The 72089-nt window shown below is 45.8% G+C and overlaps 1 long non-coding RNA gene across 1 annotated transcript; it reads right to left on the minus strand.

Moving 5' to 3' along the window:
- Window positions 1–25602: 25602 nt before the first annotated feature.
- On the minus strand, window positions 25603–31251 carry LOC143273199 (uncharacterized). The gene is made up of 3 exons (XR_013051092.1): window positions 31103–31251; window positions 28867–28918; window positions 25603–28020 (listed from the first exon to the last, which is right to left on the minus strand). It is a non-coding gene; the product is annotated as an uncharacterized LOC143273199 (long non-coding RNA).
- Window positions 31252–72089: the final 40838 nt, after the last annotated feature.

The following is a 72089-nucleotide window of genomic DNA, read 5'->3' on the forward strand; positions in this document are numbered from 1 at the left end:
CCCCAGCCCCATTTTCCTCCCCATTCCAGAATCTTCTCTCACCACTGAGGATGCTGAGACACAGAATCTGACTGCTCTGTGAAACTTCACCCCCTACCCTTTGCTGTCAGGGTGAAGTTCAAATTCCCAGTTGGCAATTCCAGGCTCCAGGAAACTGGTCTAGGAGAACGTCCCTTTACTTCTGCCCATCCTGGATATTTGGCTATGAGCAACTTCTGTTGCCGGCCAGCAACCTAAGGTCCACCTTTCCAGACTCCACCATCCTCCTCGACCCCCAGCTGCTCCCTTCCTCTGCAGCCTGGGACACTGGCCCCTCATCACACTCTCTCTCTCTCCAGCCAGCATGGGCTTCAAATGGCCCTTATCCCCCAGTTTTGCCTTCTGTATTTTGTATTCTGTATTTTGTTACCTCTTTCTGTGACTAATTTATATTGAGTAGAAACCTATGTTTGTTGGGGGGTTAGTACCACCCACAGTTTCTGACACCCAGTTATCTACTTGGGGTCTTGGAACTTTTCCTGCCATGGACTAGAGGAGACTAATACACAGCATGCAGGCCATTGTGCTCTGGTACTTTCCATAGATTTGTGTAGTTACATAGATTGTGTATTCCCAGTCAAACACTGAGTACTCTAGAGTAGAAACTAGACCTAATTTAGTTAGTCCCATTTATTTACACAATACCTCGTACACATTACCAAATAGAACATGATTGTAAGAAATTAAAACTCACATCTATTCCCATCTGGTCATACCTTCTTTTCTCCTTCAAAAAACTCTCTAAGGTCTTAAATGTATAGGATTAGATATTTTTTTAAGTGTATGGGTGTTTTGCCTACATGTGGGCCTATGTACCACATGCCTGCAGGGCCCAAAGAAGCTAAAGAGGATGTTAGATCCCCTGGCATTGGAGTTTCAGGTGGTTGTGAGTGGCCACGTGTGGGTGCTGGGAATCAGTCGAGCCTAGATCCTCTGAAAAAGCAACCAATGTTCTTAACCACAGAGCCATCTCTCTCCAGTCCCTAAGGGTAGATCATTTCAGTTTTAAAATCATTGTACGAAATAATATTATATTGAATGCTTCTTGTGTTAGACATTATTCTAAGTCCTTTGGTCTTCAGGTATTCAGTCAAGGCCCACCCAGTGACCTACTTCTGCCTGCCAGGGCTGACCTCCGAGATGTTCCATGGTCTCCAAAAATAGCACTGTAAGGGTCACATGCATTCAAAAAATCCTGTGGGAAATTTTTCAGACTCAAGGCATCCATCTGAGGAATCACAACTCTGTTCTGTTCACCCTGTCTTTCTTGGGGGCACACCCACATTATAAATAGATATCCCTTCTCAAGGGTTTTCTTCACACTGGAGCTTGGATATGACCTGCTGTTGCTTCCTTACGGATCACTGATAGGCCAAGTGTCTCACCCTGGTGAGTGATTCCTCAGAGAGCCAGGCTTAGGGAGGGAGTAAGGCGCACAGGGTCAGGTTCATAGCCAATGTCAAGGCAAGCGGCGCCACCTTCAACCTCTTGGACCAACTCGTCCTCTACCCAATAACTGAAGCACCATTCAACTATGATAAGCTGGTCCACAGATTTCACACGGTGAATGTGGCCATGGTTGGAGCTTGATCTGGGTGTGGAACTACTCTCACTTTCAGAGGACTTTATAAGAGCTAAGGCATCATTGACGGACGCCACCACCCCTAGAGTGTTCCTCTAGGAACTGAGCAGCTTGGAGTGCTGAGGGGGGCTGAGTTCACAACATGCTAGTAGATGCACTGTTCCAGTCACTCAGCCGGAAGGAGGACCAAGTTCTCCAGCATGCTGCCTGAAGCTTGGGTGGAGGAGGTGGGTATGACTCAGCTTCTCCTCTGCCCAGCCTTACACACACACACACACACACACACACACACACACACACACACATACACACACACTTTTTTTCTGCCTGGATTGCTAGGAAACACCCTGTTCCCCGCTTCATCCCAGCATCTGAAGAGTATAAATGTGCAAAGCAGCACATTTAGGGGACACTTTTAAAGGGTCCCTTATCTTCAGTTCAAACGTTATGACGCAAGCTGAGCATACCCAGAGGCATCTGCCCACCATTCTAGCTTCTCAAACACACGTTCAAAAATGTGTCTGTCATTTTTCCTTCTTCAGTGATGAGCTTCCACCGAGCATGCTCAGGAATGTAACCACCCCTAACGCTTTCCCAAATAAAATCACCACGTTTCCCTCATTCGTGGAGGGCCTTGCTTTGGAAGGAACTTCCAGGCTCTCTATACCTGCTGCAGGTAACAAATCTTTCTCCACCTTTTCATGTCTTGACAGTGCTCACTCTGGCTTCGTGCTCACTGAGACAGAAACTGTGTGTGCTCAGTTACACAACATGCAACAGTCTGTTTGTTCTTCCAGGGTCTTCTCTCACCTCCTTCTTTAGTGAGGCCTACACTTGAGACTTCTTCAACCACTCAGAACTCTCTGTGCCAATAAGACCAGACATCACACACCCTTGCTTTGCTGTTGGTATTTTTCCTGCATAAAATGTCTTGTCTTTTCTTCCCCACACCCTCCACCTGGTCACTCTCTAACCATCATGTATGCATTCAGTGACCAGCTCCTCTCCCCAGGCAGAAGTGTGTTACACCATCACTCGGTCCACAGTTCCTGGGGCACACTTCCTCGCCATGCCTTTCTGTGCTGTTGTGCTCTCATGGAGCCAAGCCACTCAACCCCAGATCTTATTTTCCTATTCGCCAGTCTGCTCCTACCATCTGGCCCGCAGCAGGCACACATCGTCGTCCATTTTGTATTGCAGACTCCATAACTGATAATAAAGGCCTGTTCAGCTCATAATTCCGAAGGCTGAGATGTCTAAGAGTAAACGTCAACGTCTGTTCCGAACCCTCTGGGGTCCATTTTGCTGCCTCGGAATGTGGTGAAAGGTGTCAGACGGGCAAAACAAGTGTTCATTCTCAAGTCTGCCTTCTCTAACTTACCAAGCCACCATGGGCTGGGTACCCAGCACATGCCTCAGGACGTAGAGACAAAGGATCTCTGTGTGTTTGAGGCCAGCCTGAAGTTAGTCTGAGGACAGTCAGGGTGACATAGTGAGACCTTGTCTCCAAAATGAAAAGCCATTGTGGGTCCTACCTTCATGCCCTCACCTAATCCCAATCATCTTCTAGAGACCCCCACCTCCAAATACAGACATCATTATCATGGGGGTGGGGAGGAAATTTTCAGTAACTGAACATTTGGAGCCACATACCTAAACTACAACAGAGCCTGATCAGCGTCTATTCAATCAACTACATATTAATTCATGGAGACTATGAATTTTATCCTTACGTGACTAACTCATCGCAAAGCCACTGGCTCCTTTAGGCCTCTCCCAACCACTATCCGTAGGACTGGGCACCCACAACAGCACAGATGTGACCAACATACATTCTGGAAAGAGAGCTCAAGATCATACACACACTGACAAAGCATAAGAGTGTGTCTCTATAGCCCTGGAACCATGCTTGGCCAAGTTTCCAGATGATGGTGTCCGTGGGGTAAAGCATTCCTGTGGGAGCTGTAACTCCCCTCCTCCTCTTGTTCATGGTGATGGCCACCCAGGGCCAGCTGTCCCCTACAGTAGATCACTTTCTCCTCCACATCACATATACATGCCTGCATATGTGTGTGTGTATGTGTGTGTGTATATATGTGTGTGTGTGTGTGTGTGTGTGTGTGTGTGTGTGTGTGTACACACACACATATATATATGCCATGTGCATCAGTGAACAAGGAGGCCAGAAGAGGATGTTGGATTCTCTGGAACTGGAGTTATAGACAGTTGTGAGCCAACATGTGGGTGCTGGGAATTGAACCCAGGTCCTCTCCAAGAGCAGCAAATGCTCTTAACCATTGAGCCCTCTCTCCAGCTCCATATTCACTAGTCAGGACCCAAATGCCCTCTTTTAACTTTCCAATGTCATCATGACCCCTGCTAGGTAATAAGGAAACAAGATCAGAACCTGTCATAGTAGCCTGGAGACAATAAGAGACATGATTTCTGTAGACATGTGGAATTGCTTCTGGAATGTGAATTTAGAAAGAGGTAGGAAAAAGCAAGCCCTAGGGATGGAGTGCCTGAGCTACCCACAACACTGGTCCACTGAAATCCTAAATCTCCTGTGAGGTATGGCCTTTGAGAAGCAATTATGTCATGAGGGTGGAGTCCTCATGAGTAGGCCAGTATCCTTATGAAAGAGGACCTCTTTGCCCTTTGAACCATGGGTGTGAGGACAGAGAGACGCCATGGTCTATGAACCAAAAAGTGCCCCCAACACCCCCACTCCACATGCACAGCTGAACTGTCAATGCCTTGATCTTGAACTTTTCAGCCTCCAGAACTGCAACCAGTAATGTTCTGTTGCAAAACGTAGGACAACCTAGGCCAGCAAAATTGCTCGGTGGGTAGAGGTGCAACCTCTAAAAAAGTCCAATGGCTGGAGTTCAATCCTCAGTACCCACAAGTTGGAAGGAAATAGCTGATTCCCACAAGTTGTCCTTTGGTCTCCACATGTGCACACATGCCTGCTTATGAACACACACACACACACACACACACACACACACACACACACACACACATTAAATATATAAATAAAACATTTAAAGTCAGTGTGACTTAAAGTATTTTTGCTCTACAGCCCAAACAGACAAGAAGGAAAAAACAAAAGAGATGATCATGGCTGGTTAAGAAGATTTGAAGGACACTTGCATTGAAGTGCACACATTTGAAGGTCTGTGGCCTGGAGCCAAAATTATGGCTGTTCTCTCAATGAATATGAAGTTCAGTGTGCCATGCACTGATTTAGACATAAATGTTAAGCAGACACTGGGAGCTGTGATCTTCTGCATCCACCTCCGTAGTGTTCAATTAAAAACCAGTCCAAACCAGGCAGTGATGGCTGGCACCTGCCTTTAATCCCAGCACTGGGAGCCAGAAGCAGGCAGATCTCTGTGAGTTCGGGGTCAGCCTGGTCTACAGAGTGAGTTCCAGGACAGCCAGAGATACACACAGAGAAATCCTGTCATCCTGCCCCCAGATCAACCCTCCTTTTAAAGAAGAGAATTAAATGTAAAGATAACTGAATCCCTGAGTCAGGAAGGAAGCCACTAGAAATCAGGACCCCCACATGGGGAGCCATCAGTTAACATGCTTTAAGAGGAAGGAAAGGAAAGAAGGGAGGGGAGGAGAGAGAAGAGAGAGGTGAAAGGAGAGAGAGGAGAGAGAGAGAGAGAGAGAGAGAGAGAGAGAGAGAGAGAGAGAGAGGAAGAGGAAGAGGAAGAGGAAGAGGAAGAGAGGAGAGGAGAGGAGAGGAGAGGAGAGGAGAGGAGAGGAGAGGAGAGGAGAGGAGAGAGGAGAGGAGAGGAGAGGAGAGAAAGAGGAGAGGAGAGGAGAGAAACAGAAGAGAAGAGAAGAGAAACAGAAGAGAAGAGAAGAGAAGAGAAGAGAAGAGAAGAGAAGAGAAGAGAAGAGAAGAGAAGAGAAGAGAAGAGAAGAGAAGAGAAACAGAAGAGAGGGGAGAGAGAGAAGAGAAAGAGGAGAGAGGAGAGGAGCATGCTCAGCAGACATCACACAATGAGCCCCTCTTGAGAAAGAAGACTCCAGATGGTGTTTATCAAGCAGGTGAAGAGGAGTTCCACTGTTTATTGCAAGGAGACAACAGATCCTTTCTCACCATTTATTGGCCACTCCTGACACCTCGGCGACCGGTGTGTACTTCATCCTTTTGATGGATGGATATTACTGTAAAAGCAAAACTCATCAAAGTCTAAAGAGCCACCTCTGTCTAAGGTTTCTGAAGATGATTTATAATTGATAATTGGTTTTGCCGGGCATTTCTCACAAACCAGTGAGAAACTTGTTCACCCCCTTGATTTATGGTTTGTAGGAAATAAAAAGACAATTGTTGCTCACCTCCTTTTCACCATCAAGAAGTCTATGTGTGGGGGCTGGGGGTGGTGCTCACTGATAGAACATGTGCCTAGCAACCCCAGAACTGAAAAAAAAAGGGGGGGATTAGTTTTTAAATTTCTGACTACCTCATCATGCCAGTAAAAATGACTTATTGGAAGTCCTTCACACTGTGCACTGTGCTGGCTCCTTTACATGGGATGCCTCAGGCAGTGTCCCCAGATGCTGTAAGATCTCTTGTCATCCCCATTTGATGATGAGCAGTAGGATGCAGTGGCTCACCCCGTGTCTCGTGGCTGCCCCAGGAGCTCCATAACCTGACTGGACATCCCCTGAATCTGGGGCTCCACGTTGTCCTGCACCTTGGGAGAACAACAGGATCTCTCTTCTTTCGAGAGAAGTTTGATGGCAGTTCACAGTGAAACTGTCCATGTGGCAAACTCCACCAGGTGGACCTGCCAGCTGGCCTCTTAACGGGGGAAAGAGCATTACTGTTTCCAGCAGTACACCGGGGGCAGAGAACTTCGTAAATGGTCGTGGTTAGAAAACTGAACTCAAAATCCAAGTTCTGGCCAGTCGTGGTAGGGCATACATTTAATCCCAGCACTCAGGAGACAAAGGCAGGTTGAGGTCTGTGAGTTGAGGACAACCTGGTCTACATAGTGAATCTCAGGCCAGTCAGAGCTACATGGTGAGACTCTGTCTCAAAAGCATAGAGAAGAGGAGAAGGAAAAGCCACGTGTCTGGTGTTTCTCGATTATTCGTGGGCACATGGATTCTCTGAGCCTGTCATGGTAAACCAACCAGTTTGTATTTTGCCACCATAAAAATGTTATAACTCTACTTTAAAGCTTCGCACTCTCCTCCAACTTTCTTAATAAGTTAAAATTTAAAAAAGAAGAATTCTGCATTCCTTATTAAACACAAGATAAACTAATTAGTAGTTGGTAAGTTATTCAACTATTTATTACCAGGAAAATAAAAATCACAGTAATATAATTTTTCTAAGCTATGATTTTTTTAGCTTCTTTTTTCTACTTTTTCTGATTTTGAGACAAGGTCTCTCTGTAGCCCTGGCTGTTCTAAAACTCACTATGTAGACCAGGCTGCCCTCAAACTCACAAAGATTCGCCTGCCTCTGCCTCCTGAGTGCTGGGATTAAAGGTGTGGACCACTATGCCTGGTTTCTATTTAGTTTCTAGTACTTGGCTCTGAATCTTTCAATTGCTTAGAATGTGGTATTGGGATTCAATATGCTGCACATAAACAACCAGTTCCTACTCATGACAGTTATACACTTACTCTGGAAATTAAAAAAGAAAAAAAGTAAAGTTTTTGAAACATTAATGTTGAGCTAAGGGGGAGGGGTCCTTTGTTCTTACTTATTTTAAAACAGAATTAAAGGCAGGGCTGGACAAATGGCTCAGCAGTTAAGAGCGATAGATGCTCTTCCAGATGACCCAGGTCTGAGTCCCAGCGCCCACATGGCAGCTCACAACTATGTGTGTCTCCAATTCCAGGAGATCTGACCCCCATCTACTGGCCTCCATGGGTACTGCATGCATATGGTGCACATACACACAAGCAAAGCATCCTTACACATAAAATAAGAATAAATAAATCTTTTAAAACATAAACAGACATAGTTTAAACAATTAAGGCATAAGCAAACATGTTGCTATTTTCCTCCCCTCCAGATGTATATAATTTCACACATCTGCAGCCGTGTATTACATTTCCATTCTGATGACGAAAAATGAAACTTATTTTTGTACAAATTATTAGGAAGGATTTGTTTTTTCTTTCTCTGTCCAACAACACCTACTGGCTGGGTATTTGTGTATCTGACATTCTTTCTCAATACAATTGAATTAAGAATATGTGCATGTGCCTTTAAGTTTCTCAAAATCTTTTGATAGGGTTGGAAATGTGAGCCTAGAACAAATCTAGAACTTACAAGGCCCTGGGTTGCATTCTAAAACTCAGGGCTTTTATGTCCACTCTCTCATTTCATTCTTGACAGTAGTTCAGGGAAGTAAGGAAGTTCTCAGAGATGCAGCAAATGAGGGGCTGTGCTGGGGCCACCAGAAATCAGCACACTTTCTCTCTAAGCAATAGATACTGAGTCTGCAGGCTGTGTGGACTGTTGCAACCACTCAGCAACTCCATTCAAGGGAAGGACTGCCATAGACAATATGCAAGTAAATGTGCACACTGGTATTCCAATAAAACTTTATTTGTAGACACTCAAATTTGAAGTCAGATTATTTTCATCAATCACAAATAAGACTTTGTTCTTGATTTTTTTTTTAACCATGAGAGATGTAAAAGTCACACTCAGTTTGTGAAAGGACTGGCTCACTCTGGACTGCTGTTTGCCAGCCCTCTGTCTGGAGCACAATGGCTTGAATTAGGAAGGCCAGTTAAAGGGTTCTGACTTAATTACCTCTGCTTTTGTGAATGGAATCCGATGCCTCCAGAAGTTGGGTCACTTTGCTGCAGTCTGATGGGACAAGCACCCTGATAGTCCCGTGCACTTCGCACCAAAAGGTTCTGCTTAAAATAAAAGCAAATGGGATGCCAATTCAAGAGAGAACTGTACAGCCGCTCAGCAGTCGGCCCAGGATGAGAACAGCCCATGCTGCGGTCCAGCGGCCGCCACTTCTGTAGACTTCTCTTGGCTCACTTTCAGAACACTTGTGAAACGGTGACTGGTTATACAGAACTTGCTCCAAGTAATATCCAGGGTGACTTTTGCTCTGTTACCTCCTGGCACTACTGCACTTTAACTCCTCTTCTGCCTGAGCCATGAAGTCCACAAAGTAAGTGATATCAACCTTTGCCATTTGAATACTTCATTCCCCCTCTTTTTTTTTTTTCTTTTGACAAGAAAGTACTTTATTAAGTATCTTGGCCTTCTCCGGCATTTTGTAACTGAATTTTCTTTCCCAGACTCCTTCAAGTGAGTTTTATTTCTCTCTACAGAAAGCTCATGTCTTCATCTTCAAGTTGGCATACGCTTTTTATAACCGGCTTGACCCATCCAAAAATAGACCACAGCCATCAGGCTCAGCTTCTCAGCCAACCCCAGCAAACAGCTTTGGTGCATCATTACCACAGGAAGACAGTGGCTCTCGCCTTCCTTCTGTGTGCTTGAGCTCTGTGCTTCCCTGGCCACTTTCTAGTTTGCTTTCTGCTACATGAACAGGGACAAAGCTTCGAGAGGCAGAAGTGGAAGAGCAGCTGACCCAGAAGTCACAGCTGAGAGAGGAAGCGCAGTCACAGCCTATTCCCACAAGGGACATGCTGTGTCTGAGTGTGAGTGTGTGTATGCGCTCACGTGTGCAGGCATGCACACACACGTTTGTCTATCCATCCATGCATCAACACACCTGTGGACATGTAGGGAAGGCCAAACTCCTGTAGAAAGAGGAACAGAGTAAGCCAGACAAATGGGACAGCAAAGCTTGCTGAACTCAACGTTCCGTCTTAACCACGTGGGCAGAGGATAGAACGTTCTACACACTCTTTCTTCTCTGGACTGCTTCCTCCATCAGCATTCACCAGTTCCTTTCAGGGACTGTCTCCATCTTCGTGGTCTGTCTGTCCTCAGTCATCAGTCCAGTCTCCAGTCACTGTCCTACCCCACCCCCTCCTGTGTGCCCCTGCTGTGGCATCTCCACAGCTCCAGAGCAGAACGTGCCACCTGACTACAGTTGCACTAGATCAGGGAGCACCTTCTGCCCCCCTCTCCTGGTTTGGGAGCCTGGGGGCCAGGGAGCATGTGTCCCTGTGTTGGGGCAATATAATTACAAGTTCAAAGACTAGTGAGAATGAAGCAGTTTTAATACACCATTCTGCAAAAATAGGACATCCCCACGGAGGCAGGAGCAAAGATGGTCAGCACGCTGATTGGCACAAGACTATGGTTTTTAAAATCTCCACCACCCTCCGCCCATCAGGAAATCCCTGTTCTCTCTTTCAAGGCCAGGGCTTACCCCCACCCAACCTACCCCCATCCAAATGCCCCATCTCGTTGGTTTATGACACACAACCTTATCTAATGAGTGATTGGGGAGTTGAGACTGCCCCCTTCTCTGATCATGGACTTGGCACTAGCAGACTACCTGTAACTTTCCAACTCTCTGAGTTCTACAACAAGCAGACACCAGACACCAGCTAGGGGAGAGAGGGGCCACATACCTCCTGCTCATCTATAACTCTGATGAACTCTGAGCACACCTCACATTGAAAATGGACCATAATGATCTATGTCGTACACTTGGCTCATCACCAGATGCCAGGCCCCAGCAAAAGGCCTGGCACACAGCCACAGAAACATGTAAGCATGGCTCCAGAAACTAAGCCTGGTTTCACAGTCCTTAGTGAAGATTTGGTATTGATCCCTGAAAGTCCTGCTGCCATGGTGGGATGTTGTACTTCACAAATTCTATTTTTATCTCCAGTGAGGAAAAGCATCAAGAACTGTGGGATCTGTGTGTAGGGGGGGGGGTGCCAGGCAGTGATGGTGCACACCTTTAATCCCACTGCTCAGGAGGCAGAGAGTGGTAAATCTCTGAGTTCAAAGCCAGCCTGGTCTACAGAGCAAGTTCCAGAACAGCCAGGGCTACAAAGAGAAACTCTGTCTTGGATGGACGGACGGACGGACGGACACACACACACACACACACACACACACACACACACACACACACACGGAGGAGGAGAAGGAAAGAAAAAGGAAAGGAAGGAGCCCAAACCTCCCGGGGAGGGAGCAGGGCAGTGAGCCCTGGGGTTGTTCACCTGTTTGTCTGTTCGAGACAACAGAAGCACTCAGCTGGCAGGAGCCTGTGGTTTCCCTAAGAACTCTCTGAGATGGGTCAGTAGGGAATACTGCAATGACTTCTGGACTCATCAGCATGATTTCTGAGGGGACTTTCAAAAGTAGCCAGGAAATTGAAATAAGGAACAAACTGTAAAAGCCAAAAACTGGCCCATGAGGCATTCTGTCCTCTCCAGAGTCTTTACCCCTGAAATGGACAACGTTGCCATCTTCCCGACCTACTCTCCTAACTTGAAATACATGGTGATGTTGCTCAATTTGGGCATTTCCTCCCATTGTTACTTTCACCATTTACTGAACATATACGAGGTGACAAAGAACAATCCTACATTCTAAATGACTCAGTCTGTCTGATTGTAATAAATGGGTATGAGACAGAAAAAGATTGCTTTGTAAGGTTGGGAAATCACTACAGGATGGGGTTTTAATTGGACCTTGAAGACTGAATGGGAAGCAGTGAGCATAGCAAATCTTTCTCTGTCCCATGGGCCAGCTCCCAAATAACCACATGAAAACTTATTATTAATTATGAAAGCTCGGCCAGTAGCTTAGGCTTGTTCCTAACTAGCTCTTATAACAAATTAACCCATTTCTATTCATCACGTGCTGCCATGTGGCTCGTGGCTTCTCACCATCTCCAACATGCCGTGATTCATCCACTTCTCCTTGCGACTCTGCCCTTCTTCCCAGCATCCTCTGTGCCTGGAAATCCTCCCTAACTATTGGCCATTGAGTTATTTACTGAACCAATCAGAGTGACACATCTTCACAGTGTAAAAAAAGATTATTCCACAACAAGTAAGGAACGGTGGAAGGAAGGTGGGGGAGGGACTGTCTGAAGGTTTCTGGTGCTGTGAAGAGTCACCATGACCACTGCAACGCTTATAAAGGAAAACATTTCATTGTGCTGACTTACAGTTCAGAGATTTAGTTGAAGGAGCTGAGAGTTCTTACATGTAGACTCACAGGCAACAGGAAGTGATCTGTCTCACTGGATGTGGCTTGGGCACATCAGGGACCTCAAAGCCTGCCACCACAGTGACACACTTCCTCAAACAAAGCCCCACCTCCAAATAGTGCCACTCCCTTTGGGGGCCATTTTCTTTCAAGCCACCACAGGGACCTTCTGGACCTTCCAGACTGGACTTCTATCTGGATCACAATCTTTTGTGACTTTCACAGCATTATCCATATTTTCTTACAGGGAACTAGCTGGCGGAGCAGATGGGGAGGGGCAGGTCTTGCTAGAAAGAAAAGGTCATTCATGGCTGACAGGTGTGTGACATTTGCAACCCGGAGGTTCGTTCACAGTGGGCACCCAACACATTCCTACTTGTTCATCAAAAGAAAATTAACAGAACAAAGAAATTCCACAAGCCTTATCAAATATGAACAGACCTTGGTTATTGGGATAATAAAAATTTATTCATTGAGTTTAGCTCTGAGACTGGAAGAGAACGAACTCCATGTCATTGTTACATGAACAGTGGGTCTTACTGTGTTGAGAAACTGCTCTACCATGCAGCATGTAGTCGTTGAATGAATAAGAATAATGCAGAGTTTAGTCACAGACCTTTCCCCCCAAAGGCAAGCACTGTAAAAGGACCTTGGTCAGATCACAATGTAACTGAAGCTCAGTAACACATTATAATGACTATAAATTATTAATATGATTTGAATTGTTAGAGTGAACTAAATGCTCACTAGAGTGTTTTAAAAATCAAAACAATCTCTTGGGCTGGAAAGGCGGCTTAGCAGTTAAGAGCACTTACTGTGAAAGCCTAAGGACTGGAGTTTGGGTCCTAACATCTGCATAACAAGCCAGACATGGTTCCTACCATACCAGTAACCCAACACTGAGTGGGGGGAAACAGAAGGATACTTGCGTTTTGAAAGTTGCCAGCCTAGCCAAAAGCTGCAAGCTCCAGTGAGAGACCCTGCCTCAAAGGAAGAAGGCAGGAAGTGATCCAGAAGGACTCTCGTGCCCTCCTCTGGTCTCCATACCTATACACAACATACCCCATGCATACACCAGATAGCCATACTGACAAACACAATAAATGAGTCACACAAGAGTAAATTGGTTAAATATTGCAAAATATGGTAGGAATAACTTGGCTCTAGGTATGTGTATCCTTAATTTGGCAACTAGCTTCTGGCTTTTTTGTTAGTTTACTCGATGTCAAGATATTTTTTTCCTTTTTTTTTCTTTCATTTTTAAAATTTATTTATTAAATTTAATTTTACATATCAGCCACAGATTCCCTTGTTCTCTACCCTCCCACCCCCCACCCCTGCCTTCCCCCCAGCCCACCCTCAAGATATTAATGAATAAAAAGACCTACAAGACATACTCTATGGTCAGGAATACTTTCTAGATGTATCACTTTACTGGTCAAATTTTGAGGAGAAAATATTGGTAGTAGAAACTTTGGTCTTAAGGGGATGGGAGAGTCTGAGCAATTGAGACATCTACAACAAAGGCCCTGGTCCTGAGGCTCAGGGAACATTACGGAAGAAGGGCAGAAAGATTGTCACAGCCAGAGGACCAGGACTTCTTTGAGACAATGTCTTCTAGACATGGCAGGGATGCTACTCCCATGAACTCCCAACAATATGGCTACCTGTGCAGGCGTACCAGCCGACACACCAACATGGACAGGAATATTTCACAAGGCCCTACCCCTAGATGAAAAGCTACTAGCAGTGAATGGCTGCTGAGAGAGGAAGACTATGTTTTCTCCATGGACAAGCCCCAATGGGTTTCAATCCTGAGTGGACAGTCCTAAACACATGTACATACAGGACACTAACTGAACACAATAGGTCATATATATGAGAGCATGTGCTTAGGTGTGTATAGCAATTATAATTATAGAAGAGGTCATTAGTTTGAGACATGAGGACCTCGATGTCTAGCACACACACTTAAAAAAAAAAAAAAAAAAAAAAAGCCAAGTGATCCCAGCACTTGTGAGGCAGAGATAAGCAGATCTCTGTGAGTTCAAGACCAGCCTGGTCTACAAAGTGAGTTCCAGGACAGCTGGAGCTGTGTAGAGAGACCTTGTCTCAACAAAACAAAACAAACAAACAAACAAATAAGGCAAGTGTGGCCATGTGCCACCTGTAACCCCAGTTCTGAGAGGAAGGAAGAGACAGGAGGATCACTAGGCCTTGGTGGGCTCTTGCTTAGTTGAAAACCACAACCACCCTAGAGTCAATGAAAGACCCTGTCCACAGGGAATAATGTGAGCAGTAGAGAAGGGCACCTGATGTCACCATCTAGTCACTACACCTCCATGATTACATGCCTCTACACATACATGTATATACCACACACATGCACACAAGACGTGAGCACAAATGCATCCACCACACATGCACACATGAAATTTCAATCATGACACCTTACTATTTCAACAACAAATACCCCCCAAAAATATGCTCCCACCTCCTCACAAATACCTCGACTACTCAAGATAATGACATATAGTTGGTCCATGGTTTAGTCATAAAATTAGAAATGGAATCTTGAAGGAGCAACTGTTGTATACATTTTTATAACCTTTGACATGTAGTGACAAATAGCTTTCTATGGAAGCATAACTGTTCCTGTCCCCACTGAAAACAGGAGGTCATCTCAGAGCAATTCTACCAGAATGAGTGCTATCCTTTCTTGATCTTCCCTGGGCCTTTGAGATGACATGTATTAAAGTGTATATGCTTGTATTAAAGTGGAATGGCATCCCAGTGATTTCGCATTTCTTTGTGAGTCTGTAGGAGTTGAAACATTTTCCAGTCATTCACAATTCTCTTGTTACTCTTCTGTCCATGCCCTTTTTTCAGACTGTTGATGTTTTAGGTTTGGCTTTGCTAGAGTGAGTGAATGACTCAATCAGTTAGTATTGAGACAGAGTCTCCCTAGCCTGTCCTGAAATTCAGAATCCTCCTGCCTCAGCTTCCTGAGCACTAGGATTACAAACATGCACCACCACACCTTGCTCATTGTTTCTGTGATAAGCAGTCATCTTAACAGTATATTTGAGCCTATCATTGATAGGCCTTCACATTACAAGTGTTTGCTGGCCACCATGATGCTACATCCTTGCATGGGTCCAGGGACCTGACATGACTGGGAGGTGAGAGAATGAAGAAAATCCAGACACAGGGACACACAGAAAAGCTAGAATCTGATGGGCTATGCTCTCTGATGGAGGGGCTGCAGTACCCCAGAAGTGCACTGTGTTTATTGTATACAGTTGAGCAGGAAAGTGAAGTTATTACATACAAATAAACAAGGAGGTGCAGTTATTATATACATCTGAACAAGGAGACCGAGTTAGTTAATCTTAGTAGAAGCATTCTCTGTAGGAGGGCAGTCTGCAGGCCACATATGCGCATGGAGGTATGGGGAAGCCATGGTGGATATTTTTTATACAAACGGTCAACATTCACACTTGGACCAGAGGAGTGCTTTGCCATCCCTCTGAGTTTCATGGGGGGGGGGGGGGTGTGCAAGGCTTGGCCAACTTCCCATGGGTCTGAGACTTTGGTACTCATGGCCATGCCCATGTCAAACAACGCACATTCGCTCAGGACTTCCCTTGCTCAGGGCTTCCTCCAACCCCTATGCCATAGTGCAAGAGATACAGTAATCTAAGCACTGGGAGACTGAGGAGAAATGGCCCCTCTTTCCATGGAGTTCACATACCAGTAGTGTTTCACAGATCTGATGTAGTTACAGTATCGGAACAGTGTGTGTGATTTTTAATAGCACTGCTCACACGATAGTGTAGAAGTAACTGTCTTATTAAAAAAGAAACACAGACCCAATGCAGAGATGAAAGCCCAAGAGGTCAGAGCTAAGAGCCTTACCCTTCACTGCTGCAGCTATCCTCTTCAGCCAAGAGACCTACTTCCTGTGTGCTTGTCTTTATATAGACTTTCTGTTCTGCCTTCTCACTGGTTGTAAACCCAACCACATGACCGCCTCATCACTGCCTGTCTGTACAGACCTCCAGGTTTTCTATGGTTGGTATTGAGATTAAAGACTCAATGCTGGCTGTATCCTTGAACACACAGAGATCCGCCTAGCTCTGCCTCCCAAGAGCTGGGATTAAAGGCATGCACCACCACCGCTCAGCTTCTGCAATGGCTTGCTATTAGCTCTGACCCCCAGGCAACTTTATTTATTAACATACAAATAAAATCACATTTCAGTACAAATAAAATATCACCATATGATAGCCCCCATGCAGCAGCAAATTCTGAGCTCAGGGCTCAGCTATATTTCAGGTACAGCAGTGGGTCAGTCTGTGCTCACTCACAACACACACACACACACACACACACACACACACACACACACACACACACCATTCTCTTCATTAATTTAACCAGGAACTACCTTACCGCTGCTGTCTTCCTGTCCTGGTTGGATTTTATATCAACTTGACACAAGCTAGAGTCATCTGAGAAAAAGGAACCACAATTGAGAAAATGCCTCCATGAGACTGGTCTTTAGGTGAGTCTGTAGAGCGCTCTCTTGATTAACAATTGATGTGGGAGGCAAGTGGTCCTGGAGTGTGTTAGAAAGCAGGCTGAGCAAGCCAGTGCACAGCACTCTTCCACGGCGTCTGCTTCAGTCCTTACCTTGAGTCCCTGCCTTGGCTTCCCTCAGTGGACTGTAACTCGGGATATCTAAGCCCCTTTCTTCCCAAGTTGCTTTTGGGCGGGCTTTTATCACAGCAGTAGAAATATGACACACCCCCTTCAAAATCCCCACACAGATCAGTTCCTAACCTTCAGCAACACTTCTCAAAGATTTTGCCCGAAGCTCCACATGCCCTCCTCAACTGAAGCCAACCCCCTAACAAGATCAGCTCTCAAAAGTCTAGCTAAGCCTTGGAATTAGTCAGAGCACAGAAGAATTTATTCTTAATATTTGGGCATAAACACAAAAGCAAGCCAGAAATTGGTTGTCTTCCAAGATAGCCGAGAAACAGGTCCTGACCAGACTAGGCCCCCAAGCCCAACCACATCCAAGCTCCCCAAAGATTCCCAAACCTTCTTGTACAGGGTGGGCAAGCCCTGAGCTCCTTGGCAAAGGGCTGCTTTGACATAAAGCCTAATACTCTTTCCAGTTCCAGAATCCCCGAGCTCACCTCAGACACACCAACTCGGGTATGCTCATATGTGTCTGTATATGGATGTGAATATGTGTGTGCTTGTGCGCACATGGTCTGACACACTTCCATGTTGTCTCTGCCCATGCTTTTGTGGCATTAGTTATCTGTATCTTTTACAGGGCACAGGATGTCCCACCTCGTCCTTACTGCCCATGCCTACCATCCCTCTGGTGCTACCTCCTCCAGCTCCATCTTCGCCATCACCTCCTTTCAGGTGTACCCCACCCCTCCTTGGTCTCTATACTGTGAGTCTGTTCTCCATGACACACACCCCTTGCCCGCCCTGCCTCAGCCTCCACAATCCTCCTCCAATGGCTTTCTCCCTCCCACCATCCAGTGGCAATTATGGGTACAGTCGGCCTTTTCTTTGAACAGAAGTACTTCATGTGAGCCGTTCATTACCTGGCCCTCTCCAATGCCATCCATGTGAATGACACTTACCAAAGTGTCTTACATCTCTCCCTGCTTGGCGACAGAAAGTCTAACCCAGTCCCATTCCATCGAATCACTTCCTTTCCAAGGACCATCTCCCCACAGGAGCATCCGCCCTGTACAAGTCCCTAAACTTCTGATCTCACCATCCCTTAAGTTACTCAGTTGACTCTTTAACCCACTCCTGACTAGACCACCACTACTCCAAGCCAATGCCATATTCTGACCTTTGCAGAACCCTGTGCCCCTGGATCCAGAGTCAGTACAGACAGACCCCACCAATGGCATCGTTTACACCAGCGTCCACTCCAGCCCAGCAATCAATGCTCATGCAAAGCTTTCATACTACAAATGTCTGTCATTCTTTCCATCTACCATATTGTCTCCCACCCTTCACGTTCTCAGAGAAGCCCTGGAGATGAGCCGGAGACAGGAAGCTCCCCCTCTGGCCACATTTGCTGGCTCCAGGTAATTAGAACCATATGGGCACCCATTTTAAGATTTCCGGAAAGATGGCCCGCAAGATGAGTCAGCAGGTAAAGGAGCTTGCTGCCGGGTCTGAAGACCCAAGTTCTATTCCCAGGAACCACATGGTGGAACAAGAAAACAAATTCCCACAAGTTATCCTCTGACCTCTATATTTGTCCAGTGACATACCACCTGTGCACACACTCATACACACACATACAAACACACACACACACACACACACACACACACACACACTTTTTAAAAAATTCCTGAAAGAACCCATCTTGATAGCAAGTCCTGAGTACCTCCCTGGAGAGTATTAGGAGCCTTGCTGGAGAATGTTAAAGGCCTTCCTGAGAATATTAGGTCCATCACTGGAGAACATTGGGTATCTTACTGGGGAGTATCCTAAGACTGTGTTGAGGTGAAGGACTCCTGGGCACCATGACAACCCTGATCCACATACAGGCCCTTGTGATAGGAGAGGCGCCTCGGAAAGAAGCAGCCTGCCAAGAGAGAGGGACGAGGCTGACATACCCACGAGGTGAGAGAACAAGGTCAGGGAGTGAGGAGCTCCTGAAGAGGCCTCCAGTTCCCATGATGTCAGCCTCACCTTCCTCCAGTGTTTCCTGAGAGTCCCCCGACACCATCAACAGATCCCACTTCTACTCGGGCTAAGGAGGTTTTTGTTTCTTGCCACCAACCCCGGCTTGACGGAGATACCTTTCAACACAGCTGCCACATTGTCCCCGCCGCCCACCTCCCATTCTTCTGCCGGAATCTGTTTGCCCGTGACTATTGATACAGTCACACAGCACACAGAGTCTTGTTCTTCCCTTGAACAAATGCTGCCTGGCGTCGGCCCAAAGACAACAAGCGGCAACTCATGACTTAATCACACAACAGGTGAGCCGCGCCGTGCCAACACTTACACCAACTTGTCTCAGACCCACTGGAATTCCTTGCCTGCCAGAGTTCCCCAGCAACAATCCTGACCGCATGGATTCATTTGTGGGATAGCCAGAAGTGTGTAGCACCTGTGGCCCCACCCCCCACCAGCAGCAGGAGGCATTCCAGCTGTGAGGGCGGAGCCCTGCGTAGGAGGAAGCATGGGCAGAATGTATTCCAGGGAGCCCTCTTCATCACAAACCATTTAGACCTTCTGCAATGAGATTAATGGTTCCCATGGCAACCAGTAAACCCAAGAGCCCTCAGAAGACTGGAGCGTTCTTAAAACTCCTCTGGACAAGGGTTATCCACCCTCTGAAATGAGCTCCCTTCTGCCAAGCCAGCCTTTCTCCCTTTTGCTTCTGTTGAAAGGGAACCTCTTCCTTGTTTTAGTATGACTGTGTCTAACGAACCGTCTGTGGTTCTAAACTACACCACTGTACTGGAAGATGGGAAGTTCCAACCACTAACTGTTCTAGAGTTGTCTACGCAGTGCTGCTGTTTGGGAATACGGACGAATGGTCCACTCCATTTTCCTCCCTTTCTCTTTCCCTCCACTCTGTTCCCATTTCCCCTCTTCCTCCCCTCTCTCTCTGTCCCTCTCTCCTGTCTCTCTTTCTCTCTTTCCCTCCCTTCCTCCCTCCTTCCATCTTCCTTTTCTTCTCTCTCGTTCCCTTACCCAATACTCCATTCCAGCCCTCACCTTCAGAGCTACTTGATGTCATACAGTTCATGAGTCCTTTTGGGAACACTTCCAAACAGGATGGGCACACTGTGTGGAGTACTCAGTTCTAACAAATGGCGGGTGGTTTTTCTCTTTGTATAAGGCCCACGGTTTTGATAGGCCTTGGGATGCCCTGTCTGTTCTTCCTTGAAGCTTGCTCTCTCAAGGGCCTCTGTTTGCAGTGGAGACTGGCACTCCACATTAGAAAGTACAAAAGTGTGTTCTTTTTGTTCGCTTCAATTTTTTTAAATGTTAAATTTTCACTTTTAACTGATTTGTCAAAACAAAAACTGTGCGTACTTATAAGGCGCCATATGATGTTTGATACACACACACACACTTTGTAATGTTGAGGTTGGGATAAGCGTGTCTAGCTCCTCAAACATTATCCCCCCTCCCTCTTTCTCTTCTTTTCCTTTTTCTTTTTTTGTGATGCTGGAGATCAAACTCACATTCTGCACTTGCTAAGCCAGCCCTTGGCCTGTTTCTTTATGGTGAAACCATTCCAGATGCTCTCTTGTCCCTCTTTGAGAGACTTTATACAACACACCAATGTTATCTATAGCACTCTACCTCCTCGCTTGCACCAGCTGTGGCTCAGGACCCATGGAGCGACGAATAACTCTTCCGTTGATTGGTTCTCCCTAAGAAGACCACTCCTCTCACCACACCTATTCACTCAAGCAGTCTTGTTGTCTTCCTGTTTGGGTGTTTTGTTTGTTTGTTTGTTTCTGGTGTGTGTGTGTGTGTGTGTGTGTGTGTGTGTGTGTGTGTGTTTAGTTTACTTGTTGCAGTTGTAGTTTGAGATGGGAGGGGAGTCTCACAATGCAGCCCTGGTTGGCTTAGAATTCACTGTGTAGACCAGGCTGACTTTGAACTCACAGAGATCTGCCTCTCTCTACCTCCTGAGGGCTGGGATTAAAGACATGTATCATCATGTCCAGCCAGGCTGACATGTTTTAATGAAATATTTATATTTATTCTTAGACAATCTCATATATTATATAGTGTATCTGGTCATATCTACCTGTCACCCTCTCTTATCATCTCCCACTCCTTTCAATCCCTTCACCCTAACATTCTTCTCTTCTGCTTCCATGTCTTTTTTTTAATAACCCCTGAGTTTAATTAGGGTTGTTTTCATGAGCATGGGTGTGAAGTTATTTATCAGAAAGATGACTCTCTTTTCTCCAGCAGCCATTAACTGCCAATAAATCCTCATCAGGGGGTGTGGCCTTATAAGTATGTATAGGTGACTGGACCTGCCTGGACTGAGTCTACCAGGTTGATCGCAGTCCTCGGGGGAGGACTTGCCCTGGAGGAGGTGGGAATGGGGAGGGGGTAGGAGGGGGGAGAATAGGGGAACCCGTGGCTGATATGTCGAACTGAATGGTATTGTAAAATAAAATTAAATAAATAAAAATAAATAAATAAATAAATAAATAAATAAATAAGTATAGGTGCCATTGGACACTAGAAGTACCAGGTCCTCTAGAGCTGGGATTACAGTATTTGTGAGCTGCCCAACATGGGTGCTGGGAACTGAACTCCAGTCCTCAGTAAGAGCAGCAAGCAGTCTGAACTACTGAGCTCTCCAGCCCTGAAGTTTTCTTCTCATAAAGAACCCAACTCCATAACAATAGCACTACTCCACTCAAGATGGTGGTGCCCCAGGACCTTGGACTAAGCCTCCTATCACATCTTGATTTTGTTGGAGATGAGTTTCCATCTAGCACATGAACTGGGTGCATGCATTCCAATCCAGACACTTGTCATATTTGATTTTCAAAGGATCATATCCAGGCACTGGGACCAGAGGAAGAGAGGAAGTCACAGACACACTTGGCATCAGTGGCCCCTTGCCCAGGTACCATCTTCCCTTTCTTCTTATCATCGGCAGCCTTGAACTCTGCAACAGTTCATCGTCCTGATTCATAAATAAATTAATTACATTGTTCATCTTCTATACTTCACAGGCTTTCTTCTATGATTTTAGGGTTACCTTTGTCAGTTTTGATTGCAGACTTCTGTTACTAAATAAATTGTCTTTATTATGAAAATATCAGCCAGGAGGTGGTGGCACACACCTTTAATCCCAGCACTCAGGAGGTAGAACTAGGCACATCTCTGTGAGTTCGAGACCAGCCTGGTCTACAGAGCAAGATCCAGGACAGGAACCAAAACTGCACAGGGAAACCCTGTCTCCAAAAAAAAAAAAAATCTACAAGAAAAATCTTTAACTTTCTGTTAGTAAACAAACACTGAAAATAAATAATGATAAGGAAAAAGAGTTCTACGTTGATAAGTTTTAGATGATTTGGCCTGTGATTGATTGGCCACATTGCTCTAGCCAGGAGGTGAGGCTCTGGCCAGGAGGAAGCATGGCATGGCAAAGCTCCTCACCTCATGGTCAGGAAGTAAAAAGTGAAAGGAGGGCCAAGACACGCTACCCAATTCAGGGTCATACCCCAAAGATGCTAAGGGCCATCTCTTAAGGTTTCTACAACCTTCTAGCAGTGTCACACTGGGACCAAGTCTTCAATCGTGAGCCTCCAGGGTCATTTCAGATACAACTATAGCAATGCTCTGTGTGTCCTACTCTTTAAACAATCCCAACAATTATTTTTAATTTAGCTTTTAATGTCCCAAGGCTTCTTAGGAATGTGCCTGGAATCTTCCTATTAAACCAGTGAACAATGAAACCTATTAGCCAGAATGGCTTTCTGACTACGCAAGTTCCAGATGTACTATATGCCCAGAGACTGGGTTAGAAGTCAGGGTATACTTTACCGTCTGTCAGGGCTCCACTGCTGCATGGAAATATTCCCTGCAGGGGTAGTACCTTATGTTCTAATTCTCTGTGTATCATGTTGCTACCTGCCCTCCTCTTCAGTACAAAACACCATGACCTACCCACTCAGAGGGAGGACCTTTGGCAAATGGTTGACAGTGATTCTCAAAGCTATACCTGATCCTTCAGTACAAAAACCTAACTAATTCAGGGCCTAGAGAAATGGTTCGGAGCTGTGGGATGTTCTTCTGTGTGCTGTGGGTGTGTGTTGCACTCACTGTTAATAATAAAGCTGATTGACTAGTAGCCAGGCAGCAAATATGGGTTGAACAACCAAATGAAGGAAGGGAAGAAGGGCAGAGTCAGGACAGATGCCAGCAGCTGCTGAAGGAGGAAGATGCCAGAGCACCATGCCAGAGCACCAGTAAGCCATGGGTCACGTGGCAATACAAAGATGAATAAAAATGGGTTAACTTAAATGTAAGAGCTAGTTAGTAATAAGCCTGAGCCATTGGCCAGACATTTATAATTAATATAAGCCTCTGAGTGATTATTTGAAATCAACTACAGGCTGGGGTGGGAAAGAAAGCTACCTATTACAACTCGGTCGTTAAGAACACTTGCTGCTCTTGCAGAAGATCCTGGTTCTAGTCCCAGCACCCACATTAGGTGGCTCACCACCATCTGTGAGTCTAGCTATGGGAGATCCAATGCCTTCTTCCAGCCTCTGTGGGCACTGCTCACATGTGGTACACATATAGGCAAACAGATGCACATGTATACACACACATAAATAAATATTTTTTAAATTTTTACTTAAAAAATGACTAATTGATTAACAAGGAAAGAAAGCCCAAATATAATGTAAACTAAAACATGACTTTTATAAAATGTACCCTGGGATTGGATTCAGGAAGAAGGATTGCAATTTGGGATTGCAAAAATGGATTAGGAAGGAAGTGCAAGGAGGATATTGTGACAATCCAGAGTGAGAGTGGCCTGGCCCAGTGCCCTGAAAGTGGAGAGAGACACATACCAGACAAATTCTGATTAGCTGGATTACAAATCATTGAGATTTTCACGCAGATTAGCTGGAAACCCTATTTGATTCAATTCTACTTCCCTTTCACATGCTTTGGACTAGAAGTTACCAATCATAACCAAGAGTAAGAAACAAATTGATTGTATCATGATAAACTAGGTTATAAATGTAACAAATAACTCCCACCCTCTCTGTAGATTAAATGGCAAGTGTATCTGTCTCACCCTCTGCTGCTCAACACAGGTCAGTTTATCACAGTCATTCAGGAACCCGGACTGACGCAGCTGATCTCAGCACACACTTCCACAGTCGTGACCACAGAGGGAAGCAGGGATACTCGATAGAACACTGACCTGTCTTACCAGTTAGCGTGGCTGCCATGAGTCAAGCCCGCAGGTAACATTTACCGGATGAAATACAATTTTGGAACCTAAAAATGTCAAAGTTCCACTATGAAAATGCACCCAGGAAGGCTCGGGAGTTCAAAGTCATCCTCAGTTGCATAGTGAGTTTGAGACCAGCCTGGAATACATGAGATCTTTTCTCAAAAAAACAAAAGGGAGTGAGGGACCATCTCCCTGTGAGAATGGATCCCATTAGTTCATATATTTGAATGCTTAGTCATCAGGGAGTGGCACTATTTGAGAAGGAGTCAGAGGCAAGACCTTCTTGGAGGAAGTGTGTCATTGGGGGTCCGCTTTGAGGTTTCAAAATCTCCAATCTCTCTCTCTCTCTCTCTCTCTCTCTCTCTCTCTCTCTCTCTCTCTCTCTCTCTCTCTCTCTCCTCTGCTCGAGGATCAGGATGTAGCTCACAGCTACTGCTCCCGTGCCAACAGTGCTGACATGCTCCCTGTCGTGATGACAATGAACTAAACTTCTGAAACTGTAAGCAATCCCCGATTAAATGTTTTCTTTTGTAAGCGGTGCCTTGGTCCTGGTGTCTCTTCACACAGAACACATGTGGGAAAGAGAGAAGTGATTTCCCAGAGTTGTCTTCTGCCCCCAAGATGCACATCATGGTATGTACATGTCTGCACATGCACACATACAAATAATGATAATAATAACAACAATAACAATGAATAACAACAAGGGTAAAATTTAAAACCAGAAGCAAGGAAGGAGGGACACTGGGAGGGGAGTTAGGAAGGAAAAAGGAAACGTCCTTTTTCATCCTTGCAGCTTGATTACCCTTGTGTAAAATGTACACCATATCTACTGTGGTGATATTTTGTGTTCTAACAAATAAAGCTTGCCTGGAGATCAGAATGCAGAGCTAGCCTCTAGAGGCCAGGCAGTGGTGGCACATACCTTTAATCCCAGCACTTGGGAGGAGGAAACAGGAAGTGATAGGGCTGGGCAGAGGAGGAAGTGACAATGTGGGGTGGAGGCAGGAGCTCGGCCCCTTTCAGTCTGAGGATTCAGCAGAGGTAAGAAATCTCTCTAGTGGCTGCTCCTTTACTTCTCTGATCTTTCACCATTTACCCCGATATCTGACTCCAGGTTTTTATTAAAACCAAATAGAAGGCTGGGCGGTGGTGGCGCACGCCTTTAATCTCAGCACTCGGGAGGCAGAGCCAGGCAGATCTCTGTGAGTTCAAGGCCAGCCTGGTCTACAGAGTAAGATCCAGGACAGGCACCAAAACTACACAGAAAAACCCTGTCTCAGAAAAAAAAAAAATTAGAAATCGCGCTACAATCTACCATATTGCTGGTGTCAAATAAAGAGCCTAGTAGCCTAGTAAACAAGACATCTTATTAGCAAAAAATAATTTTTGCCTGTTTTATTCTAAGGTGGCATATATAATCATCCCCACTAGTCAACATTTCTGGTTAAATGGCTGTACTTAATGAACATTTTCCTACAACCTTGTTAGCATTAAGCATACTGTTTGTCTGGGTGTGGGGGCACTTGGAAGGTGGGGGCAGGAGGATTAGGACTTCAAGTTATCCTCTCCCAGATGCTCTCTGAGGCCATCCTGAGCCACAGGAGAACTTGTCTCTATAAACAAAACAAGAGAGCAAACAAAAATAAGATGCCTTCTCTGAGCGCCTTATACTAGGACAGTCGAGCTGTATTTGAAGAATGATGGATTCTATTGCAATACGCTACTCTCATCAACTAAGCTCCAGGATCTGTTCTGGTTTGTTTTCTATCACCATGATAAAGAACAAAAGCAGCTGTGAGGTATGGCTTCCTGTCACCTTGCAGGTTTCAGTCTATCGTGGAAGGAAGTTGGGACAGGAACTCAGGCAGGAGCCTGGAGACAGGAAGTGAATCAGAAGCCATAGAGGAATGCTGCTTCCTGGCTTGCTCTTTACCGTTCTTCTACTTCCCAGGACTACCTGCCCAGGGCTGGCACCTCCCACAGTGGGCTGTGCCCCCACCCATCAATGATTAATCAAGGGGGGAAAAATGTCCCCAAAGACTTGCCTACAGGCCAATCTGAGCCCCCCTCTTCCCTGATGACCCTGGTTTATGCTAAGTTGGAAAAAAAAAAAAAACTAACTTGTGAGGGATCATAAACAAAGTTTGCCTTAGGGAGCTACTTATATACTACACTAAAACATTTCATTTTGGAAACTGAGCTAACCTTTTAACAGATTTAAAAATCGCTCAGTTTTTAAGAACTGCTTACTATGGTTATTACAGATGCACAAAACCCATGGAAGCCCAAGCAGACCAAAGCCCCGCACAGCAAGTGGAGCTGGGCACACCCCCACCCCAGCTGTGAAGCAAATGCATTATAGCCCTGGTAAACCAAGCAAGCTCTGGGGGAAGACCACACATCCAAGAGTATTTGGACAGCACAAACTGGTCCCGGAGAGTTTAAAATGTAAAAAGACACAAAGCTGGGTGGATCTGCAAAGAGTTGGGGGATGACTATGGTCAAAACACATTATATGAAACTCAAAACTCTTAAAGAAATACTAATAGTGAGCCACTCGGGAATGCACCCATTCACTATTCGTGGCTAGGACATGAAGAGACTATGCATCTTGTTATGCTAAAAACTAACATCCTCACTGAATTTCTTAAATTATTCCTCTTTGTTAGGTATGAGTCTCCACTCATTCTATGGTGTAAGCAATTCCTCCCGTCTCTGTTTACTTCCTTCCATCAAAATGTATGTGATGAAATCCAGTTCCAGAGCCTAAGAATTAGATGGTTCCATTATAGAAATGCACCCAGGAAAGCTCTGCCTCTAACAGAGACAGCAGATCTGTTCCTTACCATCTCATGTGTGTATGGAGGATGTGTGTGTGTGTGTGTGTGTGTGTGTGTGTGTGTGTGTGTGTGTTCTGACTTTAATCTCTCTGTGACCTTTTGGGTGGCCAGACGTGGTTCCCTACAGGACAGCATCTCATTGCACCTGTCATAAAAATAAATTCCTTAATCTGATGGTGAAAGATACAATGCCAGTCCAAATTACAATAATGCTTTCTGTTCTGAGTGTCTATTCCTGATTATATAAATCTAAATCTAGAATGAGCATTCATCCACCTGTGCCAGGAAAAGTCCATGGGTATCCAAACAAGACTGGGAGTTCACTAACGGACCAGGAAGATCCACCTGCCAGCTGGGGCCATTGTGGTGGTATTCTAATTGTACTGAAATGTGATTTTGATTGTATGTTAATAAATAAAGTTGCCTGGGGGTCAGAGCTATTAGAGCCATAGACAGAGTGTGGTGGTGGTGGTGGTGGTGGTGGTGGTGGTGGTGGTGGTGGTGGTGGTGGTGGCACACTCCTTTAATCCCATAGATCTCTGTGTGTTCAGGGATACAGCCAGCATTGGAGACATATGCTTTTAAGACCTAAGGGGCTGTACATTCAGACAGTGACGAGGCAGTCACATGTTTGGGTTTACAACCAATGAGAAGGCAGAATGACTAGAAAAAACGACTTATACACAGGAAATAGCTCTCTTTCGGGAAGCTGGGACAGCAGGAGGAAGGGTGAGATTTTAGCTCTGAGCTCTGACCTCTCGGCTTTTTCTTTTACATTGTTTCTGTGTTTCTTATTTAATAAGACTGTTGGATACATCTACAGGCCATCTTGGATTTTTCTCAGTAGGTGGTCCATGGATGACTTTTGTTGTTGTTGACAGAGTATGTGTTACTCCAACTTTGTGAGAAATTGTAGGCCTATCACGTGTTCTATTTAATATTATAGTTTTAAAAAGCACATGTTATTTAATATTATAACTAAACATACTCAAAATTCCTCTGACCATAATAGAGACGAATTCAAATTTCATATAACCACATGGAAATATTTAGTGAGCACACATAAGTGGCACCCACTAAAATGGGCCAGAGAGAAAAGTGGCAGGATTGACTTCCTCTCCCTAATCTGCTGTTTCATTTCAGACTCCACCCATTCCCTATTGGCCAGATCAAGCCCCGCCTCCTCAGATTTGGGGCAACTGATGCCAGCTTACCTGTTGGTTTTTTAGCAAAGTTTTCCTTGGCTGATCAGAAATGGATGAGGTATGCCCCAGGGTTCTGTTCTTTTTATGTTCTTCTCATGGGCCTCCTGGAAAGAGCTACAGAAGACGACAGGCTAACAGGCATGGGCAGGGGGGATTCAGCCAGATCACATCTGTCAAGGGGGAAGAAGGGCCCTTGAGTGAGCTACTCTCTTCAATGACTTGGCTCTCTGGGGGTGGGGTGGGGTGCTTCATCCAGCAAAGTCTCTTTACGGGTTCCTCGCTAGTTGCTCCTACTGCTCCTCAGTCCCAGCTGTGCCCAGGCAAAGCTCAGCTGCTTCTTGCTCTCTGTGAAATCAAACGCTTGACTCTCCACAATGGCACAATGAAATATCTACCTAAGGTTCCCCGCCCCCCCATGCAGACATTATTATTCTTGAGACCAGTGGCGCTCATTGAAGGTCATTGGGAAGGAAAGTATATTTGCCTTTCTCTTCCTCCTTTCTGCTCTATCAATAGGCCCAAGCTTGCTTAACTAATCTATCACACATGGTTCCCCTTCCTTCCTGGACAAACTCAGAAGTCATTTTCCCCTCTCAGAACCTAAAGCGTATGGTCCATGAGCCAAGGCAACTAATTCCTGCCCTGCCCACCACAGACAGAGGCAGGAGGCATCAAGTCAGATGTGAATAGTCCCCTGTGAGCTGTCAGCCCCACCCAAACATCACACACTGTTACTCGGGTCTCGTATGGGCAGTGCTGAGTGCCTTTTAACCAAATTGTCTACAAATGTGGAGATGTCTACTTAGCTGTGAGTTAACTTTCCTGGTGAAACAAAGAGACAAGACTTCAGGATGGGGCTCAGGATGGCTTCCTGGTTTTAAAAGTTTAGACTGTCACATGTGATTAAGTTCCCAGGCCACAATCTCCTCCTTCCCAGTCCTGGCTCACATTGAGGTAGCATTAGGATACAAGACCTTTCCCATCCTCCCCTCTACTCTGTCTACATTGATACTCACACAATGAATCCAGTCCCCTCTGGCTTCCACGGGTAGCTCATAATTTGGAGAACTGACAGGATAGAAGAAGGGGTTCCATTAGCTTCCTTGAATCAGCAAGACAGAGCTGAGAAAGACTCCTCACGGCCCTTCCATCCTTTGCCTACTAGTGGCTGTAATGTGACTTCCCTGTCCTTACAGGTTAGTATTCTGGACTCTGAATAAATTATCTAGCAATCAGTGAGGCATGTCTGATCTTCAAGGACAGTGACTTATAGTCTGAGCATGTTGCTTCGTGTGTGCACCATGTTAACCAGCACCTCTGCAGAAGCCAACCTCTGGGCCAGGAGGAAGGTGAGCCTTGCAGCTCCTTAGCCAGGAAGAGGTCAAGGCACCAAAACACATGGTTATCCTCTCTCCATCTGCTTTTGGTTTTGAGAGTAGACAGTTGTCCCTTCAAACCGTGAGTCCCACATCTGTGGCTTCAACCAAGCATCGATCAAAAACATTCAGGGAAAAGAATTGCATCCATGATGAACTTATACGAACTGTTTCTATCTTGTCAATTCCCAAACGATACAGCAAGACAGCTGTTCACAAGGCATTTACACTATGTTAGGTAGCCACCGTCTACAGATGATTTAATGTGAAAAGATATATGAGGTTCTCTGATGATACTACACCATTTTATACGAGGAATATGAGTATCCATTTATTTTAGCTTCTACCAGAGTCCTGAAACCAACCCCCTTAGATACAAAGAGACAAACTATAGGAGACAAAATCCAGGCAGGCCCATTTGCTGGAATGTAGATGACTAGGTATATCATTCCTAAATATTGGTTGGAGGGTAATAAATAGATTCCCCCGAGTTTCTAAAGCATCAGCTCTGAGGATTAAAGCTCTATACAGAACACGACACATAAAATGGGTCCCTTCCCAGAAGAGTTTACATACTAATACATATACGGCCAAAAGCAAAAGATGTTTTTCCATATGGCATGCTTTTAAGATCTTGCTTTTAATGGTACAAACCTTTGTAAATCCTCTATATTGAAAGATGAATGTGAGGAAACTGGTTCCTCTAGTGGGAGGCACCTCAGACTGCCTGCAGATAATGTGACAAGCCCAGAGATTCATGACAAGGGGAGCCATGTGAAGACACCTGCCAGGATGGCAGGCGCAGCAGCTGCTGGAGACTGTCCCCCACACAGTTCTCTCTGACAGCCACTAAGCCCAGGCAGCCGCCCAGCCTACAACCCACTTCCAGGCATCTGCCTTCCCTTCCCCAGAGGAACCTACCCAGGCCACTTCAGCTCTAGTGAGATTAAATTGGACTCATCTCTGTATCCCAAGTGTCCACACCAACCAAGTCCACATTGCCATGCTAAATCTTTATCTCATGATCAAATAAATTAACTATCACACCTGCTAAAAGAGTCAGGCCCCTGTTCCAGCACAGCCCTGACCAGCATCCCTGCCCCTTCCATAACCATGCTGGAATTGCATCACACTCAAAGCATGCTCTCGCCAGTCTTAGTTGGTTCAGAATGGAGTCTCAGATATCAGCTCTCTGACCATTTCATTCCATCCACATGAACTGAGATCAGTTCTATCAGGTGATGATTATCTTAAATACTTGCCATAATATGACCTCACAACCTGAAGGGAAACACTTGTCCACGCGTAGCCTAACTCTGGCTCAGCCACTGCTCTTGTTTAAGAGTTCTTTTCAGAGCCTTAATTGTAAATATCTATTTTGTTGTGAATTTTACAATGTTGTGGAGTATGGTCACAGAGAGAAGAAAGATTAGCTTAGAGTTTTGTTGTTTGTTTTTAATTTATTTAAAGTTATAAAAATAGACCTAGCCATAAGACATCACATGTACCAAAAAGCTATCATTTTTAAGATTCTCAGACAAGTATTCTAGAGGGATCCCAAAGATGGCTTCAGTACTCCTGCCTCCACCGCCTCTCATCTGTTTGTGAACAGCCACAAAGCTATGTACAAATGATCTTGATAAAAAATTGGACCACAGAATCCGCTACACTAAAGGGACAAAGTTTGGAGAGAAAAGGAACTAAGCTTGGGCCCAGCTGGCACATAGGGAGAGGTGCAACTTAGCCTTGGAGGTGGGTGAACATTCATCAGGGGATAGAAAAAGCAGAGGCATAGCACATGCATAGGAATCAGCAGTAGCCAAATGAAGAGGTAGACATCACCTATAGGGTTAGCATTTGAAAGCTGTGTCCTCACAATAACCTAGAAAATTGGTACCACCGTTTCCATTCTTCACAGGAGGAAACCAAACCTTGGGAAGTCTAGTGATGGGCCAAGTGAGGGTCAGGTGTTCTGTTACTCAGGTAACTCCAGTGCCAGTTTTCTTCCTGCTTCCCAAGATTGCTTGCAGCCCGGGGAAGAGAAAGACATCAAGGCATACTGTAGGGACATCAGCTGCGTGTGGCCAGGAATGACAGGGAGTGAAAGAATGAGGAAGACACTCATGGAGAGATGGAAGAGAAAGGCCAAGGGAGGGCTCTGTGCTTGTTTCTTCAGAAGGGAATTAGAGGAACTCCCAGGTTATGGGGTCAGAGCAAAGGGAGGCTGGGAATTACAAGAGATGATAACTGAGTGAGGTCCTGGTTAAAGAGAAGATGGTGAGTTAGGAGCACAGACAAAAATCTAGAAAAAGCACGGGGCATTTCTTGCCCAGACAGGATGAGAAGAGACAACAAAGAAGTGGTCTGTGTTTTAAAAGAAAAGTGAGAAAGAAATCTCAGCGGCACCCTGGGACGGCTCTCTCCTCTGTTTCAGAGATGAGGCGAGCAGGGTCAGCTAGGGCTGGAGCAGAGTGGAAAAGATTCAGAGCAGCTGTTGCTGGAATCTGATAGGGAGCTAAAAATGGAGTCGAAGGAAGATGCTTGCGGGCTCCGGGAGAGTCGAGGCAAGAACATTCGGGGGGTCCGATTACTGCCGGGGGGCCCAATCTCTTCAGCAAGTTTCAGCAGTTTGAGATCAAAAAGAGATTGAAAGGGTTGTCCAAGGAGACTCAGTAGAGGGTCAAAGAGTGAGGAGTGAGGTACTTTTGAGAACTTTGCCAAATCACCTCACCAAGGAATCCAAAACGCCGGGCGGGGGGGGGGGGGGTGATACAGGCAGCATGAATACAAGATGCCAGAATTTAGGGCAGAGCCATCTTCTGAATAGGAATGAGTAGGAACAGTGGAGGGACCAGGAATTATGGCTACAGAGAGCACTTCAGGGATAGAAGTCTAGAAGACAGAGCCTCCTATGACCAATAAGGCCCAAGGGTGTGGCTAGGCTCTGAATGACAGAGATGCTGAAGATGGAGAGGTCACTAGAGATGAAGAGGCCAAGGAAGTGAGGGACCAAAAGAAGGACCTACCGGTCTGAAAGCAGAACAAGATTCATGGGTGGGAAGGGTGGTACAAGACAAGGACAGGGCCACTTGCTAAGCACATACAGGGCAAGTGACTGACGGTCACAAGACAGACGTGGAGGAGAAGCTTCCCTTTTCACAAGGGAAGCCAGCGTGATTGCTGGTGAATTGTAACCATTTCTCCACATCCAGGACAGGCTGGCTCCCGTGCAGTGAGAGAATACAAGTCCATGGATGCTCAAGTCCCTTCAGTAAGATGACCCAGTATCTGGAGAGCCTCGAGGGGCACAGTCAACCTCACTGCAGGTGGATGGTTCTGCTGGAAACCTTCTCCTCCCAGCCTTTGTTCTTTCCTTCATAGCCTTACAGAGACAGCCATGTTCCCTCCTGTCTGAGAGGAATCTGGGGCACCATGTCTAAAACAAAGTTTCACAGAAGCATCTCTAGTCTTTACAACTCACCACTTGAGACCCTCGCTGGTGGTCCATGGCCACCTTGCCCATTCCCCTTGTCGATGTCCCTCTTATATGTGTTCTTGAGCATAATAAATGGCAAACACCTAGAGAAGGCTGGCTTGTAACAGCCACTTTTTAATTCACTTAATCCTCACATTATGTGGTAATAGCACTCTTATTCCCATTTCACATAGGAAAAAACTGAGGTAGGGAATGGGAAGTAACTGGCCAGCAGCAGAAAGTCAAGTGTAAGTGATCGGGATGTGCCCATAACCCCATGCCAACCTTCATCCTTGGCAGCATCAGAGTCTGCAGGGAGTTCTAAGAACTCCTGAGCCTGGGACCCACCCTTAGGAATTCTGATTCTATTGGGCCATGTGTCATCTGATCACCAGAGCTTTGAAAAGAAATCCAAGGGACACTTCTGGGCAGCGAAGACACTAGTCACCCCCAGGGTACTGTGGTCAGTGCCTGGTGGGTTAAAGGGGTATGCTGGAAATTTCCAAGGCTCTCTGGTAGACAATAACACCTGGGCGTGTCCCGACACAGGTGACAAAAGCCAGCCTCGCAGGACGACTAAGTAAATAACTGTTGAGGAGATGCGAGTTGCAAGAGTCTCAGAGGGCCCCATTCTCAACGGAAGGAAAAAGAAGCCATGAAACCTTGTCCTTACTAGGCACGTGACTTCCCGGCTTCCTCTGGAAAGGGCTTACTGATCCTAAAGCTCACCCCAGCCACAAAAGTGTCTTCCTCAGATTAGCAACAGCCTCTACAGAGACCAACATCAGGACTTCCTGGCCTCCTTCCAAAGCCTGGAGGAAGATGAAGAGAGACGTCGAAGTCCACACTCATCCTCTTGTTGATTTTGTACATTAGTACAAACCCTGAGCTGCCGGCTCTGCAGGCTGAGAACAGGGTCTCTCTGGCTTCTGGCTCCCGCCTTGGGGGCTTGCAGGTCACTTCCAACTTGGGGGTGTCTGGGTTTTCCAGATGTGTTGCTCTTCACTTCCAAGCCATCCCCTACCCTACCCCCTCACTCCCCATCTCTCACCCCACCCCCACCCCCACTTCTGGTGAGAGTTAACCTCAGGCTATTGCTTTTAAGGCACCAGGGCATTCCTTTAGTTAAACCGAGGCCAGCACAGCTCACTTGCACATAGCCTTGGCGCCTTCCTCAACACTACATAAAACTGGTCATAATGGCACCACACTGTAATCCCAGGACATGGAAGACGGAGGCAGGATGAGGATCAGAAGGTCCAAGTCATCCTCGGCTACATAATTCATTTAAGACCAGCCTGGGCTGCATAAAATTCTGTCTCAGAGACAGAGAGACAGAGATCCGGATGTTCCTCATCTGCTGCTGGAAACATCTTATACCTTTCAGTTCACAGGACTTGCTCTTAGCAGTCTAGGCCATGGAGCTAGGGCACACGCGGTATGAACATCTGATCTAGAACACTGAAGAGAGTACATTGCCCTTTTCCCCACCACTCCTCACCCCCCTCCCAATTCATCTTCCCAAACAAGCTCGGCCAGCCATGGCAAGCTGTACATGATTAAAGGGAAACAGCCCTCCTGACTGCACCTGCTGTGGTGGCCCTGGAATCCTGGCAGAATACGTTCCTCTCCCAGTGTTCATCAGATAGTTCCACAGCAACACTAGGCCGAGAGGGTGAACAGGGGCATGAGGCAAGGTGAAGAGAGAAGGGGACAGCTGAATGGGTTATTCTCAGATCTCTGGATCTACAAATTACATTTTAAAATCATCCCAGCTGGAGAGTACAATCAATAATAAAGGCTACTTATGCACATGGATACTCAATTTACATTTTGAAACATGATTAATGGGAAGAGGAAAAAAATAAGACTCAAAACACCTTGACTGTGACCACAGTAGAAATATTTTCCTTCCTGACCCATACAAAATCAGAGTATTTCAGTAGAGGGGGCTGCCTGATGGAGGTTGATGTACAGTGGCATCGCAGAGGATGGATGCTGTTTCCTTCCATAGGAGGCTCATTCTTCAGCAAAACTTGCTTAGAATAGTTCCCATCTCAAGCTTCGAGAACCAGAGAAACAAACCCAAAAGGCCAACAGCTAGAATTCAGTCTGGAATGCCCCCAAGGACCACGTGTTGAAATCTGGTCATCAGCTTGACAGTTCCAGTCGGTAATGGAGCCTTTAAGAGGGGCAGCTTAGAGCAGGGTATGGTGGCACATGCCCTTAATCCCCACACTCCAGAGGCCAAGGTAGGCAGATCTCTGTGAGTCTGAGGCCAGCTGGTCTATACATAGTGAGTTCTAGGACAGTCAGTGCTACCCTGTCAAAAACAAAAGCAGTGTGGGGAGGGTTGTGGGAATTCAGCTCTCGGGCATCTCTCTCTTGATGGTGAACACCGTGGCTCCATTACATGCTCCCTCCACTATATACTGCCTTAGCAAGCCCAAGAGCTGTGGGCCAATGGATTGTACACTGATACCCCAAAACTAAGAGCCAAAAAAACCTTTACTCTTTTATAAGCTGGTTGTCTCCAGTATTTTACCCCAGGAACAAAAAGCTTAGTAGAATAGTGATCTTTGACAAGGAATCATTTCTTCTGTGGTTTCAGTTGAATCACACCAGGTTACTAAATACTATTGGGAGTTTTACTTTATGAAAGCCATGTATCTCCCCCAGGGGGTAGGGGAAGAATTCGTTAAGTTAGGAGGATTCAAGGCAATTTTAAGTTTCTCATGTGAAAATGGTATGAAAGATATAACATGATAATAAAAAATTTACTATATCTAGTAATAAAAAGAATGGCTTTTTAAATATAATTTGGAAAGCCTACTCAATGCTGTAGTATGTTCTAGGAATGCTTCAGGTACTGACTTGAGAACCCAGAGAGATGAGCCATCTTGCTAGTCCCAGGCTAGTTACTTTTAGAGCACATGTCTGCTTCTGCTGCTGCCACGTATAACCTATGTGTCCTTTGTCACTGTCTCCATCCACACTGAGGTATGCCTCTGGGTAAGTGGCTTGTGCTCTGTCTGAGAATCCTGCAGTCTTCTGGACCATCCATCAGTCTAAGAGGGCTGGTTGTACTTTACTCTCTACAGACTGGGTTCTCAACTCAATCCACACTTAAGAGCACTGGCTGCTCTTCCAGAGAATCTGGGTTCAATCCTAGCATCCACATAGGGCTGACACCCATCTGTAACTCCCGTTCCAAGGGATCCAATGTCCTCTTCTGGCCTCTGTGGGCACCAGGCATGCAGGTGGTACACAGACATACACATCAAGTGACTTTTTAAAGACATGGGGAAACCCCAGTCTCCCCTGGACCTGGAAAAGCAGAATGCTCACTTTTCTTACTCCTTGGGAGCTTCTTATGCATGCAGAAGTTGCTGTACCTGCAAATAAACTCACCCTGGTCCTACCAGAGTGTGTTGAAAAAGGAGCCTTGTATCCAAGGAGAAGGCTGAGTTACCAGAGAATGGTTGAGAAAAGCCACTCAGTTGCCCTGGTGTAGCCTTCCATAAGCTGACAACCTCTTTTCATTTTGCACACAGTCAGTCCTAACTACCATCACTATTCTTGACTTGTTTTCAGGACAAATTCTCTGAGAAGTTTGCTGCTGTCTCTTCAGGGCAGGACTTGACACTTGACCCAGTTTTTCTTAAAGTTTTTCCTATATAGGACACAAGCTGACAAATGTACAGTAAGTAGAATTTCCCCTTTCTGCTTGTTATTGCATAATTCCATTTTTCCTGTGTTAACAAAGTCCACCGAAGAATCTTTGCTTTCTTTTTTTTACCCTATGTAGCCAAGGCTGGCCTCACACTCCGGATCTTCCTATCTCAGCCTCCTGAGTGCTCAGAGAACAGGTGTGCACCACCACACTTGGCTCCCATGAATCTTTTTGTGGCTGTCCATGAATGACTGGTCCTGGCTTGCCATGCTGGCCTCCTTCCCAACTTGGGGTTAATTTCTCATTCTTCATTATTATAAATATAGATTTGAGGAATAAAAGCCCATTTTACCCTCTTCGAGTAGTTTCCTAGAGACACACTTCCCCACAAAGGTAAGGTCTGATTCCTGAATTCAAGGATCTTACAAGAATATTTGAGACACCAAGATGGCACTATGCACTATGCAGGGTCACACACATGAGCAAGTGCTGGACTTGCTGTCTGCCCTCCAGGAGCACTCCCACCTCAAAGGACCCCAGATACTGTCCTTCATAAATAGTGTCAAAGGGCTTCTTGGCTTGCTAAGGGGTTGACCAGTAGAAGGCTCCAGGAAGAGGAGGAAGAGAGGAAAGAGAGTGGAAGGCTTCTGGCGGAAGATGGGCAGAGCACTTGCTCCAACCAAGCATCTATCAAGAGTCTCCTGCACGTAATAACTATCTATTAATCCATCCCTTCAGGCTTCAAGCTGGCCGTACTGCTCCCACGGCCTTCTCCGTACCTTTACAAACAGCTGGTCATGAACAGTTCTCAAGGACAAGTCATTGAGGAAAACTTTATGACCTGTCTACACTACATACCCTTGTTTGCTGCAGGAACCTGAGTGATATACCACAAAATCTTGGGATCACAACCAGGGAGTCTAGGCACTGTGGAGAGAGCCAGGGAGTCTAGCCATTGTAGGTAGAGCATGGCAATCTTGCCAGTAGAAGTAATCTAAACAGCAAAAACAAGTTAGCATGACATGCAGGACCCACGGAGGTATGGAGACAAGAACAAAATGTGCGGGTCTAAGTGTAAACCTTCTAGATATTCAGGATGGTCAGAGCAGGGGAAGGCATAGAGCTTGATAGAAAGGAGAAGGCTATGACAGATGCCTCTTCAAATGAGGGCATGTACACAGGAGCGATTCCCTGTATCCATTAAAGTTACGTCCATAAAGAGCTAATGACTTACTGCACCTGTTCAATGAAAGACTTCTCACATAGGTGCTAGCACCCACGGCTGAGGACTAGCTCATCCCTTGTTATCTGCCTGAATAACATGAGGAAGGATCCGTGAATAAAGAGTGATGAAAATGAAATAGCTATTTATCTATGGAGATTCTCTGTAATCTCAAATCATTGAAAGAAGATCCTCTATAAAGGTGGCTGAAGCTGTTGTCAAAGGATGAAATTACAATCTTTATTTTCCTTCACATTTCTTGTATTTTATTCTCTTAGAAAAGAACTTCTTTTTTTTTTTTTAAGCATGGGGGCTTAAGATAAATCTTACTTTCAAAAGGATGAAGGTACCGAATTGTGCTTGGGAAACACTGCAGTGTGGCTCTTTCATTATTTGTCATCAAGCATGTTACTTATAGATAACCATCAAACTCTTGTCTTTAAGATACTTCAAGCCAGGTGTGGTGGCACATGTAGACTACTGGCTGAGGCAGGAGGATTGCTCAAACCTGTATGCTTGAAATGAGCTTGAGTGATATAGTAAGACCTTGTCTCAACAGGGGGAAAAAAGTTTAAAAAACTAAAAGCTTGAAATATTTCTCTAGTGATCCAATGATAGCAGGAAGAGATCCCCAAGCCCCATAAACTTCTCTGGATTGTTGAACTACCCACATCCACACAGGCTCCAACTCCTAAGACCTTGCTCATCTAGCCTGGCCTTGACCTTGACTGTGGTTCAGTCACATCCACATAACTCCACAAGTTTCTGGCACCTTCTGCCCTCTACTTAATGAGGTATCTGACTGGTTTCCACCCTCCACCCACCCCTGCCTTCCAGGTCCATGCTGTCACACTGATTGACAGCAGATGGGAACCCAGCTGCACTTCTTTACCTCTAGAGGAGTGTTCCCCCCTCTAGAGGAGTGTTCCCCCAGCTCCCTCAGAAGTGGCACACTCCACCCAGGATGGTAAAGCCTTAGTTTCTGTCTTGCCATCCTCTACACTTGCTGTATGTAAATGAGATCTGGTGTTATCCAGAGCTAGCTATCCATGGCTAACCGTGAGTTTTTCATTCAGTACCAGCCAGTGGTAACAGTTTTTAAAGTGGGGTCCTTTGGGAGAGATTTATTTAGAAAGGAGGAAAAATTATACTAATATTAAATAAAAGCAGGCATTTGACATCAAGTGATGTGTTCCTGTAATCACTTGGGAGGCCCAGGCAGAAAGATGAGAAGTTGAAGACAGGCCTTGGCTGTTCAGCTAATTCAAGGCCTTTCTGCTCATGAATTCTGTATCAAGAAGAAAATAACAACAACAAGAAAAAAAGTAAATGTCCATCCTAGATGTTTAAGTGTGACTTTAAAAGCTGTAAACCTGGCCAGGCATGCTGGCAATCACCTTTAATCCCAGAGGTCAAGAAGGCAGATCCTTGAGTTTGAGGCCAGTCTGGTCTACACAGTGAGTTTCAGGCCTGAACTAAGACATAGATGTTTCCTTCACTAAAGCTGTTTATGAGTTTACAAGTTCTCAATAATTCAATAAACTTTTAAAAAGTTTAAGGAAATATAAATAGCAGAAGAATAAATTATTACATATATTAAAATGAATTGTATGCCTTAAAAAAATCATAGCTTCGCCGGGCGGTGGTGGCGCACGCCTTTAATCCCAGCACTCGGGAGGCAGAGCCAGGCGGATCTCTGTGAGTTCGAGGCCAGCCTGGACTACCAAGTGAGTCCCAGGAAAGGCGCAAAGCTACACAGAGAAACCCTGTCTCGAAAAACGAAAAAAAAAAAAAAAAAATCATAGCTTCTATCTTAAGTATTTATTATAAGATGGCTGTACTTAATAACAGATAAAACACACTTGCCATGAAAGTCTGACAACCAAGTTTAATCCCTGAAACCAACATAAAGGCTGAAGGGAAGAATGGACTCCACAAAGTTGTCCCTTAACCTCTATACAATCGCAATGACACACACACACACACACACACACACACACACACACACACACACACACATATTCACAGCATTCTTATAAGAATATGTAAAAAATAAGCTTTTAAAACTCTTATGCCAGTAATAAACAGTTTAAAAAGAAAATGGAAAAATAATCTTGTTCACCAAAGAAAAAAAGAACAAAATGTCTATGAATGGACATAACAAGAAATGAACTTAAATTAAACAAAGCAATCTTTAAAATGTATTAAAAGTGCCCCTAGATGGGAAAATATAGTGAAATAATATACATCTTCCAAATATAATAGTACTTCCTAATAATTCCAACTAGACACCAAGAAAATATTTACATGTCAGTGAGATTATCTTAACATTTCCATAGAATAAATGAGAGAAAAATTACTGATATTTTTAAAAACTGAAGTGATGAGGGAATGTGCCCCCATCCATCAGCACTAAAGATGGAAGTCATCACAAACTGTACAACAGATGCCAGAATGAACAGAATCAGAGAAAAGAGTCCACAGCCTAGAACCAGATCCCAGGAAACATGGAGATGTGTGCATGGTAAAGGCAGGCAAATTTCCATGTAGGGTTCCAGGCCAGCTGCTTTCAAGAGTTCCAGGATAGCCGGGCGGTGGTGGTACACACCTTTAATCCCAGCACTCAGGAGGCAGAAACAGGCAGATCTCTGTGAGTTCGAGGCCAGCCTGGTCTACAGATGGAGTTCCAGGACAGACTCCAAAGCTCCAGAGAAACTCTGTCTTGGGGGGTGGAGGGGACAACCAAGGCTACAACACAGAATCCCTGTCTCAAAAAACTGAAAACAAAACGAACAAGGAAAGAGGGCACACAGCTTCAGATGGGAAAGAGATTATTTCATGGACACTGTTGGCATAACTCAGAAGCATCTGGACAGAAGAATTTCATTGTACATCCTTTCTCACATCACGTTTAACAATAAATACTAGGGCTGGGCTGTGACAGAGCACTGGCCTATAAGCAGGAAACCCTAGGTTCAATCCCCAGCCCTTCTAAAAATAAAACAAAGTATAATTCCAAGAAAGACAAGGAGTTTTGATGATATCAAAAATAATTCAACTTTAGAAGAAAGCATAGTGAGGAAAATGGGCTTGTTTGAACTACAGGATTCACATCCCTGATATTTTAACCTTACAAACAAGTTATTAAAAGAGAAGCAATGTGAAAGAGCTTTGAGAATTATTGTGTAAAGGAGCAAGTCCCAAGAGAGGACCCCCAAGTAACCAATGTGACCCTCTGCTGCTGGTGGCCGTGGAAGCCACCCTACCTTTTGGAAGGTAAACTGGCAGTATGTGTTAAAATTGGATAAATGCAGAAACCTCAGCTCAAGGTATGTATGGCGGTTTGTATGTACCCTGCTCACAGCACTGCTCACAATAGTAAAAACCTAGAAACAGGTTGGAAGTCTGTCAAATAAGCCTGGGGGTGTAGCTCAATGATAGAGCACCTGCCTAGCATGCAGGAGGCCCTAGATGCAATCCCCCACACCACAAGAAAAAAGTTTTGAGCCTGTCAAATAAGGAGTGATTGAATACATAAGAGCAGATTTCATATATACAATTATGAAACTCTCGAGTGAGTGCTCTCTCTGTACTGGTCTAGGAAGACATCCATACTACATTCTACACTGAAAAACAATTTGCAAATTAACATGCACCCAGAGGTCCCTGTAATCCAAACCCCTGGTGGATCCTGAAATTATGGATAGTACTAAATTCGATATGTAAAACCCACATACTCCTTCTACTTTTTTTTATTTTTAAAGATATTGTGTGTGTTTGAGTATATCTGTGCGTGGGTATAGCTCATGAGTGCAAGTGCCGTGGAGTCCAGTGGGTTGACAAAGCAGCTGGGAGCTGCCAACTGTCATGCTGGGAACTGAACTTCCGGTCTCTGCAAGAACATTACTCCTCTTAAGCATGGAGCCATCTCTCCAACTGCTATTCTCTTTCCATTCACTCATGTCTATTATACAAATTAATTTATAAATTAGACATAGTAAAAGATAAACAAAACATTGTGTCAATATGCTAAATAGGGTCTCTTGGCATCTTTTCTCTCCCGAAACATCTTATTGTCCTGTGCTCGCCCTTCCTGTGAAAGACGGTGAAAGATGAAGTAGGGTGAGAGACACGGGTGTTGTAACAAACTATTACACCACTCTTGACCTTGCAGTGATGTCAGGAGGAGGCTTGTCCTGCCGTGGTGATGCCTGTTGACCATGGGTGACAGAAACCACAGAGAACAAATGCCTGATAAGAGGGACGATTGTACTGTAACTCCAGCTCTTTCTCCAGTTAATACACAGTTTGTATTTCTCTCTGTGTGTATGCATATTGAATGTGAGGACACTTCCATGCTGGTATGTGTAGAAGCCAGAGGTTGACATCAGGTGTCTTCCTCAATCATTCTCCACACGGCCAGTTCTCTAGCTGACTCCAGAAGCTCGGCTTTCCCCGGGATCTCTGATCCCCTTCGCCTCTAGAGGACTGGGATTGCAGGTGAGCCACCGCTCTGACCCGCACAGCTTTTTTGTTTTTTGTTTTTTGTGAGTGCTGGGGATCCAAAACTTCTACTTCCCTTATTCTTTAGTCATGGAGCCATCTGCTCAGCCCCCACAATGAAACAGGAGGATTTATGTGCAATTACACTATGATGGAACCTGGATGGAGAGAAACCAGAAACAGGGAAGGGAGAGACCAAAGTGTTTTCTGTTTACTTCTCTGGTTTGTTTACATTTTCAATCAACCTTACATCTCCTTCTCTTCTCTTTTCTTCCTTTCTTTTCCTTTTTCCTCTCTCTCTCTCTCTCTCTCTCTCTCTCTCTCTCTCTCTCTCTCTCTCTCTCTCTCTTTCAGTCTCACTATGTAGCTCTGGTCCTAGAACTCACTGTGTAGACCAGGCTGGCCTTGAACTCACAGGGATCCTCCTACCTCTGCTTCCCAAGTGCTGGGATTAAGGTCATGCACCACCACACCCAGCTACTCACATTTTTTTAAAGAAGTGTGAAAGGTGGAGAGAACCATGTATTGTTGTAGAATATTATTTTAAGATGTATTATATTTGTTTATGCTGTGGAACATTTGTTTAATGATGCAAAGAGGTGTTGCTTTTGTTTATGTTACATTTGTTTAACTCTGTGAAGCTGTGTTACTGTGCCTGTCTAAAACACCTGGTGGTCTAATAAAGAACAGTCAATAGCAAGGCAGGAGAAAGGATAGGTGGGGCTGGCAGGCAGAGAGAATAAAAGAGAAGAAATCTGGGAGAGAAGAAGAAAGAGCAAAGAAGGAAAGATTAAGGAGGAGGACATTAGGGGCCACCAAGCCACCCAGCCAGCCTTGGAGTAAGAGTGAAAGTAAGATATACAGAACTAAGAAAAGGAAAAAGCCCAGAGGCAAAAGGTAGATGGGATAAATTTTAAGAAAAGCTGGCAATAAACAAGCCAAGCTGAGGCTGAGTATTTATAATTAAGAATAAGCCTCCAGGTATGATTTATTTGGGGGCTGGGTGGCAGGCCCCCAAAAGAGCAAAGAGTGAAGAACAAAAACAACCAAAAACAATGTACCAAGTAGAACGAAGCTTGCAATCTTTTTACACCCATGATGGAAAACAGCAGTCTGAGTGAAAGGTGGGGTCCACCACTGACACCCCAGAGGAAGAGGAAGGGAGCAGAAGCCTGCCCTGGGCTGTGAGGTAGAAGGTCAAGCAGGCAGCCCAGCATGGCGGCACACCAAGTCAGCACTCTAACCACTGTTACCTCTCCTGCCTCAGGACAGAAGAGGGAGATTCTCTTCCTGGAGAATCAGCCTTTAACTCACCACACACGTGGCTAATCATGAACTAGTCAGAGTCACAGAGTCTCCTTAAGAAGGAGAGAGTGGGGGACCACAATTCATCCCACACACTCCATTATTCATATGACTGATTTAAAGTGAAGAGAAATTTGAGACTTACACAAAGAAAAGACCCTTTAATAGAGACTGCCAACTGGAGAGGAGATCTCTGAGAGGGGAGATCTCTGAGGGGGAAGGGTATCTCTGAGGGGAGGGGAGATTTCTAAAGGGAGAGAGCTTTGAGAGGGGAGGAAATCTCGTGTGCGGGAAGCTTTAGCAGGAGAAATCTCTGAGGGAGGAGATTTCTCAGGTCTCCCGAGACGCAGAATGAACTTCCCAGGATGAAGCAGACAGGACCACTCCACCACACTGAGTGTGTTGGCCCCCACAAACCCTACCCTCTGGCTAGGATGGCTCCTTGGCCTCCTGGGCGTCATAGATGAGACCTGAATGAAGTCAAACTTTTTGAAGTGATTAGGAGAACTGAGATTTTCTTCAAGTCCTGGGTGGTTCATTTCCATTTTCCAAGTGACTTCTTAACCAGGCGCCTGCTTGGGGGCTTTGAAGGCTCAGTCGGAAGTAGAGGGAAGGGAGCGGCAGAGGTGATGGAGCAGGGCAGGTGGCAGTGTGAGGGAACATGTGCAGAGCATTAGGAAGGCGGGGAGGAGCTGGCAGGAGCCCCACTGTAGAGCCTAGGCCACTCCGTTCTGCACAGCCTCCCGGAAAAACCACCTGTTGGCCAGAAAGAAAGGCCAACTGCTCAACGTGCCTAGACGGAATCGCAAGCAGGTGATTGAAAAGGCATGATGGAAAACAGAAAGCCCAGTGGATTTTCCCACGAACTTATTGTCAGCACCACGGTTCCAGTCACCCTTTGCTTTGTTTCATAAGATGGTACAAAAAGAGGACTCCCAAACACTGTTCTGCAGACCAGGAAGAGTATGAATTCTCGGTGTTTACGGTGACAGAGGTCCCGCCGCAGATGAGAAGGCGAAATCGAAAATAGGAATCGGAGTGGACGCGCGCACATCTGTGTTTATAGCCACATCGCACACAAGAGCTAACAATAGGTGGAAGCAGACCACATGCACTCTGCAGAGGGAGGGGCTCAGGCGTGGCACGCACAGTGGAGTATTATTTAGTCTTTTGGAAGAAGGGATATCCACTGTGTGCGACACCGTGGGTGACGCTGAGTGAAGCAAGCCAGTCACAAAAGGACAACCTGTCCCTTGTGTGAGGTAGAGAGGGTGGTCAGACCCATAAAGACAGAAAGTGAAATGAGATGGCGAGGGGAAAGAGAAACTAGTGTTTGCTGGAGTAAAAGTTCCCGTTTGGCAGAGCGGCGGTGCCGCGCGCCTTTAATCCCAGCACTCGGGAGGCAGAGCCCGGCGGAGCTCTGTGAGTTCGAGGCCAGCCTGATCTACAGAGTGAGTTCCAGGACAGCCAGAACTGTTACACAGAGGAAGCCTGTCTCAAAAAAAAAAAAAAAAGAGTTTCAGTTTGATGGTGACAAACTTCTGCAATGATGTGAGGCTGGTCAACAACATAAGTGTCCCTATGTCATGGCACTGTACACTTCAGAATGGCTAGGATGGTAAATTCACCTTATATGGTTTTTAAAAAAAGGCAGTAGTGCCAAGGCCACACTCTGAAGGTTTGTTTTATGTGTATATGTATATGCCTGGGTGGATGTATATGCACCACAAGCTTGCAGACACACACAGAGGCCAGAAGTGGGCATCGGATCCCCTGGAACTGAAATGGCATGCAGTTGTGAGCCATGTGGGTGCAGGAAACTGAACCAATGTCCTCTGCAAGAGCAGCCAGTGCTCTTAACCACTGAACCACCTCCCCAGATCCCCAAGGCTTCATGTTGTATGAATCCCCTAAGCCTCACTTGAGTCCCCTTTTTCTTGGGAAGTACTTGCACGCAAGGAAAGCTGTGCATGAAGAAACAGGACTGATCATCTGGATCAGGTTTGGCTCACATGCCAAACTTCTCAGTAAAAACCAAAGGAAGTAAGCACACTCAGTTCTCCAACTACTTTCCTCCCAAACTTTAGAATCCAAGAGTCTGATTTCCTCCCATATAAACTCAGACTCATCACCTTAGCCTGTGGCCAAAAATATATTCACAAATATTAGTTACAGTGTTTTCAGGGCAGCAAGCACATTCTGTAGTAAACGTAACCTTGAATCCCCGGACCGGGAGAAGTTCCTGGACTGTCCCTCTTTTTGAATTCTCCCCCTGCAGTCTGAGAAACCGGCCAACTACAGGGCAGCATCCTTCAGGTGATAAAGAAAAGCCAAAGAGACTGGGAAGGACAAATATCCACGGGTGAACGGGAAGGTCACCAGTAAAGTTAAAGATAAACTCCATTCTCTTTTAAGTTCTAGGTCATGAAAAAGCATATGGCAGTGTGCGGTAGTGGGAAACCCTAGACAGCAGGAGTTTACATCCTAACTCTGCCTTGTGCTTAATTATAGAAGCTTGAACTCAAGCACACTTCTAAAGCTTTTAAGTTCCGACTTCAAATGATGGGAATATCTTCCTCCCTGGGTGTCCATGAGGGATGCATTCCGGGCCCCTCTTGGAGATCAAAATTCCACAATGTGCAAGCGCCTTACATAGAATGACACTGTGTTTGCCCAGAACCTCCCACACGCTTTTAATCACCTCTAGAGAACTTAGGCTACCTTATACAATGTGTGGCTAGAAGCTGTACTGTATTTCTTAGGGAATAAACACAGGGAAAACATCCTGTATATGTTGTTCAGAAACAAATGGATTGTTTGAGACTTTTTGTTTTCTTTTCAAATAGTTTGATTCATAGTTGGTGGAGTCCTCAAAGCCTATGGGTACAGAGAGCTGCCTATAACATGCATGTCATAGTGCAGAGTTCAAAGCAGGTGGAGGCTGGGGAACGGCTGTGCACTCTCTGCCAGGTCCCTCCCTACTCTTTCCACTGAGCATGCAGGGGCAGAAAGCAATTGACACTTGTGGGTATTTTTAATTGCCCCCAGCAATTATAATATTCTGCATGTGGCTTTGGGAGGATTTAATGATGACAGATATTGGCTGTATCTGGCAGAGTCCATAGTATTTTGTTTTGTTTCAATGCCAGGGCTGGGTCCTCATACACGCTAGTTAGAGCCCTGACACTAAGCTCAAGCCCTAAACCTTTTTTTTTTATAGTTTTATTTCAAGATAGGGTCTCCAAAGTTGCCCAGGCTAGCCTTGAACCTGAGACCTTCCTGTCTCAGCCAACTAAGGATCTGGGATTATAGGTCTGTGCTTGTGATTTATTTAAATTATTTATTCTTACACAATATTATTTTCAGATTTTCAGGCCTCTAAAAAAATATATTGACCTTTAATCCCAGCACTCGGGAGGCAGAGGCAGGCGGATCTCTGTGAGTTCGAGGCCAGCCTGGGCTACCAAGTGAGTTCCAGGAAAGGCACAAAGCTACACAGAGAAACCCTGTCTCAAAAAACCAAAAAAAAAAAAAAAGAAAAAAGAAAAAAGAAAAAAAATAAGGTGGAATGTAACCACCATACATTATAAAAATATATATATATATTGAGTGAAACCTAATTTCTACAATCCTGCTTGCATCATTTCTAATCTCTGAATTCAAAACCACTTCTGTACAGGACAGCATGTACTCAACCATCATGGATGCTGTAGTCACTTACAGGTTATTTATTTTCAGTGCTTAGAACTGAATACAGGACTTAATGCATGCCAAGCATGTGTTCTCCCACTGAACTACATCTCAAGCCCCTACAAGTGATGTATTTTTTAGTATTTATTTTACTTCTAATTATGTCTGGGGGGGGGTATGTATACATAATTGCAGGTACCCACAGGAACAAGAAGAGGACATCAGATACCCTGGAACTGGAGTTAGAGACGGGTATGAACCACGTGACATGAATGCTAGGAACCAAACTTGGGTCCTCTACAGTAAGCTCTTTTAACTGCATGCCAGTGAGACAAGGACTCCCATACTAGCCATCTCTCACCACATCAGAGTGACTTCAGCAAAAGGACTTAAATTTCCTGGCCTGGGTTTCCTCATTTATTAAGTAGAAAAGGGAAAGAAAAAAAAAAAAGTCTCACAGAATTTGGAAATGTTAGCTGACGCAAAGCACACCAAACAAAACTTAGCATCTAGCAATTGCTTAGTAAACAACATCAAATAAGTTCAGAGGATATGACCTTTTTAATAGAGGAAAGGGCCAAAGTTGAGCAAGGCCAACATGTTGGCTAGTTTTATGTCACCTTGACAGAAGCTAGAGTTATCTGAAAGGAGGGAACCTCAGGTGATAAAATGCATCCATAAGATCCAGCTGTGGGGCATTTTCTTAACTGGGGGTGGGGGTGGGGAGGGCAGTCCATTGTGGTGGTGCCATCCCTGGGCTGGTGGTACTCAGTTCTACAAGAAAGCAAGCTGTACAAGCCATGGGAAGCAAGCCAGAAAGCAGCATTCCTGCATGGCTTCTGCATCAGCTCCTACCTCCAGGTTCCTGACCTGTCTGAGTTCCTGTGCTGACTTTCTTTGATGATAAACTGTGGTGTGGAAGTGTAAGCCAAATAAACCCTTTCCTCCCCAAGTTGCTTTTTGGTCATGGTGTTTCGTCACAGCAATAGGAACCCTAACTAAGATGGCCAAGTAGCCTGTCTAAAACCTAGCCGGAGCAGCGAGCAGAGGCAGGGTTCAAAGCCAGTCTGTAATACGTGAATCCACTATTCCATATGACCCGAAACAATTCTATCCCACAAGTATATATAACGGTAATGCCCACTTGGCCTTCATCAATGTCAAATGATCTGCTATGAGCCTACCTTCCACATGCAAGGAAAAAAAATGGGATCAAAAGAGATGGGTGCTTCCTAAATAATCAGAGTCTAGCAGGGAAGACAGACAAGTCACACATCACTTATGAGCCTGGGAAAGATCCCCCACCTCTGTGTGAGCGATGCCCTCTAAGGACAAAAAGTATTTCACAGAATACAATGATTAGTCAGCCTTGGTGGGAGAGGCTATGGAGACACACTATAACTTTCAGTTATGGTATGTTTCCTTTGTCAGTTATTTTGAAAGTAAACTGTGGTGATATTTTGAACAAATAAAATTTGTCTGAAGATCAGAGGACAGAACAAGCCACTCGATTAAACATAGAAATCAGGTAGTGGGGCACACACCTTTAATCCAAGCACTGGAGAGGCAGAGGCAGAGATCTGTCTGGATTTCTGTGAGTTCAAGGACACCCTGGGCTACACAAGATCAATCCAGTCTAAAAGAGAAACAGAGCCAGGCAATGGTGACACACACCTTTAATACCAGCACTAGGAAGGTTGAGACAGGAAGTGATATGGCTGAGCAGAGAAAGGACTATAAGGCAGGAAGAGACAGGAACTCACCCTCTCTCAGGCTAAGGAGTCGGTGGGGGAAGAGGTGGCGGCTGTGGCTTGCTCTGTTTCTCTAGTCTTTCAGCTTTCACCCCAATATCTGACTCCAGGTTTTTATTATAAGACCATTCAGAATTTGTGCAATAGTAGACCATTTGTCCAATGTATAAATTACTATTTACAGTGCAGTTTAACAAAGATATGACAAAACATTTTTGTATCTTGACAGTGTTATTACTAACAGCAGAGAACACCCCCAACTACTTAGCATAATCTACTTTTTGAGTTTGTCACAGCTCTCCCACGTTTTTGCACATTTTTAGATTTCTGTCAGGTCGTCAATTTTGTTTGATTTCCGTGACTCTAATGCTGTCTGTGAAAACTTCAGCTTTCATTTCAGACTGAATCCTTTCCTTTTCTAATTCCAGTCTCAAAAGCCTTTGGCTCAAAATACAGTTTGAATTACTACAGTCTGTGAGTTTCAATGGTTTCATTTTTTTCATTCACAGTTTGGTTATAAAATATATGTGGTCCTCTGTTTCTGATCCCAAAGCTATACTTGATCTGGGTGTTGATTCCCTCGATCTTCAGAGACCATTCAACATTCTTCTAAGTTCAGGGCTATCTCACAGCAGATCAACTTTTAGAGTGATCTTCTCCTGGTAGGAATAGCATCAATCGTTACTGATGAAATAGTTGTTTCTGATCTAGAACATGGTCCAAATGTTCATTTTCTTTTAGGCTTAATGAGTCACACTTGCCAGCTGGTGTCGAAACTTTTACTTTCCTTTTTTTCTGTCCTGAAAGTAGAACTAAAGGAGGCACCATCTCTGAGGACCTGAGCTCATGGTTGACAGTCTGTATTTTTAACAGCAAAGTACTGTCCCGAAGAATCAAAGCAAAACCAGCTGACTTCGTCAAAAGTTGGAGCTGAGGATCTGGAAACCACATTGGTTTTTCTCTTTCGTTGGCTGGACAATGACACTGGCTCATTCTTTCTCCCTTCTGCAGGTGATGTCACTCGGGCTGTGGCAGATTTTCAATATTTGTTCTAGGATGTGGCATTTCCTGGACACATCTTCCTCCTCCTCCCCAGGATTTTCTAGTGACAGATGCCTCATGCTTCTAATGACTGCATCAGCAAGTTGTCCTCCTGACATGTCCCCAGTAAACTCATCATCTAGTGTACACTTTCCACCCTGTCTGGACACATCAATGATTTTTTGTTGTTGTTGTTGTTGTTTGTTTGTTTGTTTGTTTTTCGAGACAGGGTTTCTCTGTGTAGTTTTGGTGCCTGTCCTGGATCTTACTCTATAGAACAAGCTGGCCTCGAACTCACAGAGATCCACCGGGCTCTGCCTCCCAAGTGCTGGGATTAAAGGCATGCACCACCACCACCACCACCACCACCACCACCACCACCACCACCACCACCACCACCCGGCCGATTAATGATTCTTTTGTCCTTTGGATTTTTTAATTCAGGCAAGGACTCTAGCACACTTTCAAAGGTCAAACAGTGAAGGTCTGCTGTCTTACTCAGAAAGTTTAACCTGGGATCTGGTTTAAGGCCCTTTTATGCTTTCATTTCATACACCTAAGCAAAGACCCCTCAATTTTGAGCAGTGGTCACTGTTTTATTGTCTTGGTTCAACTGTTGAAATGTTTGAACACCGTTGGACTTTTTCCTGAGTTTCCTTAATGAGACTCTGACACCTCTTGTGCAATCTTTTCATTTTATTTTCATACAAGCTAAGATAAAGCACTGTGATAAAATGCTTCCTGTGACCTGGCTAATGTGTCTCCTCTCCTGAGTATTGTGCATCTCACTCCTGAGATTGTTCTGTATCGGTTTTGAATTGTTTTACAAGTCTATTGAGACATATATAATTAACAAATAAAAACTGTGTCTATTTTAAATACAAAACTTGACACTGAGCCCGGTGGCGGTGGTGGTGCACACCTTTGATCCCAGCACTCGGGAGGCAGAGCCAGGCGGATCTCTGTGAGTTTGAGGCCAGCCTGGGCTAAATTCCAGGAGAGGCACAAAGCTACACAGAGAAACCCTGTCTCGAAAAAAATAAAAAATAAAAATAAAACTTGACACTGATGAGTGGTCAATCCTCCGTATTCATGGGTTCCGCCCTGACAGACGCAGCCAATCTGGAAGGAAAACAGTGACAGAAATCCTCATCCATAGGAAACATGTTTATGTATTGTAAGTACACTGAGGGTGACTTAAAAGGTGTGGGAGGGTGTGCCTAGGTCTGTGCTAACTCTAACTGTTTATATGAAAGACTCAAGAGCCACTAAAGATTTTGGTATCACAGGGTGGGAGCGGAGGCACTGGATCCGGTCCCCTCTGGGTACCGTGGGCTGACTGTACATATTCACCATCAATAATCGGCACATCCAGGCTATTCAACACCTCTGCCACCTCACATAGTCATCACTTTGTGATGGGATTTAAGATGTCCTGTCTTAGAGAGTACCAAGTACTCAGCAGAGCACTATTAACTATGTCACTCTGCTGTGTATGACATCTTCAAGGCTTAGTCAACTTAGGACTGAAACTCTGTACCATTCACCAGCATCTTCCCATTTCCTGCCCTCTGCCTCCAGAAACCACCCATTTGTCTGCTGCCCCTGGGCATTCACTTTCTTTTTCTTTTCTTTCTCCACCCCCCCCCCCCCGCCCCCACATATAAGCAAGATTATAGAGTATGGGACCAAAGACTTTGAATGGCCAAGGCAATCTTGCTGAAGAAAACCAAAACTGGGGGCATCATCATGCTGATTTCAAACACTATTGAAAAAACTGTAGTGACCAAAAAGGTTCTGTCATAAGAACAGACATGGCATGTGGCTCAATGAAACCAATTACAGAGTCCAGAAACAAACTTCTGCACATATGGTGGCAAAGCTGCCAGAAACACACAAAGAAGCAGTCACTTCAATGAACGGCACAAGGAACAGGAGGTGTTGACATGCACCTGTAATCCCGGCACTCAGGAGGCGGAGGCAGGAGCTTTGTTGCCTGTTTGGAGGCAGCACAGGTTACATAGCAAGTTCCTGTCCTAAAAGACTGGATAGCCACAGGCAAATATGGGTCTTTATCTTCACACCCCTAAATGTCCTTGGATCATGGTTCTTTAGGCAACTGTGGATCTGGCTGGGTTGCCATTTACCTTCAGAACAGCAGCAAATTAAACAGTGCGGTGTCTTCAAGGCACCCCCTGCCTTGTGGTGCTGCAGAGGGAGGGGGTTCCAGGCCATGTCTCCAACCCCTAGCCTCTCAGGCTAGGACAGCTGGCCAGACACCCTTCAGGAACCAACCGCACATCTCCTGTGAAGTTGTAGTCACCAGCTGTGGCTTCTGAGCAAGCACGTGACCCAGTTAACTCCCCGGATAAAGACTTTAGGAGTGGCTCCAGATGGTTGCAGATTATGCTCCTTACTAGCACTTGGAACTGATAAGAATGGAATTCTTATCACATGGAAACAGGCCCCAGCTGCATGCATTATATGCAAATACCCCTTGTCTGTGCAGATGTGTTTTGCTAGGTAGCTTCATGTTAGACCCTACTACACTCTTCTGCTGTGACCTTGGTCAGTCATTTTCCAAAACCTGTCCAGCTTCACAGATGAAGTCTGCAGACCACCCCTTAAGGCCTGTCAGCTGCCGGGTCTAGGAAGAGAGACTGCCAGCTTCAGGCTGGAAAGGTTTAAGGAGAGTCAGCTCTCAACTTTGGTACCATCTCTCTCCTTCCTACTCAGTCGTTACTCTACCTGCTAAGGGCTTGCGTCCTGCTCAGGCTCAGTCCCCTTCACTTACATGTATGTCCATTCCAGGGAAAAGAAATTCAAATCTCATCCTCTTGTCCAGACATTTCTGGACATACGTCTTGCATCCCAGTTTTTCTAGGTTCCTATTAGAGTATGGGCTCTGCTTTACTTCAGGGAGAGTTCCAGGCACATCCCTGAGGAGCTGTCCTGCACACAGCCTTCCTGAACAAAGGTGCGGGCCACTCCAGACACCACTCTGCCCTCTCACCTGGACTCTCTGGTCTTGGCCTAGTTGTATCAGATATCACCCATCACTAACCCCCGCAGCCGGCTGAGGAGTGTGTTTGCCCCCAGACCCATGCCTATCTCCAGGCTAAGTCTCTATTCTTAAGGACCTATAATAGAGTGAACGTGGAAAGGACCCCAGGCAGTGGAGTGCACTCAGGAAGTGCACTCACCAGTGAAGGATGGAAGCAGAAGCCATGGAGCAGCAGGACCTGGGGAAGGCTTATTGCAAGATCTGGGCTTTGGACAGTGACGAACTAACCAAGGCCACAGCAGGCAAAGAAGAGTCCACAGCAGGGGGAGAATAGAGACCAAGGCAGAGAGCAGATCTACCCCTGACAAGAGCAGTTAGTAGAGGGAGCCATGCCCAGTCCCACCCACTGTGAAGGAGAAACAGCTGAGCGTTGGGCCCTACTCAGTCCTCAGCCATCATCTGTAACACCTTGCTGATCTTGCTTACCTTGTATCCTTCCAATCACCCACGGCAACCTGCCCTCAGCTCTGTCCTTCATCACCTGAAACAGTCAAACTAACTCAGCCAGGATCCTCTCTAGGGATGAGGGTCCATCCCCAAGACACAACGTAGCCACAACTCCATACCCAAGTCACATCTATGGCTGTCCAGAGCATGCCGCTGACCTTCATCATCAACTTCCAGTACCAGCCACAGAATGGACTACCCAGCTGCAGCTGCCCCAGCCGCTGTAGGTCCACTGTGAAATGTTCCCACTGGTCATCTTCCTCATCTAGGAGCTCACAGTTGTGGGAACATCTCTATGTGACCACGGGGGTCTAGGATGATCAAGCGAGCCTGGAGGACTCTGGGTTTGAATAACAGTGCTGCCAACCACTGAGTGGTGTTGGGTCTACGATCAGCTGCTACCGTCCATCAGTACCCACAGATTAAAAGGCTCCACACATGTCTTGACCACCCCTACCCTTCAGCCCTGAAACCCCAAGTTTCCTGGCTTGCACCTCATATCCACGAGGCCAGTTCACCTGCCCTGCTGTGTCCAACCCTTCCACACCCTGTGACAATCACCCTGGCCCCATCAAAAAACAAAAACAAAAAACAAAAAAACCTTGTTCCTCCCTGTACCTCTCTACCTCTCTTTTTCTTCACCTTCGCAGAAGTTGGTCTCTTCCCCCCAAAAATTCTAGTTCCCTTCAGTCAACACCATGACCCAGAGAGCCAGCAACTTCTTCCACCCCATGGATAACACAGTGGAACAAGCGGAGCTGGGGTGAAATTGCCACTATGTACCACCTCAAGTGTATCAGGTAGTCAGTCACCTTTCCTCTATGTTCCTCTAATGTCTTCACTAATTGCACTTGGATGAGCAGCCGGTGCCCGCTCTGGCTCCCACTGACCTCATTTTCCTTCCAGCAATCTATAGCCAACTACTCAGCCCCTGGAGGTTCCTCCAGGTCAGCATCAGTATGAGCGTCACCTAGGAACTCGTGAGAGATACAAATCCTCGTATTTTGTCCGAGACCCTCTGAATTGGAACTGGGGAGTGGAGTCCAGCTCTCTGGACTTAGCCAGAGCCTCAGATGGTTCTCGGGCAAACACGGGCTTAAGAGCCACTGTCCCACTATCAAACTGCTCATGCCCCTGACTGCAGTCTCCCAGTTGCTTCCTGGACTTCCACTGGGTCAGGGATTTGACTTAGAGATCAGCAGTGCCTGCTCAGGCCACCTCATCTGATTCTAACCACTGCTCAGCCTCCTTCTCCTGCCCTGCCTCCCTAAACTCTCCCCTCTTATTTCCAAGAATAACAAAGTCTCCTTCCTCCCAGGGAAAGCTGCTGGTTGCTGGGGTAGACTCTTCTTGGAGTAGGAGCGCCATGCTTCTTCTCTTACTGGCAATGTGGACCCAGGAAAGTCGGTTAGATGGACAAGAGATAAACAACATCTGACTCTGGGCTCGAAGGATCCGCCAGCACTGCATTCCAGCACCACCCTAGATACTCACTGATACGGGCTTGGACACAACTTTCCACCTACATGCAAAGCTTCCACTTGATTTGGTCTCTCTCCTCTTTCCAGTCATCGACCCATCCTGTGTTCCTTGCCAGTTCTACCAGTGGGTGGTCCCTGCTACAGCATGAAGGTGAGACACCTATTCTCTCCTCACTCAGAAGTCTCTCTGATACAGAACCACAGCCTCAGCACCAGCTGGGTTCAGAGCCTGGCAAAACCGTGGTTTACGTGGTTTATGCTTCTGAAGAGCGCTCTGCTGCTAGGTAAACAATGGAGGATTCTTCAAGGAACACTGCCTTAGCCACAAAACAATAGATCAAAGGGATCCCCCGGTCAGCCAAAGGGGTGCTAAAGAAAGAAGAAAGAGTTGTTTCTGTTCCAGCTGTGAAACACCTGCCGTGGAAGGGCCAGAACCAAAAAGGTCCTTCTCCTTCTGTGGTCCATGATCTGGAAAGAAGTTCAGTATGGAACTGAGACAGAAGGCAGACTGGACCGGAGAAGATGCACAGAGGAGAGCGCCAGGGGCTGAATCCTGAACCTCAACCAAAAAATAAGGAAGTCCTCGCCTTGCGGAAGCTGGAGGAAAGTGGAAAATCACAGCCCTGTGCATCCCCCACCCCCACCCTCACCCCACACGCTCACCACTATAGCCTGCAGGTGAGGTCAAGTCCTAGAGACTAGACTTGAAAATACGCTGCTGGCTGCTTCTCTAGCTGTTCACTCATCAGATGTTTTCAGTGCCTTTGTCAAGCTGGGAATGAGTCAGCCCCTAACCAGGGAGAGGGGAGGGGAGGAGAACCCGACTGCTAGGTAATGCCTGTGATTTTAAAAGGAAAAGTCTGCAAGCCACACCATGGGATGCATGGGTCCACCTGCACCTGCGGGGCCAGAGGATGAGGTCAAGTTTATGGCCCCAAAGGTCGGAGGAGTGAACTACAAACTGGAACTCCCAGGAACTCCTGCTTTACATGGGTCCTTTCACCGGCTTCCTTGTTCCCGACACAGCTCACTTTGCTGAGATTAGGAGATCAACAACCACTGTTTTTAAAATTTCCTGCCCGAAGTGTGAAAGAATCCCACTAGACAGTATGCAAATTTCTTTTTTTCCAGGCCAACAAAAGCACTGGGTGCTCTCACATCACTCTGAAGGGTGGAAGTGGAAGGATGTGACATGGCTGTACTCATTTGCATCAATAGTTAGACTTCCAGCAAAATTAAACATCTTTTCTAGTGGAATGACATAGAATCCATCCTTCGTTCACATCTTCCTCCTTTTCTCTAAGGTCATGCTGGGTTTTCTTTGATGGTATCTCTCTACCGTCTTTCTGATGTCATCAGCTCAGGCCAAGCTCACATCACGGTGCCCCACTTTCCCTGGCCTGCCTAGTCTCCCTGACCCTGGTCCTGCTCTTTTCCTGGAGTTTAGAGACTCCTGGTTGCTCAACAGATGGAGTCTTCCCATAGCACTCCAGCCCAGCCACAGACCAGCTTCTCCCCACCTCCCAATCATCCATCATCACTCATCTCAGCCAGTGTCCTTCCAATGCCCACCTCCTGGGCCAAAGCCCAGGTTTCCCCCTCTGCACCTTTTCTGAGTCACAGGGCAGGAAATCCACAACTTGACTTAACAGTGAGGTTGAAGAACTCAGTTTCCTCCAGAACCGTGTTAAACCTTGATGGTCTGGTTCACAAATACAGCCCGGGACAGTTAACTTTGCCAACTTGAGTGTATTGAGAACCACATAGGGGGGTGGGGAGCACACCCTGGGTGTGTCTGTGATGGATTTCCAGAAACAATTAGATCACCAGGGCTCCGGCCTAATCAATGGATTAATAGTCTTTTGATGGATTCATAACACAGTGCTGTTATTGGGAAGTGGTAAAAGATAGGAGGTGGGACCCACTAAAGGAAGTCGGTCAAGGAGGGTGTGTGGTTGGGGCTGTCTCACCCTAATTCCTTTACTCCACTTCCTGTTCACTATGAAGAAGCTCCTCTACAATATGTTCCTGCCACCATGATGCTTTGCCCAACACATGGAGCTGAGCATCTGTGGACGAAACCCCATGAAACTGTGCCAAAATAAATCTTTCATTCTTTAAGTTGGTCTTTCTGATATTTTGTCATAGCAAACACAAAACTAACTGATACATAGCCTAGAACCAGAATGGAGCCAGGCCACAGTGTTGATGGCTCTCCCTCCATTCAAGGTTCTAGGAGATACAATACTCATAGGAATAACACATTACTCTAGGAGCCCACAGCTCAGTAAAATTTTTGTTCCGTTTCTCCCTGTGTAGTGCACAGGGAAGGCTACCCTAACCCTTTCAATTTGGAGCTTCCAGGATGGAGATGCCAGAAGAGATTTGTGTTGTAGAATAATGGTTTTGTACACTGTGAAGATGTGTTGCTCTCATCGGTTTAATAAAGAGCTAAATGGCTAATAGCTAAGCAGAAGGAGGTTAGGTGGGACTTGTGGATGGGGAGAGAGCTCTCTGGGATGAAGGAGGACAGAGTCGCCAGCCAGATGCAGAGGAAGCAGGACATGTACAAGATGAGGTAACAAGCCATGAGTCACATGGCTGCATATAAATTAGTAAAAATGGTTTAATTTAAATTGCAAGAGCTGGTTAGTAACAAGCCTAAGCTATTGACTGAGCACTTCTAATTAATAGTAATTCTCTGTGTAATTATTTGGGAGCTGGCTGGCAGGACAGAATATTCTGCCTACAAATTTGACTTATAGAGAAGGCCAATTGGCAGAAAGGATGTGAAGAATCAAGGTTAGGTGGAGGAGAAGATGAACCGCATCATATGATGGACCAAACTTTAGCTAATCACATGGGCAATGACAGTGCAAACGTGTCTGTCAGAATTGGCCAGCATCAACCAGGAGGGCCAAGCTTTACATCCACCCCCTACCTGATCAGTCATCATTGTAGACAGCCCAGAATGCACATGACCTCAAACAAGAAATCAACTGCTGGAGCTATGAGCACCATATCTCCATGTCTACCAGACTTTCTCCTCGAGGCCAATGATTACAGGACCCACCTGGGTGTTTATAATGGTTAAATGAACCAAGTACTCGACATGTGGCGTGCCTGGTGCACTACAGGTGCTCGGCAGGTATGTACTATACTATCCCTGTCGTGACAGGCAGAGGAAGAGTTAGGACAGTTCACCCCTTCCTTGATTCATGCAGATCATATCTATTGGCCACCTGCCATGAGTCAGAGCACGGATCAGAGCTAGATGTTAGGTATTCAGTAGGCGGCTATGGCAGGCATCACAAAAGTTAAGCAAAGACAGGGAGGAGATGGGAAACAATGGAGGAAAGAGCACCACAGGTCTACAGAGGGAACAGTCAGAAAAGGTCAATGGCAGAGGGGATGAAGGTGAGCCAGACGGAGAAGGAGGAGAGAGGTCATAGAGGTGACCAACCTCTCCAAGGCAGGCTGTGGGCTAAACCACCAGGCTCAGGTCTGATCAAATCTCACCCACCGTAGAGGCCCAGAAATGCAGGTGGCAGAGGGATGAGACACACATGAACCTGGGCATATGACCAGGAAATGTAAAATCACAAGAAATTCCATGGGGAGAATGGCCTCGTGGTTTTTAAAGGAGGGGGAAAAAAGATGACTTTCTGTAGATTAAAAAGGAAGACAAATATATCGAATATTGACCAGTCCTACTCAAAACGAACCGTTTTTAGATCCCAGTTCAAGCAAGCAAACCACCTGTTGGTCATCACATTATAACTGGGAACATGTGAACTGTAACTAGGTAATTGATAATAATAAGGGATTGAGGCAAACAGCCTGAAACATTTCAAGCCTGAAAATAAACTTGAATTATGCCTATGAGTCTAGAGAGAGAGAGACATACTGAAATCCTTATAGATGAGATGACATGACACCCACAACCTGCTTCTGAAATAATTACGGGGTGAGGGAGGGATGTAGGGCATAGTGTTAATCCCTTCAGTCAAGAATAAGACACAGTTTAAAGCCAAATTTGAAGCAAGCTTTAAGTAAATGCTGGCCAGGTGGATGGGTTCTGGCCAGGTCCATCCCTGGTTCCCCAGAAAAATGGCCCCGAATCAAGTTTTGCGGTGGCTTTAGTATTTCCCCTCAGGTCCAATCAGGGGCAAGCATACATCCTGATGTATTTCCTGCCTGTGACCCTCCCACCCATCTGCACATCTGGTGTTTAAGCACATCTGGTGCAGATGGGTCAAACAAACTTGTTTAGGGGAGTGAAAGCATGTGGCTTGTTATCTCCCATAGACAATAGCCTCCAGTATTTCAGGAACTGTCTGTCCTTGGGCAAGGGGCTTGCAGATCAGAGGTATTTTTGTTTCATGGATCTTTAAGGCATAGTAATTAATACTTAAAATGTAACTTTGGCTCTCACAATGGATGTAAACAGACTTGAGAATTAGAGGCAGGAAGATATCGGTTCAAGTTAATCCTTAGCTACATAATGAGTTCTAGGCCAGCCAAAGCTACATAAAACCTATCTCAAAATGAAATAAAAGCAAAAGACTAAAGTATACCATATAAAAAAAAACTAAAGGGAGGCCGGGCGGTGGCGGCGCACGCCTTTAATCCCAGGACTCGGGAGGCAGAGGCAGGCAAATCTCTGTGAGTTCGAGGCCAACCTGATCTACACAGCAATATCCAGGACAAGCACCAAAACTACACAGAGAAACCCTGTCTTGAGAAACCAAAAAAAAAAAAAAAAAAAAGCTAAAGGTTGGGGGGGTGGATCTTGGGAGTTAAGAGCCCTGGCTAAAGGGGACTAGGGTTCAACTTCAAGCACCCACATTTCACAATCATCTGTAACTCCAGCTCTAGGGAGATCCAATGTCTTCCAGGCAATAGTCATGCCCATGGTGCACAGAAATACATGCAGGCAAAACACCCATAGCAAAAAAGTTTTGTTTTTTGGTTTTTACCAAAAGCTAAAAATGGCAGTTGAGTTACATATGTGTGTAGATGTATGTAGGGGAAGACCCCTCGCCATGCATGAACCCGTTCAACGTTTATCTTCTATTTCAAGGGTTAAGTGCCGTGTTTATTGAGTCCCATCTCATCTGTTGGCTTTTCGGCTCTGACATTTATATTTGATGCTGCTGACTTTTTATTCAGAAATAATGCAAGAGCTAGAGGTACTGCTGCATGTGAGGCGCTTCCCTAGTAGAAGGCACTATCTTCAACCCATTAAAGGGAAGGAAGAAGAGAGAGAGGAAGGTGGAAGGGAGAAGAGGGAAAAGGGGAGGGAAAGAGGACAGGAAAGGGACCTAGCAGCTTGGCCCTTGGTACACACAAGGTTACCTACCATCTTTGTTTTCCCAAAATTACCCTGTTCTCCCGGGGATGGCTGGCCACTTCCAGTAAGACACAGGGCTCTAGTAGTTCTGGTGGTCACAGGGCTTAGGGGAGGAAGACTGTGGACTCGGAACTTCTGAAAAGTCAGGAACCCTCCGGTCCCGGCATGGCAGGCACATATTTCCACATCCCCAAATTCCTGTCCCCTCCATTCTGGAAGCTCGGCCCCAGGCTACACTGGTAAGTACAGTGAACAGGCCTGGGAACATTCCTGTTCTTGCCCATCTTGGCCCCCTTCCTTGTGAGATTGCATGAGAGCAAGACAGCTCACCCACCTCTAATTCCAGCCTCTTGCACATGATGAAACACCACTCTGCCTTAACAAACCCATCTTCATTTCCCAGCACTTAAGAAGCTTTTGATCCCAGGGCTCAGCTCACACATCTGGAAGTTTCCCTACCTTGGTCTCTCCCGGACTTGAAGAGTGATCCATTCATAAGATTCACACTCCATCTACTTTGCAAGCCAAGTACTCTGATAGCACGGCCCGGATCGTGTGAAATACTTTTCATTAAGTGGTACAAGAAGGAGGTTTGTGGATCTGATGGCTTCTACTGGTACTTTGCTACAAGTTCAGAAAAAAAATGCAAAACAATACCCTGGCCCTAGAAGTTCCATGCAGCAGTGGGGCCCTTTAGCAGCCTCCCCTCCCCCTCTCCATCCCTCCCTTATTATAACGCCTTAATGTCATCAGTATGAAGTGCCTTCTTTCACAGAGAACTATCTTGTCTTCACCTTTTAGTATATCTGAGAAACTAACTCTATGTAGTTTGTGGCTTGTATCAACACACAAACTTCTCTCTTGTTCTCTCTCCCTACAGACAGACAGCATCCCCCGTAGACCTTTCTCTCCCCCCTATAGACAGACAGCATGCCCCGTAATCCTTCTTCTCTTTCCCTATAGACAGACAGCATCCCCCGTAGACCTTCTTCTCTCCCTATAGACAGACAGCATCCCCTGTAGACCTTCTTCTCTCCCTGTAGACAGACAGCATCCCCCGTAGACCTTCTTCTCTCCCCTGTAGACAGCATGTGCTTACTGTTACAGTGATGACGTTTCCCAGAAGATACAGTAATCAGGAAAGAAAACTATGACACAACCAGTAAACACTGTTTGATGAGGGACAACGAGGAGGGTGAAGTCTTCATACTAGAATCAATTCTCAGAGCTGCAACTGGCCAGCTAGAAGGAAGCTTTTGCCTCTCAAAATCATAGTTTGTCCATTCCATCTGAGATGTAAAGAAAAGTAGAGGACAAAATTGTCTCCATGATCTGGTGGAGCGCTGGGAGTCTAATTAGTGAGAAAGAGGAGGGTTTATATGAGCGAGAATTGTTGAAGCCAAGGTTGGATAAAGCACAGGGACAAATAACCAAATGAATGGAAGCACATGAACTATGATCCAAAGGCTGAGGGGCCCCCAACTGGATCAGGCCCTCTGAATGGGTGAGACAGTCATTTGGCATGATCTGTTTGGGAAGCAGCTGTGAGGTAGTGCCGGGTCCTGTGCTCATTGCATGAGTTGGCTGTTTGAATCCTGGGACTTATGCAGGGACGCTTGGCTCGGTCCGGGAGGGGGGGACTGGACCTGCCTGGACTGAGTCTATCAGGTCGATCCCGGTCCTCAGGGGAGACCTTGATCTGGAGGAGGTGGGAATGGGGAGTGGGCTGGGGGGAAGGGAGGGGGGCGGGAGGGGGAGAACAGGGGAATATGTGGCTATTATGTGGAACTGAATGGTGTTGTAAAATAAAAAAATAAATAAAAAAGAAAAAGAAAAGAAAAAAAATTGTCTCCATGACCCTTTTTCTGCTTCAAAATGCTATTGTTTCATTCATCAGTTGACTCCAGCATCTCCTTAACAATAAGTGAATGCCTGCAAAAGCAAAACAAGGTAAAATACCAAGGATAAATAGACGAGAAAATATTTATGATTACATTTTAGAAATACAAATGGCTGCTAAATACCTGAAAAAATGTTCAACTTCACTAGCAAATCCGGAAAAGTAACACCTTTACTCCAAGCAGAGGCAGTAGATATCTATGAGTTCAAGGCCAGCCTGGTCTACATAGAGAGTTCCAGGACAACCAGGGCTACACAGTAAAACCCAGTCTCAAAATAAAATTTCAGATTAAAGGGAAATGCCATCTCTCGCCCATCAAACTAGTAAATTTTAAGAGGCAAATGATAGCAGCTGTCTCTGAGGATGTGGGAAGTGAATGGTAATTCAAAAGGCTTTGTAGAGACAATTACACATTATCTACCAAAGTTAAGTTTGGTGCTCTTTGATTTAGAGCTGTGAGCCCATGAAATAGATTCACACTGTGTTGTATCACTGTGGGGGAGGTGTGGTGGGGGGACATGTGTACTCAACTTGTTTTCTATAGGACGGTAGGTTAGAATATGTTTTGCCCAGAGATTGATTAAAAACATGTAGCTTCTCTTTGCAAATCTTCTCCTAGGGCTTGTATTTAAAGAAAAAAAAAAAAAAAAGAGGTTAGCTCCTGTCACCCAGAAACTGTAATTTGCATCTGGTAGCATCCCTGAGCACAGCTTTCCTCCCTCTCACACCTGGATGGTGTTGCAAGGTGGAAGTTCATTTCTCTAACTTCCCTGCCGCCCTTCAAACACACGCCAAGAAAAGCCCTATAAAGGCATGGACTCTGAATTAACATCTTCTTTCCCATCTGGAGTCAAACATGTAATCCAGGCTGAGAAACAGGATACCCTGAGCAATGGGAGGAGCCCACACGGCTCCCTTGCAGGTAACTTCCATCTCACCTTCAGTATTTCTTAGGGTCTAAGCAGGGAAGCGGGGGAGGGAATTCCAGGTCAGCTTTAGCACAAGGAAAGCAAGGCCATTAGTGTGCAGGGAGCTGTTTGTCTTCAAGTCTAAACAAGACCCGAGTTCTGAAGAGGGGGCAACCCCAGATGAAGAAAGCGGGGTGCCCAGGGGAATCTCAACCATTGCAAGATAATGGACTTTAGAATATAGGTGAGGGCCCAGCCAGTTTCAGAGACTAGACAGTTCCGGCACAAAGCATGAACTTTACCTGCAAGCACGCAGGTTTTTCGAACACATTAAAACTGAACTAGAAAAAGAAAATGTTGGGGTGAGCCCATCCACTTCCTGTGTTGGAAGTTTTGTTAACCTTAAATTTTTTTTAACATACTCATCGCTGTATAAATGCCGACATAAATAGAAAATTGTCTAACTAAAAGCAACTGGGAAGCATGTTCACGGAAATAAACTACATACAGATATTAGATTGAACGGTTAACCCTAAACAGACACACACACACACACACACACACACACACACACACACACACACACACACACACAGAGCTGGCCATCCTGGGGACTAAAAGCCTTGAACATCCTGGATGGTGAGCGTTTTCTCCAGTGTTTTCCTAGATACAATCTCATGTCTACACTTGACATTCCCAGGATCTTCCTAGAGGCAGCCACTGTCCCCATATTCCAACGAAAAAAGAGTGAGACATCAAAACCAAGCCAGCTTGCTGAAGGTCACAGAGTCCTGAAAATATGACAGGTCTGCAGGCAGGCCACACAGAAGTTTGCCTTGCGAGTCAGCACAGCCAGAACAACCCTACCCAGAGCGTTTCTACAACTGTTCAGGATGCATTCTGTTCTGGCTGTGTTCTTTCTCTAAAGTACATGGCAATAGAGCTGTGGCTTTGCTTCTACGAAGGCTCTTTGATGCAGGGAATTCAAAACTGGTTTGCCCAGACTCCTAGTTCAGCAGGTGGGAGGAAGTGAAAAGCAGGGGCCCAGGGCCTGGCAGCAGAGCCAACTCACAGCAAAATCCAGTCACTGGCTTCTCACGGTGTCCTAGCAAGGGTGTCAGATTAATCCTCACACTGGAGCATAAACCGGAACCTCACACTCAATGTAAACAGCAACCCACCAATGAAATGCCCAGGACATTTTTTTTTTTTTCAGTGACTCCTAAAATTCATTGCTCCTTCATCCCTGAAAGGTCACTCAAGATCTAAGCCCCACCCCTTGGCCCGGTTTATACTGGATAAGTACTTGTCAGGGAAGGCGCCACGTTCTCCCTCACCTCTAGGCTTTTATCTATTCTCTCTCTCTCTCTCTCTCTCTCTCTCTCTCTCTCTCTCTCTCTCTCTCTCTCTCTCTCTCTCTCTCTCTCATTTTTCAAGACAGGTTGCATAGCCCTGGCTGTCCTGAAACTGCTCCATAAACCAGGCTGGCCTTGAACTCAGAGATCTGCCTGCCTCTGCCTCCCAAGTGCTGGGATTAAAGGCCTGCACTACCAGCTGCCAGCTACTCTGCATCTCTCTCCAAAACAACTGTGCATGTTTCCCTCCTCTATAGCATCCCTAACCATCTCCACGCATCCCTCACTTCCTTTGCCTCCTCCTCCCAGAAGCCCTTTGTCATCTTATGTTTCTGTGTTTCCATGTCACCCTGTTCTTCTCCTGCCATAGAACCTAAGATGACACCTCACATGTGATTACCTAGTCACTTTTCTGCATCCCCAATCAGACCATGAAATTGTATGGGCCTGGACCTATCCTTAGTATGCCCAGCAGAGTGCTCAGGTGTAAATAACTGATGGAATGAATATTTGAAATCAGTTAACACGGCTTTGGTTATGCCAGGCAGGCCTACTGCAGACAGATCAAGAAGTTAAGGCATCTGCCTTGGTATTACTCACAGTCTATCCATCCACAGTAATGTTTATGCATACAGATTTTATGTAAGCACGAATATAGGAGGTGACATTTGAGGTGGGTCTGGGCTGCATACAGCTAGACCAGGATGTCTGTCCCCACGTTCCCATCGAGGCTTCTGCAGTGTCAGATTCAGGAGTGGTCTTGCAGCTGCTCTCTTACAAAAATAAATAGACATGAAAAAATTCTCAACTGCAAAGGAGCCTCAGACCTGGCATCCTAAGAGAGCCCTCACAGAGAGTCCAAAGGCTATTCTGAATATTGAGAAAGACAGAGTGGGGGAGAGAGGTTTTCCTTTTCTTTGTCCTTGACCTCAGAAGAACTACAAATAATGCAACTTTTATCACTTTGACATCACACACACACACACACACACACACACACACACACACACACACACCACTCCCACACCAGCAGCCTCTGATACCATTACCCCTTCAACATCATAATCCCCTGACGCCATCAGCTTCCAACACCATCACCTCACACACGCCATCACTAACACCATCCCACACCATCAGCCCTTCACACCATCACTCCCTCACACCATTAACCCACTACACACACACCATCACCCCTACACACACACCATCACCCCTCAACATCATCATTCCCAACCTACACACCATCACTCCTCCCCCAAATACACATCATCACCCACACATATCATTTCACACACACACACACACACACACACACACACACACACACACACACACACACAATCTTCCTGGCTCTCAAAGTTGGTCCAGGAATCAGTAGCAGCTACATAACCTGAGGACTTGCTGGAAATGCAAATGCAGGCCCCACCCTAGACACGCTGATCCAGAATCTCCGGGGTTGGGGCTGGCCACCTGTGTTTTCTCAAGCCCTCCAGGTGACTTTGATTCGTGCTCAACGTTGAGGCCCGCTGCCTGCCTCTTTATCTTTATAGCACTTGTTGCAAGCTAAGTTCTCTTGTTTATTTATTTAAACACTGTAGTTCTTTTCCTTCCTCCTGAAAGGATTTCAGTTGCATGAAAACAGATACCTATATGCTCTCTGCAACTTCCAGATTCTCATAAACATCCATCAAGTCAACACGCAATTCTTCCTATATCTGCTTGTTTTCCCCAGTTCCCCAGGAGCTGGCCCTGAAACATCCAGGAAGGGGTTCAACCTCCTTGTGAGTCATCTAGCCAAGCTCTGGTTATCTCAGTGAGAGATAAGGCTCCAAGGACAGGAGATGAGACACAACAGCTTGGCGCAACTTTTTATCCCCTTTGCCGAAATCCCAGAGGCTGGAATGCTCACTTAAAATCCCTCTGAGCCCACCTTTCAGGACCTCACATGCTTCATAGGATTCCATAGTGGAGACATCTCAGGCTCATGGTTAGGTCCGTGAATTCTGTGGGCCCATCTCTCTGTGGTCCTCTCTTTCTCGAAGCAGTCGGTCACCCAGGCAGTCCTAGCCAGGGAGGTGGGAACCAGCTGTCATTAGGATATACACAGTTGGATTTGAAGGTGCCAGAGTGGCAGGCTTTGATAGTCCCTCCTTAGTAGGTTGAAGGAGCAGGAAAGGTGGGTCTTAGGAGGAAGCAAAAGAAATGGCTGTACCTAAAAGAAAGATAAGAGCTGCCACTAACTCCAAACAGCACTCCCTTTGTCCCCCGCAATTTTACCAAAAACCTAAAATACCTAAACTGGGATGCTGTTTTCTTCACAGAAAGAAACTGAGGTTCAGAGAATGACTTTTCCAAGATTAAACAGTGACCCTTGACCTCTCACTCAGCTCCGACCCTGAAACTCTTCTTTTGTTTGTTTTTTGTTATTGTTGTTTTATTGAGAAAAGGTCTCACTATGCAACCTTGGATGGTCTGGAACTTGCTATGTAAACCAGGCTGGTCTTGAACTCCTGAAGATCCACCTGCCTCTGCTCCCTGAATGTTGGGATTAAAAACAAGCAATGGGATAGCAAGATGGCTCTGCCGTTAAAAACACTGGTGCTCTTCCAGAAGTCTCCGCACCCACATAGCAGCTTACAGCTCTCTGTAATTCCAGGCCCAGATGTTCTCATGAGGCCTTCAGGGGCACCAGTCACACAAGTGGATTTTCTCCTTCCAGATTGTTCTCAGTGCACAAACATTCGAGCAAAACATATAGACACATACAATTTACGAATCAAGGTTGTGGTGGTTTGAAAGAAAATGACCCCCAAAGGGAGTGGCACTATTAGGAGGTACGGCCTTGTTGGAGGAAGTGAGTCACTATGGGGGTGGACTTTGAGGGCTTTTTCTCAAGCTTTACTCAGTGTGACAGTCAGCTGACTTCCTGCTGCCTCTGGTCAAGATGTAGCCAGCACTATGTCGGCCTGCCCACCACCACGCTCCCCATCATGGTGATAATGGACTGAACTTCTGAAACTGTAAGCCACCACCTCAATTAAATGTTTTCTTTGTAAGAGTTGGTGTGGTTATGGTGTCTCTTCACAGCAATGAAAGCACCAACCGAGATAGAAGTTGGTACCAGGGACTAGGGTATTGCTGTGATAGCCTGACCATGCTTTTGTTTGGAGTAATACGGACTTTGGTACTCTGGGTTAGGAAAGCAGTGGAATGCTTTAAGTACTACTTAATGGGACATCCTAGTAGGAGCATGAAAGACAATGATGCTGATAATGATTTGAAATGTTGGGAGCTGGCTCAAGAAGTTTCAAAGAATTTTAGTATGTTTCCTAGAAATCATTCCTGTGCTGTTTTGGTGAAGGAAATAGCTGCCTTTTGCCCTTGTCCAAAGAGTCTGCCTGAGGCCAAAGTGAACAGTTTTTGATTAATTCTGTTGGCAAAAGAAATCTCAAAACAGCCTAGTATAGACTCTGTTGTGTGGATATTAGTGGTAAGTCTAAAGAAGATTTATAATGAAAAGGAGCAAACTGGGCAAGGATGTAGCTGAAGTTTTTCTGTTCCCACCCAGTCTGTAGCCACTCAGACCCAAGTAAACACACAGAGGCTCATATTAATTAAAACTGCTCGGCCATTAGCTCAGGCCTACCACTGACTAGCTCTTACATTTAAACTCAGCCCATTTCTGCTAATCTACATGTTGCTACATGTTCCATGGCTTTACCTGTGTGCCATTACATGCTGCTCCCTAGATGGTGGGATGGCGTCTACTCACTCAGTCTTCCTCTCCCAGAATTCTCCTTGTCTTCTTATCCCACCTACACTTCCTGCCTGGCTACTAGCCAATCAGCATTTTATTTATCAACCAATCAGAGCAACATATTTACAGCATACAGAGCAACATCACCATCACAAGGAAATATATTTGAGGAGAAAAAAGGCACCAGAAAGTGGAAAGGAGCTAAATCCTCTGTTCAAGGAGATAACTAGATTAAGAAATGGAATAAAGGGAGTGGTGACCTCAGGGTAAGATACCACCCAGCTAGATTTCTAACTTATGAAAAGGAAATGAAGAAAAGCTTAGAGCTGGCTATGGTGGGGCACACTATTAATACCCACACTGGGAAGGCAGAGGCTAGTGGATCCTTAGTTTGAGGCCAGCCTGGTCTATGGAGCAAGTTTCAGGACAGCCAAGCTTAGGCAATGAAAGACAGGAAGCTGGTGAAGATGTAGTTGACAAGGGGGCCATGGTCCAGCCCAAGCAAGCAGCAGAACTTGGCAGCTTTGGCCACGTGGTTCTGGTTTTAGAGTTAAAGATAGAAGAAAGGAGTTGTTGAATAAAGCCACTAAGGCCAGACATGTGTCAGGAGTGTCCCTGAAAGGAATCCTAGCCATTGCGTGAAGCTTGTGAAGTTGAAGTCTGGTTGCCTTGGAGAACCCAAGATGTTAGAGATGCCAGAGTCATGGGATACCTTCCTAGGAGAGCTGCTAACAGGGAGTGGAACCAGCCCAAGAGAAAGAAGTATGTTACAGTCAACAAAGCTGAATGGAATTGGAGATGTTGTAGCTAGAATTTTCCTGCCTTGCCCACAGTCAGGACAAATCTCTGTCACCCGCCAGTCCCACAGCCGCTCAGACCCAACCAAGTAAACACAGAGACTTATATTGCTTACAAACTGTATGGCCATGGCAGGCTTCTTGCTAACTGTTCTTATAGCTTAAATTAATCCATTTCCATAAATCTATACCTTGCCACATGGCTCGTGGCTTACTGGCATCTTCACATGCTGCTTGTCATGGCAGCGGCTGGCAGTGAATCTCTGCCTCAACCTTCCACTTCCCAGCATTCTCCTCTCTCCTTGTCCTGCCTATACTTCCTGCCTGGCCACTGGCCAATCAGTGTTTTATTTATTAACATATTTGCCATACAGAACATCCCACAGCAAGATGTGGAGAGTTTTGACATCAGACATGGAGATGCAGAGTTTGGAGTTAGCACAGTTGGTTTTTGGTCTTGCTTTGGTCCAACATTTCCTCATTTTCTCCCTTCCCTACCTTCTGAAATGGTAATGTGCTGTGGGATCTCTTTCTGTATGCTGTGAATATGTGTTGCAATGACTGGTTAATAAAGAAGCTGCTCTGGCCTATGGTGAGTCAGGTTATAGCCAGGCAGGAAGTCAAAGAGAGAGACAGGAAGAGGAAAGGCAGAGGCAGAAGAGGCACCAGCCTGCTGCCCAAGGAGTAACATGCCAGCAGACTAGCAAAGCCATAGAACATGTGGCAAAACATAGATTAATAGAAATGGGTTAACTTAAGCTATAAGAGCTAGCTAGCAAGAGGCCTGCCATAGACCATACAGTTTGTAAATAATGTTAAGCCTCTGAGTGATTATTTTATAAGTGGCCGTGGAATTGCGGGGCTGGGTGGGACTGAAGAAAACTTTCAACTACAGTAATGTATATCCTGTGCCATTATATGTTGGAAGTATGTGATCTGCTTTTTGATTTTGATTTTTGCAGGTGATTACAGTTAAGAGAGATTGCCATGAGTCTCAGAAAAGACTTTGGACTTTGAAACAAGTTTGGGACTATTACAGATTTTGGGGGCTTTTGAAGTTGGACTGGATGCATTTTTGCATTGTGATATGGCTATAAGCCTTTGGGGGCCAGGGAGTAAAATATGGTGGTTTGGGAAAAAAAAAAAAAAGGCCCCCAGTGGGAGCAGCACTATTAGGAGGTGTGGCCTTTTTGGAGGAAGTGTGTCACTGTGGGGGTAGGCTTTGAGGGCTTTCTCTCAAGCTTCACTCAGTATGGCAGTCATTCAACTTCCTGTTGTAGGCAAGATGTAGGACTCTCAGCTACTCCAGCACCACATCTGCCTGCACGCCAGATGATGATAACGGACTGAGCCTCTGGAACTGTAAGCGACTCCTTGTAGTCATAGCCCCCCCTCTACCTGCCCACCTGGCCTGAGTCCACCAGACCTCTCCTACTAGATTTGCCCTGGGCCTTCTTGGGACTGTTCATATTAGGCCAGGCTGTGGAGCTCCCTCACAACCTTCCCAGCACCTCACTGCCAATGTGGCAACTACGTTGGGGCCATCATGTCACTTAGTTTCAATACTTCCTGCTGCAGCAGCCAGCGGCTGGCAGCCATGTCCTCCGTGCCAGCCATCAGGCCATTCTTTTCCACGATGAAGAGAAAGTAGTTTTCCAGTTGCTCTACCAAAAGGATGGAGAGATAAGGAATTCCAAACTGCTTTCCTGGTATATTTCCTCTGCCTTACACCAACCGACAGCAGAGGTAGGCTACTATAGAAGGTGACATACAGAGTCCACTAGCCCCAGTAGGGGGCTGAAAACATAGCCTCACACCCGTAGACCCTCCGACAAGCCCCGGCTGCCTGCAAAGGCCATCATGCCCCTTCACTGCCCACACCTATAACCCCTCCCATCTGAAGTCCACTTTTACCTCAGCCCTAAGGCTTCACCACCTGGAGCATGTTCCCAGATGGAGTAAAGATGAGGAAGGCCCACTTGGTACACCTTTCTTCCTGCCCCACTGTGCCTCCTGCCAAAGTGAAATTAAAAAGAAAAAAAAAATTGCGTGGGGTAGGATTGCATAACCCCACAGTGACAGATTTCACATGGGTGAAGAAATAACAAGAGACAGAGTAAGACCTACTCTGTCTACAACTGCCCGACATGGAGTTGCCCTTATGCTTCATGAGGTGGCTTTAAACCTAAAAAGACAGAGAAATGCTGAAACAAGTTTGGGTATGCAGGCTAGGAGCAGCAGCCGTCCTCCCAACTCGGGGTGTTTAAAACTTCAATAAGTTCAAAGGAAGTGCCTGCATCCCCGAGCTAATGATTCAAGAGTACGAGGAAGCATGGCAGAGGGGTAGGTAGTACAGAGAAAAGAGAGGACCCTGGGCAGAAGCATCTGCCAGTGCCAATCAAGAGTCAGCCCCGACTGTAGGGACCTAGAGCTCCCAGCTGCTGTCCAGCTGAAACATGCCTGGATGCTCCTCATTGAGGACACTGGGTAATCACCCTGTGACTCACGCCATCAGTAAATGGGCAACTTGGGCAGGAAGGAAAATCATCTAGGGTAAAAACTCTGGGGGAAAAAAAAAAACCAAGAGTGCACACACTCAGAGCACACAGACAGATGAGTCAGTGACGTGACAGCCCAAGCCACTGCCCCAAATGCTGTCAACCTTTACCTCTGAAGCAGAGGGAAAGACCAAGCTCTCTGGACCACACTGCCTTCTCCAGGAGTCACCATGCCTCACTGATGCCCACCCCCTGTTTATACACCAGAACTAACAGGCCATGGCACCCCTCCCAGCCTGGGCCAGATGCAGTCAGAGTGTGCCTGTAGTCTAGGTAACCCCTGCCGGGGTGGGAGGGTTGGGTGGGCGGGAGGGCAGGTCCTGTGACTCCCAGGCTCGATCCTGGTTGCAACAGTAGGTTAAAGTTCAGAAGCTGCTCGGTGAAAACCTCCCAGGGATCAGCTGCACCTTCGCTGACAGATAACCCCAGTGAGGAGAGAAAACACTTCGGAGCTGTCTTTCCTTCCAGCAGCCTGGCTCACAAAGGCTCCTAACCAGTCTTTCCAGTACTGATCCCCAATTACAACTGGATTAACGGAATCTTAAGATTTTTTTCCAAAATAAACAATGATCCCATGCTCTAT

This window comes from Peromyscus maniculatus, chromosome 5 (genome assembly GCF_049852395.1).
Source record: "Peromyscus maniculatus bairdii isolate BWxNUB_F1_BW_parent chromosome 5, HU_Pman_BW_mat_3.1, whole genome shotgun sequence".
Lineage (NCBI taxonomy): Eukaryota > Metazoa > Chordata > Mammalia > Rodentia > Cricetidae > Peromyscus > Peromyscus maniculatus.